The sequence below is a fragment of the Patiria miniata genome, unplaced genomic scaffold (genome assembly GCF_015706575.1).
Source record: "Patiria miniata isolate m_02_andy unplaced genomic scaffold, ASM1570657v1 HiC_scaffold_14, whole genome shotgun sequence".
NCBI classification, from domain to species: domain Eukaryota; kingdom Metazoa; phylum Echinodermata; class Asteroidea; order Valvatida; family Asterinidae; genus Patiria; species Patiria miniata.
The window spans coordinates 3,575,535-3,636,660 of NW_024037052.1; the positions used below are offsets into that span (position 1 = coordinate 3,575,535).

At 41.8% G+C, this 61,126-nt stretch overlaps 1 protein-coding gene across 1 annotated transcript; it reads left to right on the forward strand.

The window, feature by feature from the left end:
* Positions 1 to 21,899: 21,899 nt before the first annotated feature.
* On the forward strand, positions 21,900 to 38,790 carry LOC119722223 (extracellular calcium-sensing receptor-like). The gene is made up of 4 exons (XM_038192269.1): positions 21,900 to 21,987; positions 24,280 to 24,956; positions 36,773 to 36,896; positions 37,571 to 38,790. Exons 1-4 carry the CDS (start codon positions 21,900 to 21,902, stop codon positions 38,584 to 38,586), a joined length of 1,905 nt encoding a protein of 634 aa, XP_038048197.1. The 3' UTR covers positions 38,587 to 38,790.
* Positions 38,791 to 61,126: the final 22,336 nt, after the last annotated feature.

Sequence of the window (61,126 nt, forward strand, 5' to 3'; positions counted from 1 at the left end):
ATAAAAAATACAAAAATACATATGTATGGCTTTTGGGCCGTTGTGGGGTGCAATTGCTCGCCAAGGGGGGTCTGGCCCCACCAGGCCCCCAACCCCCTTGGCGACGGGCCTGCTTTTGCGATCAGCTATCTTTCATGTTTAATTACGTCATTTACGAACGTCATGACAGTTTATCTAGACAAAGATTTCCGGGTCATATGACTTAGTGACGTCATGATGACGGCATGGGGACTTGGATACGTCTGCAATGCTGATTGAATGCATAAGCTTATAACTCCGACTATATCCCGACTTTGTATCGAGCAAGGAGCAAGTCTGGTTTTCCAATAGGCAATTATACACAAAAACCGACATAGCTCTGCGGTCTGGTGACCTACTTCATGATCAAGGAAATTTAGACGAAATGCCTTGTATAAATGCATGAGGCGACGTGGACTTGATCTGCAATATGTGTCACGTTCGGCTGGTTGCAGTTAAACGTGGCGCTCCGGTCTCATCATGCATGACTACCGGGTCTCGTGACCCAATTACAACGGTCCAGCGGAGAAGGAATAAATTCATCAGCCTCCTGTAATATCCAGCAGACTGACGACACTCAGAGAGGGAGAGAGAGAGAGTTTGGGAGGAGTAACGACAATTATTGTTGACGGTCGGATAATTGGATTGAAGGTGGCCTTGCAAAGGCCTGACAAGTGAATTAGCAGTCGGAATCGACACGAATTCAACGTGTGAAAGTCATTTGTCCGTGATGAAAACGTAGTTCAAGGGACATTACGTCCTGGAATGTGCCCAATTGGGCTACAAAACGCTTTTTAAACAAAATGATGTTAATCGAAGAAAAAAAAATTTAAAGGAAGGATAAAAACATCCTCACATCTCATATTCTTTAAAAAGTGGGCGCTTTTGTGTTATTCTTGTGCTATTCGTGCGAGAATGAATTTCGGGGTACACTTTGGAACACTTGTAAAGTGTTTGCCTTCTACGGACGTGCAAAAAAAAAAACACATTTGTGCATTGGCGCTGCTTGTAATTTATGTGACACACACAACGTGCATCGCCCATTGAATGAAAACGACAAGAAAAACGTATGCGTACTCCGTCGTGTCCGACGTAAAAACCTTTTTTTTTCGTCTTGTCTCGGTAAAAGTAAGACATTAGGTTAGTCTCTTTTCAACTAGACCTTTTATTTTTTTTGTAGGTAAACTAGTCAAAACATTAACATTTCGGGGATTGCAGGCCAGATAATACCCCTTTAAATGTACTAAATGACGGTTGATCATTTCCCTGCGAGAGCTATGGATCTAAACTCGACGAATTACCAAACCGACGGATTACAATGATTGGTGACATTTTACGTCAATGGATTTCATGCCCACAAATCCAAATACTTTATAAAAGATCGGTTTTAGTGCTCTATTCCATCCAAAAATACAGGCAATGTTGATGTTTACAGCACTCTGGGGAAATTAAACGAGAGCAATTATTAAATATGAATACAAATAACGTCTGTTTATAAACGCTTATGATATCCGACAAGGATTGTAACTTTGTTTTGAAAGTCTCCCCATTCAAAAGGTATCAAAAAGGTATTATTTCAGATATTGTTCTGTACGCTTTTTATAGTTTTCAATCTTGTGATAGTGCAGAGCGGGCAGACGCGGCACTCGAGTTTTTCCTCTGCTTTCCTTAATCATTCGAAGGCCCACGAGATTTGGCTGTCCAAATAGTCCTATTCAAGGCATTCGACAGGCTTTTTCAGATATAGTGAGAGCTATCACCTGTTTATTCCCCAATGCATCGCCGAAGATGATACCACCACGATTATGTCAATCCCAATCCGTGCGCCGAAGGGAATGTGACATTTCCGAAGAGGAAACAGGATACCATGTTTGCTCGTTCACAGATGAGTGAGTGGTGTTGCCAAGAAAAGAGCTATCGACGAAACTCTCAAAGTAAATTGGAAAGGGAACAAGAGGCTTGTTTTATTTTCAATCAAATCAAGTAAAAATATAAACTACATCATATGTAACTAAACACAACTTAGTCACAAATAGATCTTAAAATAATACTGGATATAAAACCGACATTTCGACGTGGTACACGCCCAATTTGGTACAAAACGCGTTTCGAACAAAATCGTTGTTAATCGGAATGAAATTGAAAAGTAGGATATAAACATCCAGACAACTATCCTTTAAAACTGGGACTTTTTGTGTTACCCTTGTGTTATTCGTGCGGTAACAAATTTCGGAATCCACTTTGGTGACCCCAAAACAACGGCCTGTTCAGTGATAGTTGTGATTCCAGCCGTTGAGTGTTCGCCTTCTGCGGACGTGTAAGAATCCACATTTTGTGCATTTGTGCTGTGTGTAATTTATGTGACACACACAACGTGTATCGCACATTGAATGAAAACGACATGAACAACGTATGCATACTCCGTTGTGTCCAATGGGAACGGGAACGGTAAGACATTAGGTTATGTAAAATAACATAAGTTTCCTTTCAACTAGACCTTTTAAAATAGTGTAAGTAAACAATTAAAAACATAAAATTTCCAGGGATTTCAGGCCGTAATACCCCTTTCAGCCCAGTAAGGGGAAATGAAATAAATCATGCCGAATCCAAATATCGAAATAGACCTAAATCAAATTCTTTTGAATTCAAACCAGGTCTACTGTACTTAAATAAGAGACACAATGACGTACTCATGACCATGTTAGAACACAACAAAAGTCTTAACGCCGTAAAAAAAACATGAGTTTCAAGTATCAATAAGAGCCACTGTGGAACGTGCAGAGTAGTATTGCGAAGTAACAGATATTTTGATATAACTCCACCCCCTCGTGCAGGACAACAAACACGCCCGATGAAACTCCCCGTGATACACAATACGTTCGTTCAGGAGAAACACAGAATCTCGCCGGAAAGCTGGCTTTTACTTAGTTTTCAGTTATATTTCTTAAAGTACAATATTCACTGACGTCATCACAATTGCTTGAGGATACAGCTTTTCTTATTTTTTTTCCAATTAGAACCTTTACATCTAAAGCACTAGCTATGTTCTATTTTAATATGTACGCCCTCACAAAATAGCTTTTCTTAAGTTACACAACAGGAAAGGCTTTTTAATGCGAGTGCATTGTACATGTCCGCGTGTGCACCTGGCCACATTCAGCTGAATTGTATCTTTAAATCGGTTCTTGTCCAAGTGACACAATGAAATGTAACCTTAGGAGTAGGTTCAACTCTAGACTGTTCGATGGTCCCAATTCACAGTACAGCAGTAAAAACTTTACTTTGTTAGCAACACGTCCAAGAAGAGATTAAATGCAGACAACAGAATGTGTAGCGAAACTTTTGCGCGAATATAGGCCAACAGGATTGTGTGGCGAAACGTATAGCCGCATTGCCAGTGACGTCATGCTTTTCAGTTGTCAAAGCATCTGTCTTATGTCATTTCCCAAAACTATTAACACGTTAATACTTTTGAAGTTTATCACATTTTGTTCGAAGTTTCAATGTGTATGTTTTATTGAAACGAAAAAAAAAACACGCTATTATGGTGGGTTGTTTTTGCGCCCATAGCGCACAAGAAATACGCCTATAATCTTGTCGTACCCGATTTAATTCGAACTTAATAAAGTTAATAAAATGGGCGGAGTATATGGTTTGATGTCTCATTCAAAAGTGAATAAGAACGAGCAATTTAAGCACAAAATCTATTTTGGGAGGTGAAACTTCGAAATAGCACGGGACAGCAACTTTAAACAATCCGTATTTCGAGTGCTAGTGGTTTCGAGTGGTATGCAATGAAGAGAGAGCCGATTGCTGAAAGTAATATACCACAATTGACACAACATCAAAATTTGTAAACACGTTGTCTGTAGTACCACACATCTGCGCGGCGACCTATTTTCTTGTAAACATGTGGGTTTTTTTTTAATTGGCTTATTTTGCAAACTCACCTATTGCTTTTTTGAAAAAGAAACTTTGCAGTTTTACACATATTGGGAATATTGAACACTAATAACCAACATTGTCGTCCGTTCACGGATGTGTAACCGATTGCAAACCAAATTTGAACTAACTATTTTGGGGCAGTATTTGAAAAAAAAGTCTATTTTTTTCGAACGATGGCCGGCCATCGTTGGAAACAAATACAATTTTTTTTTTCTTGAAATGAAAGCACAGGATACTTAAGACTAGGCTATACTATCATTCACTTACAGTCAAGTAAGGTATTTTATAATAATTTTGTAGTTTTGTTTTTTGTTGTTTTCAAATGTATATATCTTTCAACCGAGTAATATCAAATGCAGAATAAAGGGCAGATAGAGCTCTTTCTATTTTACTAAAAAAAAATGAATAAGCGACAAATTTCGTGGGATATCAGGACAAAACTGTATTTCCTTGTGAGGCTTAGAATCGTACGGTCAAGGACTATTTCAAACAAAAACTGTTTACAAAAGCCCAGGCATCAATTGAAAACCGTATCGCTCACGACGTCAGAAATAACCTTGGCACCGAGGACAATTCAAATGCCTTTGAGCTCTGATTATCCAACGAGTTGAAGAAAAATAAATAATGACTGCGAAGGCCATTGGAGTATGAAATTGATTCTATTGCATCTGCCCATCTTGGGTTATCTCCAAAATTCCCCCCAAATCATGTAACTCATATTTCAGTGGAGCCATTTTGATCCACGAAGGGAAGATAAGACGCTGATTTATTCAATCTTTTTTCTATTAGATTGGTAACGTAGCTATTTGGAGTTAAGGGAAAACTAGTAGGAACATTGCTAGAAGATTTTGATGGATAGAAATAATCGCATAAATCACTTTCAAAGGTTATGTAGTGCCGATATCCGTACATCAGCATGGTATAGGCTGAGGAGCTGTCGTTTGACTTTGAACAAAAACGTGTTTGTTTTCCACCTAAAATGTCCATGTGAACAGTTAATACTGTAAATCCCCATTTTGTCAAATACCTCGAATTAAAGGGGCTATTACGTCCTGGAATTAGCCCAATGTGATTACAAAACGCGTTTCAAACAAAACGATGTTAGTTGGAAAGAGCTTTTAAAAGAATGATATTAATATCCACACAACCATCCTTTAAAAACTAGGCCTTTTGATGTTATTCTTGCGAGAACGAATTTCGGGGTTTAAAATTTGGACTCTCAAAAATCGATCTGTTGGGTGCTAGTCGTGAATCCTGCCGCACAATGCATTACGTATGCGTATGCCACAGTAATGTCCGCCGCGTCTGATGTAAAACAACCGGGGTTTTATTTCTCGTCTTTTCTCGTGAACGGTAAGACATTAGGGTAGTTTTCTTTCAACCAGACTTTTGAAAAAGTCCAAAACACACAATTTTCGGAGGTTTTAGGCCGTAATGTCCCTTTAACCCCCAAACTGGCTCGTGTTTTGTGTGATTGTTTTTAACGATGTAGGCATACTGTCCGTACAGCTCTCCTAACGTATTTTGCAACTTTCGTCTGTGTTTCATTTTAACAAAAATCCACTTTTGTCCCCAATGTTTGTCGTCTTGCGTGTAGACAGTATAGGGTTGGGATTCTGAAATGTTGGAAACCAGTCTATCCTGCGACAACTGAATTATGGTCAGGGTGCAAATAAGTAGAAATTTGTGTAGGAATTATACACGTGGACCGATTTTGTACGCTCAATGTATCATTGATAATTGAAGAAAGTTTAAACTGCAAGCAAAATAATAACAATCTAAAAGGAAATATATTTTTCGGGTGACACTCCAAATTAGCACAGTTATCTTTACCTCTTTTTGGCTTAAAATTAACAGACAATGCACAAACCACGGACCTCTTCAAAACAAAATACTGTCGTGAATAAATAAGTAGGCTATTAAGTGCAGATTTGTCCAAAACTCAATTGCTGAACTGAACTCGACATTCAGTGAAAAGTCCAACATTCGTAAATTTGATTAAAGGTATACAGTTATTGATAGTAGCTTTAGGGTTAACGTTCCGATCTGTAGGCTTCAAATTACTGCACGCTTAGGTATATTGCTACTGATGCCATGATCCGGCAGATTGTCGAAATCGAATCAGCTTTAACAAGCGTAAATGAAAGGCGATGCATCCTGCGTTCATGGACACTCGAGATTTATTTGTCATCATCATGGCATGCGTCATGCCTTGCATATACGCAGCGCATATGCATCCTGGTCATGCCCTTGTCTTGATGTGTTCAAGAATCCAGCGAACCGAGTCCTAATGTGCTTGAACTGATTAGTTTTGCAGGTCTACGTGTTGGAGAAAAGCCTAGGCAGACTAGTATTTAGCTTGAAAGACCCCTGGTCATCATTTCTCATGAGGAATTCTCAAGACAAAAAGCAAGGCATAGGCAAATATCTAAAACAAAATGCATTTACATAGCATTTGGGACCAACCAAAGCAATTGTTGATGGTATTTTGTGCTTTGAGCCGAGCTGGTCCGTTAACCCCCTCATCCTCACCAGGACACCGCCTGCCTCCAAACCAAATAGGCCTAAACTTAGAAAGTAAACAAGTCAGACGGAATGCACGGACGTGGAAAGGGAAGACGACGTTGTTATGGCAACGTTCATTTCACCGAAGCCTCGATGGGTAAAGTTATCAAATTCCTTCTCTCCCCTCTCGATCCCCGTCTCTAGCTCTCTCTCTCTCCCGAGCGCGTGAAAGATGGCCTGAGATTACGAGGCTTGGCTGCTGCGTTCTCCATCCAGAGGGGGTACTCAGTTGGGATTATCGCTGTCCCAGAGAGCAGGTTTTGTATAACAAACAACTTAACCCAGCGGGCCACAGATGACGTTCGAATAAGACATGCACTTTAAAAAAAATCTCGTATGTGTAGTCACATTCGCCATGTAATGGAAACCTGTAGTGTTTGCACTTTTCATTTCTAGGTGTCTTTTTTTTTGCTGTATGGGTTTCTTCTTATAGTCTGCATTGAAGTACTAGTGACTTTACATGCCTGGCAGACTTTTGGGCCAAATCGAGGGCATGTAACCGTGTTGCTTTTAGCTACATTTACACAGTGGGCAAACGTCGTTTGTATTTCTTCAAAGTAAAATGACTATCAAGCGAACTACATTTGTTGGTGGACAACAGCCAATTATTGAGGTTCTCTCCTCTCTACTTTGTTTTCTGCATTGCGAGTCAGGACACATTCGTTTAAATGTCGACGCATTCGCTCCATGCAATTTGCTCAGAAGCTATCAGAATTCTTTTCATTTTTAATCCTGGGCAAGCAGGAAAATTACAAATCGTCCATCTTCTTCCCAACCATCGAACGGAAGTAATTTAATGTTCCTAAGCATCGGCAGCAAAACAAACTGTGTCAAAAAACAAAAAACGACAATATGGATGTTTTTATTAAATCGAACGAGTTTGATGCACATGGGCCTTCCCATAAATTCCATGTTATGTAGAGGTGTTTTTTTTAAAGAAATATTTACTTTAAACATACTATAATTTAAAGTTGTTGTACGATCTTATTGTCAATTAACCACCTGTTTTAATTTTTATGATGACAAAAGATATAAGAATGGATTACTTAAGGGTCCATGCAATGTAATTGTTTAATGGAATCCTTGAAAATGCACCTTTGTGTCCTATTTAACCTAATTGTCAATTTTGTTTGGCCATCTTCAATGGTTTTTGATACATTTTGGAGTTGTATATGCTAATGCAAATGTCCATATTCATGAGCAAAATTTGTGATTTCATATCAGGCAGAAAACTTAATGTTCCAGTTATTTCAGCCAATTTTTTTGATATTTTGCTGTCGTAATATTTCTTTTCTAAAATGATTTGTTGTTGTCGTCAGTACATGGCAGTCAGCCAAGAAGTTTTCAATGAGCCAATTTTCGGGTTCACAATTTTAACTAAAAACCCCCAAACTGCATAGTGTCTTCCTGAAATGACATCACAAAACAGCGACCTCAGTTGTCCAGAAAAGCATGGCAAAAAGCACTTTTCAATAAAATAAACCAAAAAGGGATGTCAAATAGTTTTTTAAATAAATTTAAGAGGAGCAGAACGTTGCACAAAATACGTTCCTCAGAAAAAAAAAATAATTTCATGGGCCCTTTAATTATGTGCGACGAAAGGTGGTGCTTGGATACCTTGCACTTGTACTGTTAAACACTTGTATTATTTACCATTGCTGTGTGTGTCCCTGGCGACGGGTTATAATTTTCCCGGGTCATCTGGGAGTATGGTAAAATAAGTAATCTACCCTCAAATGTTGAATATCATCAGCAGGAATTCATGAATTACAAACGAGGCAAAGAACGGCCAACCTCCAAATTACTTCTGTCAGGCTAACAGCTTTCGGCCCGTGGCAAGAGAAGAGTCGGCCAAAACTGGAAAACGAGGTTGAAATTCATTCCCCAATCTTCTGGAGTCATCTTCGTGTTACATGTTTACCTGTTTATTGGAATCGTGCCAAGTATGAGGGGATCAACAAATATGCCCAGCTGTGTGCTGCTCCGTGTATATTCGGGTTTGTATTGATCGAGCGCGTTGTCGAGAGGAGAATGACCTTTTTTTAAAGGCCACGAGAGCCCATCGGCAGGTTTAATTCCCTGGCGGAGCTCTATTTCTGTTCATTAGAGCTATCAAGTTCGCTCGTCTGTTGTTTGTGTGGAGTGCTCTCAATGTTCTTGTTTAACGCGTCCGCATGCGTGCATATTTTGACTGAGAGCTATATTGATAGCAGGAGGGTTGAGTCTGTGCACCAAACCAATTCAGTTTTGAATTCTTAGAAAATATATATTTTGCTATTTCATGTGGAAAGGAATCTCTTTGTTCTGGGACTACCGCGGACAATATGACACGTGAATGAAAAGCTTAATTCCATGGCCAAACAGGAAGACATTTCATATCCTTCAGTAATTGTTTTGAATATTAAAAAAAAGAAATATTTCTAGCCATTTCAGTATAAACTGTCAGCCATGGATATGCGCATTGAGCAAACCTATGAAGAACAGTCACTTTTCGTCATTGGATTCCTTGGTGGTGTCATTTTGCACCTAAAACTGGGCACATTACGTAAAGTTTGAAAGATACAAATGAGACATTTTGATCCCTTTAATTTGGTACTTAGAGTCCACTGAAAATCACTGGTTGGTTATATCCAGTGTCAAATTACTCTAGATTCTGATAGAGAAATCCAAGCAAGCTGCTATTGAAATATACCGTTTTTGTATTCCAGTATATGTCAAAATGAAAACATTTACGGTGTATTGACACATACAAAGCCAATGCTGGACAGACATGCTCCAAGTGGGAAACTAATTAACAATCATATTTGCACTCTCCAAATGAGTTGTTCTCACCTAAATCTGAAGGCCCCGATGTAGTTCTGACCCAAAGTTTGTAGCAGATAACAACACTATCGGATAATATTTATTTGCATATTATACAAATAATGAATGTTTGTGAGTGCAATGGCAAGAATAATTTCGTGAGGTGAAGTGGAATGGAATATTTCATCTGTCACCGAATGAAATTATTCTTTCCATTGCACGAAGGTGAAACATTCATTATTTGTTTTATATAACACCTGAAAAAATCCTTGTCATCTGATTGGTTGACTTTTAATAGCCAATTTATTCAGGTTAAAAACTGTTTAAAAGTTCGACAAGTTCATCATATTTATATTAATGCAAACTGTTCAACAGGTTGAGAACAATCATATTAAATTTATCTCGATTTAAAACAGCGCCACCACCAGCAGCAGTGACATCGTGCAATAGAACTTCCATTGCACTGTGCGCTGCGCGCCACGCGCGCGCAGTGCGTTGGTACGAATAATTCAATTACATGTGATCAACGATCCACCAATCAGGTGACAGGGATTTATTCAGGTGTTGTATAATTGTCTTTAAAAATACACTGATTATCTGGTGTGTCAACAGTATGAAAACAGTATGGATGAAAAATCCAGCAGATTCCAAATTGCTGAGAATCGACAGGTTCCATTTAAACAAATTGTTCTTGTACGAAATGTTTCCTTAAAAATATAATTGAAATGTATTAATTCATTCTAATTGTTGGAAATAAAAGGTGCATTGCCTTCAATTTTAGATTGAGAGCCCTAAGGGTAAGAACAAACCCATGAAAAAGAATATTGTACATGGACAGTATACATACAGGAACACCCTCCATTCTAGAACTAACTTTAAAATAGAACAGCGTTAAAATATACACATGTATATGAAAAAAATGAACATTACTTTTATACATTTGCAGCAACGAACAGGTGGACAGCTGCAAGGCTTTATTGAGAAAGCACTTGATGTCAATGGCTTCTGGATTCCTTTCTACTCATAACGTTGGTATAACCGAAGATTTGCAAAAGTCGAACATTAGCTTTAGGCGAAGGAACATTAGTTTCAGACGAAGGCGCCCGTTTATCAAATTTGCTCAACTTGGTTGAGTGGTATTGACGCTGTGTGGCTCATATCCCTTTGGTTTTGGATGATACTCTTCCGCATTGCCTACACCTTTGTGTTGCTTACGAGTGACATGCTGCAGAGTGGGCGTTTGATCAACCTGTTCTCAGGGTTTTTTTTAACTGATGACGACTCCGTGTCATCCTGCGCCTTTGCCGATGGAACTCTCTAGATGTTGGAGGTTCTCGAGCTAGGGCTGGGATGCCTTACGCACAGTAAAGGTCCGATAGGCAGCTGCTGTAGAGTCAAGTGATGCGAGGACATATGATTATTCTTGTACCACTCTGGTGGGCACTTGGAACCAGACATTTTAATTATCTTCTGTCTCTACACAGCATCTTGTGTTGTCTTAGCACCTTGAGTATATTTGTGGATGCTGTCATCAAAGACTTTTTTTAAGGTCGATAAATCTGCTATTGAAATCTCAAGAGTTACATATCTTGCACAATGAAAACCAATACAGTTTTACCCATATAGTCATTTGCCTCATTATATTTTGAATGTCAAATCGAGAGGTATAACACAAATATCTATATTATGCATGATTGTGAAAAGAATAGTTCATGATAAAAAAAATGTCTCATTTATATGGAATTGAAATAATTGGTTATTCCAAGCTATGCTTTTCCTATACTCTTCACGCACCCTCCCCCTCATTCCGTCCTTCATTTCATCCCAGTACTACATGTGGACCCAATTCTGGATTCTTCCCAAATGAAGGCAACAAGCCTATTCCCAACTCGTATATATTTGTATCGAATTGCTTCGTCACTTTTTCCCCTTTCCTCTTTAGCTTGACTTTGGCTTTGGCGAAGATACACTGGCTGTCCCGGAGGTAGACTGTTTTCAACAGCTGGGTCAAAGTATAGGAATGAATTTGGATAATGCCCTTGTGTTGGGAGAGTGAAGACATAATTATTGGGATCATTTACGGAGCAGGAGTGTAAATATCTGTGCATTTCTTAGTGCGCTCTTAATACCATGCTGGTCAGGATCGAGCGTGTTTAATTACGGTGTGTGTCACTTCTTTAGCACCAATCAAGGAAGGATGTCACGTTCGCTAAAGTGAATGCACTTCTGTTGAAAGCTTGGAGCTAGAAGTGACAGTTCCAGCATCAAGAAGAACTTTGCAGTATTAAAATACGAGCCATACATCATTTGGCACCAGCCTCCTCGATCAGAGCATGTTAAGATAGTCTTCCAATTATGTCTCTCGTACAGCAAATCGTAATGGAAGTCGTCCTACACAAGGCTGGAAGCCACTCAAGGTAAAGGCTACTCAAACAAGGAACAGAGGCACACGGGTCGCTCGCCCCTGTACCCGAAAAGAATCTGGCGGTGCGGTGGAGGAATAGGTTCCGATCGTGAGACGTCTGTTCACAACGATTACGTCCGTTTGTTCCATATGCCCGACACCTAATGTTCACTATATAGGAGCACTGGGTGTTGGCTCCGCGTTTTTTTTAACAGTTTGTGTCATCCATCACAGCTTTGAAGGATTAATTAATTGCCTATTAAATGCCAATTAACTACTGCGTGCGGCTCTATATTTGCCTAGTGGCGACTGTGACTCTCTGGTAACGGCCGGGTCACGTACCGGCGGTATGTCTCGAGAGCACTCTATACAGAACATAATCTGATATAGCATCCACATCGTGTCGATTGAAGGACAACGTGGTTAGGGACCGGGTAATTAATGTTGTAATTATCATGATCCTCCACTTCCCAGTGTTGTAGGTCTCGAGACCGGTCTCGGTCTCGAGACCGGTCTCGAGACCACTTTTTGCTGGTCTCGGTCTCGGTCTCGGTCTCGGAAGCTGTGGTCTCGGTCTTGGTCTCGGTCTCGGTCCCCTTTGGTCTCGATATTTTGGCTGGTCTCGGGTGGAGACCGGCAATATGTAGCTTTTACAGCTCGATTGATTACTTTGAGTTCACTTCGTTCAGTACCGTTGATAGTTAAAACATTTGCTAGCCCGTAGATGAAGCTTGTTATATATCGTCGTCGGTTTGGACTCGACTGCACGTTGGAAGTCCCATAAGTACATGTAAAGCTGCAGCAGTAGCAGTCACTGAACGATTTGGAACAAGTTCGGCATTTATCTGTTGTGTCGGGCACATAAGCAAAGTATAAACTTGTAACAATTTATGCAATAAGGGCCTGCCATTTTCGGGGATTGTGTAGTTTAGCCCACCCCTGTGCATTTTCTGTGCACTTGCATTTTGTATTCTGATAATAAATGAGGTGCTTCAAATTAGTTATATTTTCGACCCCACACAATGTTCTCTTTAATTTGGGACAGTATTTTGAAGAAAAAGTAAATTTTCCTACCTGATTTTCCAGCATTGAACTCACACACTCTCACCAGTTACCACTCACTGTTGCCATGAGAGTGTATGATGAGACCCCATTTTCTGGCTGCTCATTTTGAAGTACCCCATTATTCCTCAAAAATTAAAATCCCGTTCAGAAAAAAAAACAAAATCCATATCTGACACATTCTGGCTACCACTTCGCAACTTGTGGGTCTACATGTACAAGTCCACATTCTATGACAGAAATTTTAAAATTAATTCAACATTTTCTAGCTTCCATTTTTTTTAAATCAAGTACACAAGTCTTGTTAGAAGTTAAGTCCTATATTTATTTTAGGGAAAAAAAAGGCACAATGTAAAATTAAAATTGCATCTTTAAATATCCGTTAGAAGTCATAGCTGAAACCAAGGGGTGACTGTGGAGTTTAGGATTCGAGTTCCTATAACAGATTAAACATCTGCCTTTAACTTTTTACTTTTGTCACGATTGGGTGCAGACAACATGTCAAAGCCCATATTTCTTAAGTGTAACTACTGTTTGCTCAAGTAGGGTGTCATGTATCAATTTGTCAACACTTCCACTGGTCAAAATTTTGGTCTGTAATCTTTGTGAATAGAAAGGTTACAACTTTCAACTATAATAATGTGTCTTGTTTTTTTTATTTCGACTTTTGTTATTTATTATCAGCGGTCTCGGTCTCGGTCTCGGTCTCGGACCATATTGGTCTCGGTCTCGGTCCGCCTTGAAGGGGCTGGTCTCGGTCTCGGTCTCGGTCTCGACTCTTCAGGTCTCGGTCTTGGTCTCGGTCTCGGACTATCCGGTCTCGACTACAACACTGCCACTTCCATCGTCCTTTTTTCAAGGAACAGGTATAAAGCAGGGTTCGACCTTAACTTTTTAGCTCACTAGCCAGCCGGGCTACTGAAACAGACTCTTAACTAGCCCGCGGGCATGTTCACTAGCCTGCATGTTTTTTCATTATAGTGTCTCATTTTTTATAAACAATAGCCTAATGTGGCAATGTGCATACATGTAAAACGTGTATAGGGCCTTAAAGTTGACCCCTGGTGGCCAGGCCCGGATTGCCCAACAGGCACAGTAGGCACTGTGCCTAGGGCCTACGAAAAATATGGGGGCCTACGAAAACTTGGGGGAGGGCCTACGAAAATACCGCAGTGTGCCATGACTGACGCTGTACAGCGTGTATGCATTGGCCCTACGTGTAAAATGCACGTGTAAAGTCTGTCGTTCTGAAGCACAATGCCAACCATGGGCGTCGATCGGTGGGGAACGGGGGGACTGATGTCGTTCTCCAACGTTTTTCGTCCCTGAATAAAAATACGTAGCCTACATTTGATTTTTATAGCTCAGAACAGCTGATTTAATTACTCCAAACTCGAAAAAGATGTTTAAATGATGATCTTGTGCTAAAACTTTGGCAGTCGTAAAAATTGCCTTGGATCGCACCACAGGGCGCCTAGAATCCAATTTTTCAGGGGCCCTTATTAAGCGGGCCCCGAACCCCGCGCTGTTTAGGTTTCGCACTCGCACAATTAGTACTGATCAAGATACATATGTATGTACCACCCCCACTTTGAGAAGCGAATGCCGCCCTCGAGCATTGTTGCAAACAGGCTGTTAGAGCTAGGAAATATACCAGTTTGGCCTGGCTTGATTTGTACAGCCCCCTCCCCCCCCCCCGACAAAAGTGTGTTCTGGATCCGTCCTAGTACCCCCACTCCCAATAGGCCTAATCTATGGCTACAGATTTGTATTATGTGTTTTTTTAGACAGGGACATTTTCCGGTTCTTGAAAATAAAACAGCCCTCAAACGCACATGAAAGCATTATGATCACGTTTAAAAATGATTTATACATAATTGATAAAGAGCGTCCCAGTATAATGTGGTGTCCAGGCCCCCCCCCCCCTTCGAACGTCTACGGCCGGGCAATTCTGGCGTTTCATGTACCAACAAAAGTTTGCTACGGAGAGTTCATTTTTCTCAGTGCATTGTGGGAGATGGTCGACAAATTCGCAGCACGGGACATTTGAAGTTGTTAGTTTTTTTCCGGTCAGTAGTTTCGTAGGCGTATGATTCGAGTATAAATGTGCCTTTTTGTTTTCTTTGTATCAATGTGGTGTTTTAGTAAGCGGCAGAACGCTTAGCTAAAGTTGTTTAATGACACACATTCAAATGGGCCTTGTTTTGTCGACCGTAATTTGAAAAACTGACTCTTCATTGCAAACTCTTGGTGGCTCACTGCATTGTGAATCGCCCGAATTTTATGATTTTGGTAATCCCCCCCCCCCCCCAACTCGCCAGCACAGATTTACGCCACTGGCCGCCATTGCACTCGCGTAGTCTCGATGTTAATCATACCACAGGCTGACGTTAATGTGACATTGTATTAGAATGGCATCATTCCCCAGACTTAGCGTTAGTACAAGAAAAGATGAAGTTTCCCAAGCTAGCTAAGGGAGCGGAATTAGACAAACAAAATTCCCTCGTAAAAATTTGTAAACGGGTCAGTAGTTTGATATAAATATAATGAGTTTGGGGAAACTTGCTAGAATTTCTCTCAATCATAGCGATACGTCAGTGCCGGCCGAAAGACGTGCGACGCGAAACAATGATTGACAAGACAGAACAAGGACGAGCTTGGTAAGGTTAACTGCTCGTAGCGACTCTGAATAGTCAACTGCTCGGTACATAAGAATGAATGTAGAAAAGAGTTACGTAACAGCATTCATGTATATAGCACGATGCTGATGCATCTATTGTGCAGCTATGAAACACAAAGTAAGTCTCCCACTGCGGAAATAAGGAATAAGTTTTATAAACGCAAAGATAAAAGCACTTACTGAAACAGCTTAGCTGTTAAGCTGTCTGACAGTGGACCCAGGGTTAGGGGTTCGAACCCGCTTGGTGTCACTTTTTGGTTTTCGATGCCCGCGGTTCTGTCATTTAAGAGTATTAATTTCCCGTCGTCATTTACCAACAGCAGTTAGCTCGGTCGGTCGGTAAGCTGACTCACAAGTTGGGACTGTCTGCGAAGTCCAGGTTGGCGTCTGCGTATAGGTACGGGGTTCTTTTGCTGACTCGGCAGCAAGGCTTAGGGTGCCACCTCGTTTCCTCCCTTTATGGTGCCTGACTTTCGAGTTACATGGATGGACAGGGAAGGAGGTGTGGTGGGCCGGGTACCGAGTCCCAGAAGAGTTCTATATGGAAGTCGGTAAGGGGCTCATTGAGTTAGGGTCATAAGTCCGACTCCTGAAGACTTGGCCATCGCCACATAACTTTTTGTTTTATTTTCTTTCTTTTCTATCGCAGCACAATTGCAAGAATGATTAATTTGTTATATTGAGAGCTTGTACTGTAATCGTTCGAAATTAATTTTTAAAATTGCTCGAAAATACAAAATTCAATCCAGCTACGATGTTTTTATCGCATTGTCGCAAAACTGCATGTACATGCTCAGTACCTTTGCGCATACCTTGTTCAGGCCTGTTCCCTGATCCCAGACTGCAGGGGGGGGGTCTTTAAATCCTATAGTAGAATTTTTTATTTTTTTATTTTTTATATGCACAGCTGCAGCTGTCCGTATATGAAGCGACTTCGCGCGGCAGCTTTTGCCGACATGACAGAATGTACAATCTTTTGACACGGGTTTCAGAACCGGATTTTAGCTTTGCAGAGTTTGAGCAGCGGTTTTTATTATTTGCATTCTTCACTGTGTTCTTATTCCCTCATCCTTTCCCCTTCCCTCTCTATTCTTCGGAACACTGGTGCCTAGGCGGGCCTACGAAACAATTAATCCGGGCCTGCTGGTGGCACTTCAGGGCCCCTCGAAAAGAATAACTAATGTGTAAAAGTTTTTAAAACTAGTTTGGTATATTGATTTCTTAAAAAAGATCTCCTGCGGAATTTTATTGAAACTGAAAAATCGCATGATGAGAAAGAGAAATATCCTGCAAAAAATGGACCTGTCACTTCCGAAAACTTCCATGTGGTTTCGTGGAACTCGATCACTCGTTTAAGCATGAATATTCATGGAATAATTTTGTGGCAGACAATTTTTTTTGGAACAAACTTGAAAGATTTATTTTTATTTACAAACAAATCTCAAATGACCGTTGATAAAAACTGTATTAAAACGTGATCCAAACGAAATCTAGAATCCATCAGATGTAGGTAGGTATTTTCGCGTCCTTATCATTTTCGTTCTCACGCAAGTACGCAATGTGAAAACAGACGTGATCGAACAAGGAGACCTAGGTACGAAAACAGGTCGTAGGTAAAATTCGCTTTTACCCATTTCCAACTGATTTCTCATCTATTCTGAGGCAATTTTGTCAGTGTTTTTAATAAACAGATCTTATAACTTTACCCGTTAAAACAGTTGATACACATATTGATAGGTGTGATCTCTTAATTTCATGATTCATTTCTTCCTGTCCTTTCATCTTTGCCGAATCCCAATAATTTAGTAGCCCGGCTGGACTCGCCAGCCGGGCTACTTAAGGAATAGTTTGACTAGCCCGCCGCTGTTTTGCCTAGCATTTGGCTAGCGGGCTACCGCTAATTTCGAGCCCTGTATAAAGGCCTTAATCTAAAGTCAATACCTTAACTTAAGTAAGACGGTTAGATCAAATACAAATATTACAAAGAAAAGAAATCGCTGGACAAAGAAAACAAAGTATCTATTGAATATCTCTTTACGCACTAAAAAGGAAGTTGAGAAGGGCTTGGAGGTAACCTAATTTCTCCTGATCTTGTGCACGTGCCCTTTGTTGGTTTCATAGTTTACAGCCTTACGGGGGGAAGGACGCAGGTCCCATTGATTCCGAGACAAGCAAACCGGCACATGAGTTGCCTTTGGCACGATGCTGGAACAATGGCCAACACAGGCTTTGGCGGTGATTAGAAGGGGAGACGACCTAAAAGCCTGCGGGTGGTGCGCTGCAGACCGCACGGTGTTGAGGAGTTCGATCGCGGTGGATTATACACTCGTGTCGTCACTGAAACGTGGATGCACAGTCACTCCATCCACACACTCGGCGGCCCTGCGGACAAACTTGTTTTTTTTTCAGCAAATCAATTGATGGATGGAAAGATACTTGCCTTTCATAAGGACACTGTTTGTGTCAATGATTTCTTTCTTGTTAATACAACACTTACATGTAGAATCAGTCTGAGAAAAATGTTTTCCTTTTATTTCATTTCCGGGAGGTACAGGCGTAAGTAAAAAGCCGCTCAAAGGTATAAGGAACTACATGTACTACAATTTAGAAGCAAAGACGGAGACAAGGGTTGCTTACCTGTACCCCCAAAGCAAACCTGAGCGGTGCGATAGAGATACATGGTCAATGAAAGTGCCACTCAAACAGAGTCCAGATGGCACTACACCCGCCTCCTCATGAGAGCGCAAAATATTTACTGGAAGGAACATAAGACAAAGGCGAAAATATACGGCAGCATCCAACATATCTCAACTACAGTAGCACAACGCAGAGCCCGCCTTGCCGGCCACTGCTATTGAGCCCAGTGGCGTAGCCCCCATGAAACATTGTCGCCCCCCCCCCCCAGTCGCCCCCCCCCACTGAGATTTTGAGTTTCTAAAACAATTATCATTGATCTACATGACGCCCCCCATGAAATGTTCCAGCCCCCCAGCGCCCCCCCCCCCCCCCCCCCCCCCCCCCCCCCCACTGAAAAATTCCTGGCTACGCCACTGATTGAGCCAAAGAGCAAGATGTCTCCAACCTCATCTGCTGGCGATTGCCTTGCCCCAACAGAGGGAGAAGACCCCTCAACTACGTCGACCCTGTATGAAATGATGTGAGCCAGCACGTTGATGACATCACCACGGCCATGGCGGACAAGAGAGTCTGGAAGAGTTTGGTTGCATCCATCTCGGCTGCAGCCACCCAATGATGATGATGAGAGATACATGCTATACATGAGCAAATTCTAAATAAATTGCTCTACTTTTTCGGATTTATTTCAAAGCTGATCGAACGCCGTCTAAAAACAAGAATTCATGTTGACTTAGTATACTGACGTCAGTATAATTTTGTCAACGCTGACATGTACCCCTAAGTAAACATGAGCGGTGCGATAGGGATGCATGTTATACATGAGCAAGTTCTATATAAATTGCCCTACTTATTCAGATTTTGTTAAAAGCTGATCGAACGCCGTCTAAAAGCAAGAATTCGTGTTGACTTAGTATACTGACGTCGGCAATGTTGCCACTAACGCTGACAAGATGGTGGCTAGAATTTATTATCTGGGCATCACCAGGAATGCCGTGAAAGTGAGGCTAGATCGGTTAATTGTAAGCGCATAATGAATAAAGGCATTAAGCGACTAGAAACCAAGTCCTGAAGAGTAATGAACAATAATATTATAAAAGGGTACCGTACTTTGCCATCTCAATAAAGAATACACTTTCTTATTACTCATTGAAAAACAAAGCGAATGCAACTGTGAAGCGTCACGTGAATTGTTTTCGCTGCAAAATCACAAACGTTAAACTTGAACACACTTCAGTTTTGGCAATTTTCGTTTCGGATGTTTCGTGACGTCAAACTTCCTTGCACTATAAACTGGGCCTCCATGTTTATCATTACTGCCACGGAAGTCATCAATTGACATCACCGCACCATTCACGCAACAACAGCAAATTGTACTCTTTGAAACCCTTCCATCTGTCCTAGTCATTTCGACATCGTGTCCGCAGCAATAAATTGTCATTTGCCAAAGGATACAAGGCGCTATAACAAAGAAATGAAAAGGGACAAAAGACAAAGAAAAGAGGGCAGCAGATACGCTTTGGAGAAAACATGGGTCCAGAGAACCTTTTTGAAGGACAAACACTGATTGAGTTTCTGATGGGGATGGGTGGACTATTCCATACCGGGAATGTAGCAGGCCCTGTCACCAGCCTGTTTACGTGATTCGTGGATGACAAGGTACTCTCCAGCAGAAGAACGAAGGGAGTAAGAACAGTTCTGAATTTGTGATGTCTCATCTCATTGTGATCCGAATGTCTGATATGTTGGATACATTGTGAAAATTTGACATTCGTCGTGATCGTCAATCAGAGAAACCAGTGAAATCAGTCACCAGGAAACCCGTACGTGCCCCAGCATAGCGCGCAGGATAATAAGTACCTGACTCTGCACAATCAACCGGGACCTGGAAGATTTATAAAAGGATAATCCCCGCGGGTCCGATTGATTGAATCCTGCACAGTGGGAGTGAAGTCAATATTAGCCTCCGGAAATTTACCACAGCTTTCTGCAAACGAAATATCCAAATGTTATCCAGTGGGGGAGTCACGAAGGCAAGGCTGCAAATAAAGACGAGCCGTTTTCTGAAACATGATACCCCTATTGCTTCTGATAGAGAGAACGAGTTTGCGTTTAGGGACCTCGATGCGTGCTTGGCCGGTTTTAACCAAGTACGTTTTGGGGGCCTAGACGCTGATTATTGCCCGAGCCAAATTATTGGTAGTAACGGAAAGGGTGCACAATTATTCATAGGAGCCCAAATTTCATGTGACACCGGAAAAGTGTTTAAAACCTATTCGGTGCTGTATCAAACGTACAGACATTTGAATGGACGAGAAGAGTCACGCGAGCACCCTGGCATGAATATACCTCACACCACGAAGTCGGGAAGACGTGTCATCACGTCATTTTTGAAGCTATGTCGTCATGGACGGTTTCAAATGACACAACATTGCAAAGGTTTACCAATTCATTGTTGGATCATTTAAGGTTTTGAAAGTTGTCTTCATTAGCAGGTGTCCCTGTTGCAAATATTATTTATGGTAGTTTTTTCATGACTAGGTATTGTTGGTTGTATGTTGTGTTTGATGATTATTTGCTCAACTTTAGCTTGGCGTGCATTTGGTTGCCTCCAAGTTGCCTGTGAAAAGTGCCTCTTGAGTCTCAGGTGACCTTTTAAGTCGAGCTACTTGAATTTGTTTTAAATTTGTAATGTGCACTTGTTCGACTAAGCTTGACGGTCAGCGTGACTGCCGTACTAAGTCGAGCTATTTCTAAACTGCTCGACGTTTAGAAATGTCCGAAGCGTGTATTTTAGGAAAGCAAATACATTGAGAAGAACATTTTTTGCCGTCATTGTCGGGAAACCGTTTGTAAAGTTATTGATTTAATCAATTTTTAACAGATACTATAACACAGAGAATCATAGTTTGTATTAGTAATTGACGTTCTGGAACCATTTCAGACACTCATAAGGCATTCAGTCTTTTCCAAGTCACATTCTCACTCACGTGCCTTTCACTAATGACTGTCGGAACTAGAAATGTCATGCATGTTAGCGTCTTTTCACATATCTCTTTGCCCTGTCTAATTTCCGATCGGTACCGAACAAAAGTGTGTCTGCATCACGGCTTCAGGATACCCGAGCAGCTCCTTCTCAATATCGAACGGTTGACCCAAGGATGACGCCACTTCAACATTCACACTTTAGTTCCAACACATCATTGTCGATTCACCCAGCATTCACTCCAAAATCGTATGCGCTCGATAACATCTGAATCAGTCAGCGACCAAAGTGGAGTCATTGACGCCCGTTTCGTCTGCCTCCCAACGGGATAGCTTGGTATCTCCTATCAGTCCTGATGGTGTTGAAAAGTGCACTTTTGGGAGAAGTCGATCTGAGAGTTTATTCCCCCGGTGCGACATCTTCAGGAAGAGCCAGTGGCTTTGACCCCGATACCTGGTGATCAAAGGCCATTAAGATATTTTCCTCGTGTGTGACAAAATAAGTGTTATGCATATTTAATACGTCGTCTTGACACTCACTCGCGAAGTAAAGTTAAATGTCAACCTCGACAAGCCTAAGTTGGAGAGATAATGATTAATTCTTTCCAAGTTTAAATTACATTCATATTTGATAATCGAATCTGTTTGGAGTCATTGGGGTAGCAATCCAAATGTCACGCACTTCGGCGAGAGAGAGAGCAGAAAGGAAATTGAGAAGTGGCTTGCTCTAGAATGCAAAGCGCGAATATGCAATCCACTACCCCCTTCGGATAAGAACTCGGGTGTTGAAAATTGTCATTATAGATGAGGCTGGACGGATCGCTTACCACGTTGACGTTTGACTTCAACGCATGCAAGATTGAATATCGCAGTTTTCATTTGCCGCTACCAGGTGAACGCGATCAGATTTTTTTATTTTTTATATTTTTTATATGCACAGCTGCAGCTGTCAACCCCCGTATATGAAGCGACTCATACCGAGTCAGAAAGTCTTATCTTCTATAAATCTTGACGATTTGCTTCGAAATTGAGAGACTTAACTAGTAATGGAATAGTACGTCAAAATACTTTTGACGCGAAGGTCTCAGGTTAATCAGGTAACTTTCAATTTCTGCTCACGGAATGGGCAGACGTGCACTTCTTCAAGACTGAGACAAGGACTGGATCAGCGCTAACCATTGAAGCGCCATGCAATTTGAAATATATTGCGGGAAGCATTCACTCTGACGTTCTGCGTAAACGTCCATGTTAAATATCCAACTGTAAGATAAAATAGAATATTTTCGGATATAACATTTTCGAATGTTTTTCCAGTATCCTCTAAGCAAGGACATATACATATACACAGCTAAGAAAGATACTATTTGTCAGAAATGTTCTACTTTGCAGTTGCGAGGTCTTGAATGTGCTGCAAATTTAGAAAGGTAATTTTTAGAAAGAATCGTGTTAGAGTTAATTCCGGAAATTTGCCCTCGATTCATTTGTGCCCTTTTATTTTTACTTATGTGCTGTTTACATCCAACTTACTTAAAGAGTTCATCCAACTTACTTAAAGAGTTAATAGAGCGTGTTTGACTTAATACTCACTGGATTGAGAAATAGGCGTTAATGTAATATATATTTCATTGGAGAAAAAAAAACATTTTTAAATGTTTTTTTAACAGTTTTAATTATTTGTTTTCTGTATGTCGCACTTTTTTGGCACGCTCATGTACGTGGAGTCTAGAGTAATTTGGATACAAATTTTCGTTTTTGAACTTCCTACCACTGGCGCATCGCCGGACGTGGCAGCCATGTATTAGCATGGCCTTGTGTGATACTTACCCAAGTAAACGGCTCAGCTGGTCGGTTACTCAGGCCAGGCTCGAGTAAGCCTGAGAAGTCATATGAGAGTTAAATCGAACGTAGCCGCGCTTGCACGAGTAAGCGCAGGGGAAGTAATCGAACACGCTAGTTATTAAAGTAAGATTAAAATAACTGCCTCACAACGAAAATGGGTTGTTCTTCTCCATTTACGGATTGAAAGCTCCGCGTATTCAACTGAGAGTTCCAGCTGAGAGGATAAAAAGAAATAGCCAGGGACAATAAATTAGCCGCGGGATTGTTATCTGACCTAGAAATCTGAGGGAGTAATCAGCCGTGTCCCATCCAGGCGTACCCTGGATCACTTCCTCGAGACATATCTCTCTCCAGAGACCCATCAACATCGTTGACGGAAGGGGTGAACAGCCCCGAACTAGGGATGACACCGGGATACTATCAACAATTAAAGCAACCTGGGACCGCGGATCAGCAACGGTTCACCCAACTCACTTGGTGGGGCGTCAGGCTGTCCGAAGGACTAGTGATAAACAAAATACTATCTCTGACCGGCAGAGACTTGATCCTAAGCCGATGCTCCTATGTCCTTGCCTTAAGGAGTCGCAACCGTGCTCAATTAATCAGCAGGTGACTCCGCGGAAATTGGCAAAACCGAGTTCCTTCATCGAAAGTGGATCAGTTAATTATTTTCCATTCGTGGGCGAAATATGTACGGACGAACTGAAAGTTCCTTTAGCTTTTTTAAATACTCCACACCCATAGCGGTATACAAAATTAAAGAAATCCAAACGAATAGACATCGTCAGGAATAAGGTATTACTGAAATAGAAGCTTAATGAAGATAACCCATTGATAAGCAGGATTAAATATTATGTAATTTTCTGTGATCACTTTGCACCTACGTTTATGCATAATTAGCCCTCGCTGAGGATTGGGTTTTCTTATTTAAATTCATTAACAATAAGAGTACAATTCGTAATACATATCACAGAGGAACAAAGGACCTGTCCTCAGATCTGACTTCAGCTGTGAAAGGTCTATTAGAAGAAAAGTTCAAAAGTGTTAATGAGTGCCCAATAGACCATAATCACGTTGCGGCCATCTTGTTTTGTCCCTATTCAAATCAACGTAACCAAAGCGCGGCTGGAAGGAAAAATAGTCTGGTTCCTTTTTTGCACACAACAAACATCATTTAGTCGTGTTTTGGGATACAGCAAACATGACTGAAATGGTGGCAGCATGATATGATAAAGACCAATTGCCATTGGCTTGAGCCTCGTTTACATAATATTGCGAGTTAATCAATTCAAGAGCGTTAATCATTTGGTATAATGTTGGAACATTATTTTGTTTGCTTTTTCAGCCTTAACTTGGATCAGCACGGATACCTGGACGGATATTGCCGCCCGAGATTTCCGCATCATGGCTAACGTCCTGATGGTAACCGTGGAGAGCACAGAGGTGCCTGGGTTCCAGACGTACCTGAGAGGACTCAACCCCTTCTTGGAGGAGTTCAAAGATGATCCCTGGCTACGGGAGATCTGGGAGGGGGAATTCGGTTGCGAGATCGGGTCCCTGGAGGACTGGGAGTCTTCACGCACTTGCGCTCGTCATACGCTCCTGGAAAATGAGAAGATAGCGAAGTCCGCCGTGTCCCCGTCCATATACCGCGTGTATCTTGCAGTGTACGCTGTGGCACAGGCTTTAGCGGATATCGAGAGGTGTAAGGAGTCCCAGGGCTTACTGGCCGACGGAAGGTGTCCTTCAGTGCGACGCATCAAATCCTGGCAGCTCATGAAATACCTCATGGCGGTGAATTTCACCGTCGGCGGCATCGGCCGGCATGTGTCGTTCAACAGGGACGGTGGGATCATGGATACCTTCAAGGTCATCCAGTGGCACAGGTGTGAGGACGACGAGGTGCCAGACCCCGACTGTCAGATTGTCCGGTTTGTCGAAATTGGAATCCACAAGGACGGCGTGTTGTACATGAACGAGTCGAGAAGCCGTTGGTACGATGACGACACCAATATTGACTTGGTAAGTAAACAACACTGTTGCCATCGCTGGTCCCAACCGCCCAGCCATGTGCGTTTGTGACCGCCTATCCCTTCCCCAAACAAATCTGGGAAGGAATCGAAGACGTCGCAAGCATTGTTGGTAGGTCACTTGCTTGCGATTGCGACAATGTACTTGTATTTTTTTTTTTGCGCATGAGTCGTGCGCACAAGAAGTGCTGGGCCCTCGTCACATAGTTATACAAATGTATCCAATGAGAGCTCCAACAGATTCAGGTTACCTCACCAGCGCCCTTGGACAATGCGTTGGGGACGAGAGACCATTCGCTCGCACTCCCCGCCCTGGAAACAGAGCGCTGGGAAAGGCTGATGCCGCTTCACAGAATCTTGTGATGAAAGTACTGATGGCACTATGACTAACTTGTCTGACCTTCGCATGCAGCCAGCACGCGCTACATGTGTATGATAGCGCGTTTGTACGCTGCATGCTACGTCACAGGTCACGCAAGATCTATCCAATGAGAGCTCAAAGAGATCAGCCCTTTCCAGCGTCCTGTCTGCAGGGCAGGGGTAAGAGCGAAGTGCAGGGGCGGTGGAACTGGGGAGGGGGGGGGGGCACTTGCCCCCCCCCCCACCAGGTTTTCCCAGGCCAACAAAAGTACCCCTCTCGCGGTCATATTGTGACCCCTCGAGAGGAAAACAAAACTGCCCCTCAAATTCACACATGTGAAAGCATACGATCGCGCTACAAATAATATTGTTTCCTCTCTTGTAATGCAAAACTGCCCCTCAAAAACACAAGTACCCCTCTCACATTAACAAGATTGTGCACCTTCTCGAGATGGAAAACGTTCCCCGAAAGCACAAACACCCCTCTCGCAACAATAAAATTGTGCCCCTTTTGAGATGGGAAATAGTGCTCCTCTCGCGATAACTTATCGAGATGGAAAAACTGCCCCTCGAAAGCACAATTTAGTGCCCCGCTCGCAACATTAAAACTGTGCCCCTCTCAAGATGTAAAACTGGCCGGTAAAAACAATCGTGCTCCTCACGCGAATAAAATGGTCACTAAACTGGCCATCAAAGCAACAGTGTCCCTCTCACGATAAAAAAATTGGCCCCTTTGCATGGGCCTTACTAGTCCAATTCAAGTTCGGCCCCAGAGAGGTAACTGCCGGGGGTGTGCCTGAGGCCGAAGGGCTTTCCAAGTGATAAATTACTTTTTTTCCCGAGAACAATACGGCTATATTGAGACTATTTCTGGAATAGACACTGTAATTTTTTGAGTAAGGCAATTAAGATGTGTTTTGGTTAAATTTTGAACGCAAACATTTTTAAATGTGTATATCAATGTTGTTAGTAAATTCTGTTCCGGGTAACATGTACAAATGTATTCCTTGCAATGTGAACGTCTCCTCTTGCACCCCGAAAGAAAGTGGGTTTTTTTAGCACTGGGACCCCTTTTTGGTGATGCCCCCAGTTTGAAAAGCATTCCGCCGCCGCTGGCGAAGAGAGGACACAGTTGCCCTATATGACTACCTGCTGGCGCATTGCGAACCACGACTTTAAGGTTGGTGTTCTGCCTGATGAAAAGTGACTCCTGCAAAGTAATCATATGGTCGGGGTAACTTGCACTAAATGGACTCAAACCATAATGACATCAGGCTTTGTGTCGATAATTGCTTTCTTACGGCAGTCAGGTGGAGACGAGAGCCAATCAGCTTCCATAGGAAAGTGCACATGTAAACAGAGCGCGATGTCATTATGAAACCGCTATTATTGAAACCGCTATTACAGTTTGGGTAAAGCATTTCCATTGCACCCACGCACTATACAATGGTTACAAAAACAAACAAAGACCACACTGCGTTAACTTATCAATAAATGTTGTTCCCAACGAACACGTTTGAAATTATTAGAGTAAATATATTTAAAAATCGTGGAAAATATAAGGCACACACCGGGCTTCATTCCAGTTTTGTTCGTGCTGCAGCTACATGTGGCGCGAATATCTCCTCGCATTTCCTGGCCCACGGCGAGGCTTTGGTTTCAATGTACCGGGCTCTTCCTTCCGTTAATTCCACTGGGAATTAAAGGAAGGCGGTTTTTACGAGATAATTTATTGATTCATTTTTCATGCTGCTTTCGACCAGAACCGGAGAGAATTGCTCCTTTATGATGTCGTCTGGGATTTGGTTTTGACTATAATGCCGGGAAATGGGGAGTACAAGTGGTCCATAAAGAGGGAATCAATCAATATACCGGCAGTTTAATATTGGCTATGATCGCCTACACAGGGGACACTGAACCGAAGTTGAAGTCCTGGGTTCTGCAAAACCGGACTAAAGCTCTATAACAGAGCTGATGGATTTCGGCACTGACAGATAATACAATTTTTGCCGCACTTGCTCAAACCGACTCCCGGTAACGGATAATTCACCGATGTATCAGGTACCCTGGATCAAGTCATCGGTCTACACCTCATCCATTTAGCACTATCATACTCTCTCTCTATCTCTCTCTGGTTACTCTGGTCTATACTGAATCTCGATCGTTTCTACCCATTTTCTATATCAAACACGCCAAATGTACATGCGTTTCAGCGTCAATAACCATGGCCTGCATTTTTAAAGTGTTACGGAAGTTGTCCCAATTTCACCAAACCGTGCGCAACGCCTGGTGCGTTGAATGCTCATGAATGCTGTTGAAGGCTATTGTTTGAAACGCAACTGTGCGCGGAATAATACTGGGTGTTAATTGGCGGGAAGTTCAATACGTCATTACAACGGAGAAAGTTAACGCGTGAATAAATTAACGCGTAAAAGGAAAATACCCAACAACAAAGACAAAACAAGGACGGGTTTTGACAATCCTACACTGTAAAAAAAAATGGGCATTTCTGGACCAACTGCTTGCCCTAAATTGGTGTAAATATCAACTTCCCAACTTTTGGTCACTTAATGACCAATTCTCATTGGCAGGCCATTTTGACCAGAAGATGGGTAAAATATAAATTACCAGCTGATGATTAGACAGCCTTTCCCATTTAATTGGCCACTTAAAACTTTCAATTTTATTGGTCAAATTATCTTACACAATTAGATGGCAAGTTGGATTTGATCAATACATGGAACATTTACTCAATCAATTAATGGTCAACTATACTTCAACAACATTGGTGTCTCGTAAGTTCTCATAAAGTGGTCACTGGCTTTTCGCCAACGTTTATAAAGTCTATTATCACATTTTACGGTCAACTATGATTTCAAGAAAATTTGTCAGGCTTATTTTCACATTTTTCATACCTCACTGTAAAAACGACGGGCAAATGAGTTGATATGTATGTAGACCAGTGTTGGTCAACAATTCAAAAGGTTAAACTCTTGGTCAAATTTTTCCCAAAAGTTGGAAAATTGTTACCCAAATCAACTCACAATGAGGTATTTTCAAACCAATGTTGGGTAAAATTACATTGCCCAGCAGTGTTTTACCCAACATTTTTGCAGTGATATAGTTGTCAAGAAACACATATAAATTCACAGTTATCGCTTGGGCTCACGTCCTACATCACATTATGTCAAAACGAGCATCATAAATTTATCACAGTATTATTCAGCACATTACGGCCACTTTATGAGCTCTGTGCCATGCGGTTAAATGTAAAATGGTCCGCTTCAAAATTTGCACTTATTGATGGTCATGTTGTTGCCAACTAATATTGTGGCATCGATAATATGCCTGTGACATGTCCAACTGAGAGGACAACATACCCAATATTGGGCGGATCCAGGAATTTTCGCAGTGTGGATTTCATAAAGAATTAATTCTGAAATGTAGACAGGGTTGTTATCTCCGGACACTTGGCCTCCGAAAATCAATATGGGGGTTGGGTTCAAATGTCCTACAACAATTGTTGTCTTAATGCCTTTCACCAAATGAGAGCACCCGGATATGGGTAAATATTATGGAAAAAAGACCAACATCTTCACTAAAAAGGACCAACATCTGAACAATTCAGCTTTAACCAACGTTTTAATGCCCATGTTACCCAATTGAGAGGACAAAACATACCCAACTCAGTTTGGGTAAGGAAGTTACGATGATCTTGTCAAATTTTCTACAATTTTTGTCTGATGTCTATCACCAAATTAGAGCACCCGGTGTTGGGTTAATATTATGAAAAATTACCAACATCTTCACTAAAAATCACCAACTTCTGGACAATTTAGCTTTATCCAACGTTTTAATGCCCAACGTTTTTATAGTGTATACCTCTCCCCTCGTTGCGCATTTCTGGGCCTTATTTTTTTGATAACAGCAATATGCACTATGCGTAGCAGCTACTTTAGAGTGCAATGCCTTTGTTTTGATTGGGTATGCATGAGTGAATTGTTTGTGCGGTCATTGTCTACTGAATTAAACAAATAACAAAATATGTCCTTCTTAGATGGCCGCCACACCTAAGGTCTTTAAAAAAAAAACTAGCACTTTAAATTGCTTTTATTCGAATGACTTTACCTTTTCGCGTTCAACAGTTGAATTTAGTATTGTACTTTTAGAACTAGCTGATATTTAGTAGTTGATTGAATAGACTGGTTTTTAAAATGTACCGTCGATTCGAAAGAATTCCAATGACTAGGTTGAATACTTCAACTTAAATGACATCGATTCAAATTAAATGAGCCTTATTTTCTGGTGGATTTAACAATTGAATGGACTGTAGAATTGTTTTAACCTAACATTTAATTGACGTATCTTTAATTATATATACTGCATATGAAAAGCTTCGTTCGTTCGTTCGTTCGTATGGACTGATGTCTGGTTTGACAGCTTCAGTTCGAGAATCGAGAAGTATTCTCTTAACAGGATCAACACGGGAAGTAGCTGTCATGATCCCTAAAATTGTGCAAAAGCTTCGTTATACCGGCGAAAACACAAAGTGGGTTTAATTTGATCAATAACTCTATCAATACAGGGGTAGTTTGGGGTCTTGTTGTATGCTTCGGCCGAATTTTCAAAAAAATTGCTGTAATTTAAGGTGGCCATATTACACTGTAATATGATGTCATTCCGTTGTAATGTGGATACATATAAGAGGGGTGCATACCTTTGTTCCCCAAAACCGATGTTCCCAGGAATCTTTACCATATAACCCTAACCCTAATCCTAAGGATTTCGGGGAACAACGGTATTGGGGAACATCTGGTAGACCCCTTATATAATAGGGCGCTTTACTATCTTTTGCCCATTTTGGGATGAAAACAGCATTTTTCATTCAAATGCTTTCAGATTTAGTACAAATATATTTGGGATCAATATGCATCAATTCAAACCACAGTTGGTTATAACTTTACTATGTCTTTTCTTATGGCTATACTTTTGTTTTAAGAGGAAATCTTTTTTTTTTCGTGATTATGTTCCAAAATTGATTTGTTTTTTCAACCGAAAGCAACCGTAATGAAGTACTTGTGGTAATATTATAAATGAGACGCAGCCTTTCGCGCTAATGGCAGCCATATTGGATACCCGGCATCAACTCCAGTTGATCATGTGACCACGAAATTCTAAAGTAAATATTTGGTAGGTTGCTGCAAATAAAACAGGTTTTGAAACCACAAAAAGGCATATTTCCATTTTTTTATATTGAAAAAGGGCTTCATTTTGGTACCATCAATAAATTTAAGAAAAGTTCAGAAAAAGTCACCGAACGTAATGCTGATCAGACCATGCGCTCCGGGGCTATCACTAAAAAGGTTACTGTATCCCATCCCGGTCCTAATAGGGTAAATACTCTACCTTTAAAGTGTGAATGTTGACATTTCTGATTTGTCGCCAAAGTGCCCACGCTTTGCAACAAGTGGCCACTTTACTGATAACGGCCGACAACAAAACACAGGAGTGAAGTGATTTGACGCGAGATACGGGGCGGGGAAAAACAAGCGGGTGTTTTTTTGCCGTGGAGCAAATCTACTAACAAGAAACCCGATGCATTGATGGAAACAGCCGCCGGCTCGATGAAACACAAAATATGTCTCTGTGTCCGGATATAGAAGTTGAAAGCAAATGTTGTCTCGGCACTGACTATGAATCAAGTGTTTTTCCCTGGCCCTGTGATCATCGGATAGCAGCAGATTTTTTCCCCGAGACCGACTCTACTTTCAAATCCACCTCTAGTCCCTGTTATTCACCAGAATTTATTGCTTCGCTATAAATCGCGGATGTGTCATGAAACCAAATTGCACGGATTGAGTTCAGAAGATTATGGTGTTGCATTTCCCATTATTGGCAAGAATAAGCCTTTTGTGCGTCCATGGTCACAACATTGACATAACAAAGAATATCTTTTGAGATATCTGAAATGCATCAGGCCTACGGCTGTTTTCAGGATTATCTTAAATCAGGGCCCTAGCCAGCCTGCAGGTGTGAGGGGAAGGTCGTTTTTACCGTTGAATTGGACCTTTTCATATCTCATACACAATTGATTACCCATGGAAATCGAGAAACATGGACTTTGAGAAAAACTCAAATGTTACTCGCGCCGGAAAAAAATGGACCTCAGTGCGGTCGATTGAAAGGGGCGGGGTGGGGAGTGTGGGGGGAGGTCGTCCGACCCCCCCCCCCCCTTCCTGGCCAACAGACTGTAAATTGACCAGCAAAAATGATTAACAACAAAGTAACAACCGTACACCGAAAAAAGTACGGTCAGCAAAGGAAAAACACACACACAAAAAGGCAACAACTTATCAAACTCAACAACAAAAGCTAAGAGTGGCACTGAGCAGCTACAACGACAGCAGCAAAAAAAATCTAACATAAAAAAGAAAATGTCTCATATGGGCTTGGGCTTCTACTTGAAAGTCAATAAGTGTCATGAATGTGAATAGGACCCCAAATTTATAGCACATCCTTGAAGTCTGAAGAAAAGTTCGCACAAAATGAATGATAAACAACGAGATGCCAAGTGTATCCCATTACTAAATTTTCACAAACTGAAGATGGCAGCCCGTTTTAGAGGAAATGTGCAGAAAAATTAAATCCACCCCTTGACGAGTGGTGCTGTCATCACAGGCTTTCAAAAATCACTTTAGTCCAGTTTTTAAGTCCGTCCGCACTCCGCAACACATTAAAGCGCATACATTAATAGTCAACTGTCAGTTCATCTTAATACTTATCGACCGCAACTTGATGTTGTGCGTTTCAACTTACAATTTGGTCTCAATTCGTGGTGAAATTATAAATATAGGGTACAATGTTGCTTGATACTTGATATCCGGCTCGAGAAAAAAATAGTCCCCAAAATCCCCCCCCAAAAAAAAAAATAGAAGAAAACAAAACAAAAAAAACATAAAAATTAAACAAGAAAACTATAAACAAAATTCCCTGACACTTTTATTTTAAGATTTTAGCAGCCTTCGTTCTGACCTATCTATCATTTCTTATACATAGACCAGGCAAAATGTATTATAAAACAGGTAAGAGTAATTTCGTATGACAAAAATGCAGGTTTCTCTTGTAAATTTGAGTGCTGACATATCGTGCAAGACAATTCGTTTGAGGACTTGAGCTACACTCAGTTGTTAAAACAAATAATGCTTGCCGTAATTGTATTCAGGGCAAAATTACATGATGGACCAAATTGTCGTATGGGACTCTAAGTGGCGTAGGCAGCCTTCTTATATTATTTTACAGTATCATTCGATTATTTGTACCGTGTTTGCATGATTCATTTCAAAGACATAGAAGACGGCAAGTAGATCTAAGACATTAGGAATATAAGTAGCCGGTAAGCTCAAGACGATTAAGTGCCTTGAGGGTGATCACAACAGTGTTTTTTTCCTGGACTATTAACAGTCATTAACGTAATGTATTACAAAATGGATATAAATTTAAAATGCAGAAATTTTATTTCATGCCAGCGAACTTTTTGAGTAATACCTTTCCATGTTTAAGGGTTTACTGTTTAAACATTTAGACAACGCGGTGCATCTGTTGAAGTTAAGTAAGATGAAAAAACAGGAAATGGAAAAAGACAGCTCGGGATGGCAGGGCAAATGAGGATGAATCTATCCGTCATTATTCATTTCTGGGAAGTAGCTCGGCGCTAACATATCACCTGAAGGGCCGGGGCTTATCAGGGGGCCCCTCTTGTAGCTTCATTTGACCCGTGGAGATGACCAGATTAGATGGCTTAGGCGCGGACACAAAGAGATGAAAGGGAGGGACTCGAGAGTGGGGTTCGTTTTTCCTCCTCGCGGGCTTTTTGTCCCGGGACGTCGGAATCCTGACATCTTCTCCAAAGTCATCATCATCAAAAGCAAAGGAAAAACAGTCCTTGGTTTTTTTCTTCTAACGAGGAGTAGTGGAATCAGGTCACGTAGACTAATGGCTTGATTGGATGGAACTGACATTATTTTTCTAGATCCCTAGAAACAAAAGCTCAGATGTGATGAACCAATCATAATGTATAGTTGTGGCATTATCGTCGTTTACAAACAAATATTAGGCTGTCCCATGGCACCTAAACCATACGGTTTCGCCATGAGATTTATTTAGTACAGGCCCTTGGTGGTAACCAAATTTGTATCATGATGAAGCATTGAATCTTTTATCTTTTAATGTCCTATCTACACAGGCCTCTCACGCGTTCAACAGACAATTTTAAAATTTACAGTACGGGTTGGCCCTCGCCTTTACAATTCTGGACCCGTCCCGACGTCTGCATTGTTTGCGTGACTGTTGAAATCTCGAAATCTGGACGCGCATTGGCATGAATGGCAGTGAGATACACAAACATGAACACACATGTTTACGTTACATACCAAGTGTGGACATTCCCTTGGTTTCGTGTAGTTAAGAAAAAAAACAGTGAAAAAACTCATTTTTCTCAAACTGTGAAAACTCTTTCAACCCAATATTTTTCTGTGATCCCCTTTAGTGGTTCTCTTCATTTTGCCACAGATAAACCTTACCCAAAAATGCCTCTAAACCTGTTTTCCAGAAATGGGGAAACACTGTGTGGACTTGCCCAAGTCCACACAGCGTCGCCTCTACCTGGTTTATGTGGACCTCTTTTGTTCGGAAGTCCACACAGTGAATGTAATACCTACCCAGGTATAGACATATTAGCATTGAAACCGAGGATCCAGTGTACTCCTTTGTAAATGCCGATTTAAAAACAAAAGGCCTCAAATACCATACAATGGCTTTAAACTGAAAACCTCACTTTGGCAGTCTATGGAATAGCCCCTTGCACAGCAAGGATCTATGATATGCGAGCAGGTTCGGCGATTAATTATACTAGACAAGAAAACCCATTGACATCAGATTGTGACTATTTAGCGGACGCCTTCTATCGGGTCTTCCGTAAACCGTTGTTATATAACACAAACATGGCAGCCAAGTTGACCAATCAACAGCTGCGGCCACATTTTCTGATCGAAATGATGTCACAGTTTCTAAAGTCGACTCCGATTTGGCTGGCGCGCGGGTTCGCATAAAATGTGCATGCTAGGATATATCAGATATTCGTGTGGCTCTGCACACTTGACTGCCTGATCATCGTACTACGCTTTGGTTGCTTATTTGAATGTATCTGACAAAATAGTCTGAACACAGATTCAAAATGGCGGGACATGCAAGGACAGCAGCAAGGACAGACATCTATATGCAGTCATTCCTACCCAGAACTATCCGGAATTGGAGCAAGCTCCCTCAAGACACCATATACGCCCCAAACCACAACACCTTTTAGGATTTAATTTAGTTCCACTTCCCCAAGGCCTCCTTGTTAGACTTCCCCGTGGAGTATTCAGGAGGATAACCACCAAGTACCAAGTAGGTACCATGGTGGGCCATTTAAAGCTTGATACCGACCAGCGCGTAGATTGTCAGATTGACCTGTGGCTTGCGTTAAGCGTGTCACAGCGTTAAGCGTGACACATAATGAGTATGCAGGACAACAAGCAAATCAAACTAAAGGGGAGGTGTCGTCATCCAAGGCGCATACCAACCATAAGATATCAGTTGCATGAAGCAGTTGCCTGTCCTGACATGCACGCGTGTTTAGTAGGTTAAGTTGAATGTACGATAATCGATTCGCAATATCGTGCGACAGCAAAAGCTTTTACATAATCTATTTTGGCAGCACATCATGGAAAGCGTAAGTCTTAAACCAATAGCAAGCAGCACATGTTCTTCGGCGGATTCAACTGCTTTTTGTCGCTCGAAATTGAACTGGTCTTTTTTTGGTATGAATTACTGACGGCAGTCTTGTGATGGGAGAGTTGAACTCATTTCAACTGCGGCGAATGTCGCAGCGAATGTTTTGTCTGACGTATGTTATACTTATAGACTGAAATACCTCCCCAAAATGTGTATAAATAAGAATTTCAGTCAAAAGTTGAGTTTTGGAAACCTTTTCTCCCTATATTTAACCAGCTCCAATAGCTTAAAGTTTAACCGACTTTATGGCTGAGGTAGACTGGTTACTATGCAGTCTACTGCTTGTACTAAACATGCCTACACTCTATGAAACACACACACTGCATGTTCGGTTGGAACTGCGCGCGTTTTATGAGTGTAGGCCTACTAAGCGCATGAATCTTCTGAAATAGCTACTCCCTCTCCGACCAATTGAAAGCTAATTGGCCATGACGGCGCTCTGCCCTTTCAAAGCACACCCCGTGGAACCGAAACGTCGCTGGGAAAAGTTAACGACCACTATATTCTAGAGTTTCAGTGTTTCACTCCTGTTTTATCGTCCAATTGGCCCAAGTGATTAACCCAAAGGTTAAGCGACTTCCAACGACATCGAACTACCGTGACACAGAGGTGTTACTGAATGGAATTAACCTTAATTCCACTGAACCCATAATTAAAAGGTCCTTTCTTAAATTAAAATGAAAAACAAATTTTGTGAGTAACAATCTACACAGCATCTTATCTTAACCGTTTTGGTTTACGTCACGTGTCCTGAAACTATCAACACGATATGCAGTTGCAATATGTAACGTCTGTGTTCGTCCTTAAATGTGTGTTTTTTTCTCTTTTATAAACAATTTCTGATCCTTTATACATGTAGTATTATTTCAACCAGAACATGCAAAATTGTCCTTTCGTAAATTAACAAAAAAATAAATACAAACGTACCAGTCAGCCCTTCGAGAACTGAGTTATTGTCGGGCACCAGTCAGCCCTTCAAGAACTCAGTTATTGTGGGGCACCAGTCAGCCCTTTGAGAATTGAGTTATTGTGTCAGCCCTTCGAGAACTGAGTTATTGTGGGGCACCAGTCAGCCCAAGAACTGAGTTATTGTCGGGCACCAGTCAGCCCTTCGAGAACTGAGCTATTGTCGGGCACCAGTCAGCCCTTCAAGAACTTGGTTATTGTGGGGCACCAGTCAGCCCTTCGAGAACTGAGTTATTGTGGGGCACCAGTCAGCCCGAGAACTGAGTTATTGTCGGGCACCAGACAGCCCTTCGAGAACTGAGCTATTGTCAGGCCGCAAATAATTAGGAATTTGCAGAGTAATTATTCAACAACTTAACTTGGGCCGATTCGTATATGTTTCAGTCGATGTCTCATTTCAAATTTAAATAGCTAACACATCATCGTTAGAAAAATGGCAATAAACAATTTTTAAAAAAATCTAATTTTTGGGGCGTTAATTTCAAAACAGCAAGGACAGTACATCTTCAATGACACACAGAAACGCTTGCCGCTTTATATTTTGTATTTGTGTTTACCGGCTTATAGACTGAGGCATGTCACAAATTATTTAAAGTTGATTTGCTGTAAGTAATAAATTATTCATATTTTGATTTTTGTCGGTGTCTATAGCCTCCTGCAGGTGTGTGTCAGTCACCATGCCCGCCGGGTACCAGAAAGGTCAGCCGAGATGGCTTGCCTACTTGCTGCTTCCAGTGCGCACGCTGTCCCGAAGGCTCCTTCACAAATACGACAGGTAGAACAAAAAACTTGCAGGTGTTTTTCTGCATTCCAAAGTAGTACGAGAATAATCGTCGGATTTTTTTAAGTTACATTATTTTACTGGTCAGTTGCCCGCGCTCTGGAGACCATTTCTCAAGACTAACAAGTATGGTAACTAGACCGACACTTGAGGTGAATTTGTAGTCCACTTCTTGTGAATTCGAGTCGAATTTCATGACGTCAACAAGTCGAGTTTTGCTCTGACGTTGGCCTGTTAAGCCCTTCCAATTTGCACACGACCCGCTCCTTAATACCGAATCTTCATCTCAAAATGCAAATCTGACGTCATGAAACATTCGTTTGGAAATATTCTCTACTTTGTCAAATTCTCAATGCAAATTCCTTGTCGACAGAAATTTGCGTTCGCGCCAGGTATGACAAATCACAAACCACAACCCGAATGTCATTATTAGCACCAAAACTCACTTGAAATGAATGATAATTGTTGTAGTTGATGTCTATATTATCGACACAACCGTTTCAATTGCACCAATTCAATCTTAGCTCACTAACTTTGATCACTTTCCTCTCTTGTTTGTAACTTAATATGTCATCAAATGTGTTCCGCCGTTATGTTATAATTATCGAGGTAGATGAAATATTTATCTTAATCTTATGCTCTTTTTTGCCTTCAAATCTCGCTTTCAGGACAACTTGTGTGCATGCAGTGTCCCCAAGGAACCTGGTCGGATCAGAACCGATCTGTCTGTTATCCTAAAACTCTTGACGTGCTACAGTGGGATGAGGCAGTGAGTGTCGTGGTCATGTGCTTCTGTGGTCTGGGCATGATCTGTACACTAATGATGCTTGTCACGCTCACGGTCTACAACGATTCCGCCATCGTGAGGGCCTCCAATCGTGAGATCAGCTACTGCCTCCTGACCTTGCTGGTCGTCTCATTCCTGGAGCCTTTCCTCTACATCGGCATGCCTGTCGCATGGTCGTGTAATTTCCGCATCGCCCTGCACAGCCTCAACAACACCGGTGTGCTGGCCATCTTTGTGGTGAAAACGCGCCGGATACTGGACGTCTTCGACACGACGTGGCGTGGATTCTCGCTTCGCTCGCGGCTCCGACGTACCGGTCTGCAGGTCCTGATCATCAATGTCTTAATGCTGGTCCAGGGAATCATTGTCACCGTCTATCTCATCATCCAGCCCTCAAGGGTACTCCTGGACCAGAACATATCGAACTCGAGGGTTTACGTACAGTGTGACAGCGCCATTTTAGCCTTTGTGGCCATGTACAGTTACAACGCCATCTTGGCATGCATCATTTTCGTGTTCTCGTTTCGGGCAAGGAAGATCCCGGAGAACTTCCACGAGACACGATACATAACGGTGACCATGCTGTTCTACATGGTGATCTGGGTGGTGTCCCTGCCCACCTACTTCTCCACCACCGGCAAGCTGCAGGCATTAATGCAGATCATCTCCGTAGTGCTGACAAACTATCTGATCCTGGGCTTCATGTTTCTGCCCAAGTGCTACATCATCTTTATCACGCCGGAGCGCAACACCACCCAGTCCATTCGGGAACAGGCCTGCGGTTTCCGCATGGGTGAGATCAACAACACGCTGGTTGTGCAGATGGACGGTGAAGCAAGACGGCCATCATCTCGCCTGTCAGGGTCTGAACATGACATTCACGGCAACCACTCATAGCAGTGGTTTGTTCAGAGATGCACAATACAATGGGAGCCCTTTCTGACACTTGGTGGCAGCAAATAGACAAGGTCAATTAACCATATTTTTGAACAATTGAGGGCGCTGTAACGACGAGATACTTGTGAATATAAACAGAGATTGGTACAGCTCCGAAACTGCACCTTTTACGATCTTTATTTGTGTGATAAAGTCAAGTTTCTAAATTGCTTCAACATTTTTTCTAGCGTTTCTAGTGTTTCCTAGTGTGTGTTTTCTTGTGTTTGCAACGCCATCATTCGTGGCATGGGTAGCTTGTGCGTAAAGCGCTCGCCTCTCACCAAGGTGACCACGGTTCGAATCCTGGCTGCACACCCTATATGGCCTTGCCGCGGATCTAGGAGAATTTGACAGCGTGCAACCTACAGGTCAGCTGAGGTTATAATCCTGCTGTGCCCATTTGCTGGAGTATTTGTTTTAAGAACCAGACTGTGTGCTGCCACCAAGCGTAATAAGGTCCTCCATTTAGTGAGTAGCATTTCAAAGTTTTCTTCATTCTCAAGTTCCTTTGTACTACATTATTACACGTCGTATAGAGTAACGTGAATGGTCGTCGTGGCATGATCAATGTAAGTTACATTTCTCAGTGATTAACACTGCTAACAGCCCCTTAATACGACAAATACATCAATTCAGGTACTGGAATTGGTCTCCGTGCAAAGCGAGTCAGGCAAAACTGCATCCTGCGAAACAATCCCCGGCCTGAACCATTAACACAAAGGGAAATATGACCCCGAGATTTGTACGTACACTGTAAAATCTCAATGTTTGAACACAAGCCACTTTACAAGGTGGTGCAAAACGAAGTAGAGCCACTTTTGACAGGAATTTAAACCTACTGACTTAATTTATTTGAATTGTTTTATAATGTAGTGAAGTATAGCTCTTCAACCATACATGGTGACAAATCTTTACCAAAAAAAACCCCTGCAACAATAGTGTAAATTGAATACAATTCACCAAAATCACTGTTCACGTGTAAGTCTAGTGTAGTGTTTTTTTCTTCTTCAAATCAAGCTCCGGAGCTCAGTCAAGCGGATGGAATAAAGCCGTCCGTGGACGAGCAGGTTTGGCTCATGAAATTGTTTTACTATCATAATATGATAGTAAAACAATTATATCAGAGACAAAATATGCATTTGCAATATTTTTTGTCGTAACTTATGTTTCAAGATCAATATTTTAATACCATTAAATTAAACTTTTGAAATATGCTCAACAAGTAGGTGTAAATTGCTGTCAAAAGTGGGTTTCCTTCTTTTCGTACCACTCAAGCTTTTTGAAACATTTTATAAACAGTTTAGGGGAGAATTTTACTATAGTAAAAGGCCTGGATCTAATTTTGACTGAAATTCATTGTTCGGTTTCCCATCAAAGTAAAAAAAACCTTCAAACAGCAGTTTAAGTTTTGCAGCTGCTTGTAACTCAAAATTGACTTCAGCAAAAACAATTTACAAACGTTCCGTTGAACGTCTTGTGAACGGCTATATTTGGGGAACACTCGTCATCTTCACATGGCGATTACAGTGTAAACGAAATGCTACAATTTGTTTGCCTTAAAGTCAAACTGCAGTTACAACTTACAAGCAGCTGGAAAACGTCAAGCGGCTGCTCGAGGCTTACTTTTAGTACATGGATATCTAAATAACGAATCTCACACACAAGTTAAGCTAATCCTCTTACTAGTAAACAGCGTCTCTCCCATGTTAAATCGGTTTAAAGACATTCACATAAAAGCATTTCTGATTTTTTAAAAGTTAGACACAAGGATTAACAGGTTAAATTGTGAGTCATTCTTGGATAATTTGTTTTGAAATGGGGTTGAAAAACATGAGAAATCAGGAAGCTTTGAATTGCGAGCTTAATACGAACTAACATGAAATGCACTAGTTAGACTGGTACCAGAAGTACTAGACTGGTACCTGACCTCAATCATAAGTTATGCGAACAGGCAAAACAAAATTAAAGTTTCTGTAATTCCTTGCTTTGCGTCGTGCTGATTTTACCGAGTGAGATATATGGAGGCAGTGATCGAACTGAAAGGCAATTTAATTTCGTTGATTAGGCCTATTGCAAGGAGAAATGTTTGCTAGCGAGCGAATCACTGGTCGCCATTCCCTTTATACTTTCATTGTAATTGTTATTGTAGACCACGGAAGGTGGTTGCTGGAACCAGTGTAGACATGAGATCGCTGACTCAGTGGTTCGGGGTAATTGGAAATTTACGGCATGGTTTGTGCTTAATAAAACCTTCTCACCAATACCCCACACATACACACCGCGGGGGAAGGGGTTGAACAGAAATTTGCGAAGTTGTTAACCCGTTTAATTAATAACCTGACAGGTCTACACTCCAATATGGCAATTCTCGTTAACCTATAAACCAAAACATACTTGGAATCCTTTTTCATGTCATTGTACTCGATGTTTCATCAAAACAAATGCTAAACATTTAGGTAGTGTGAGTAATTAGTACTTAAATTGTCGTGATTGTCATTATCTTATAATATTACTTGATGGAAACATTTGATGCGTTTTCAACAAAGTGCTGCGTTGTTTGAAAGTGTTCTAATTTGGGCGGTTGGTGAAAAAGCAAACAAGCAAACTGCCAAAAAAAAAGAGTAATAGACGAAACGAAATGTGATTTGCCACGACATCACATGTTGATAGTGTGGCCTTATTTGCCTTGATATGTCGGCCTATTTCTGTCACTCAACATACATCAATATACTCCTATGCTAAATGGTTTCATCTTGTTAACCTAATTGCAGTTCCGATTTGCTTGTGTCGTTTGGAGGCTGGCCGGTTACTCGCATGCCAGTACTCACAAATGACAGCGATACCTTTTAATCTAATTCTATAATCTGTGCAGCCTTTGAATGGAGCACCTCTTCTCCGAGAAAATAATTAAGGAGTGGGAAATATCTTCATTCAATATCAGTTCTCGTAATTGATGTTATTTACAGTAAGAAGTACGATTCGTGTTCCATTAGTTACTGTATATTTGTACAATGAGCGGGCGATTCAAAGGAAATTATCCCGCCTTCTTTCGAACGTTCAGCGCCATTATTAGTTAACGCCCTCCAGGAAAAGAACCCGGGATTTTGATACCATAAATTGGGCCAGACTCTCCTAGTGCGACACAGTCATGATCGACGTCGAAGCACTTTTCCCTACGGAGAAAATGCGTCTGCTGTGCTGATTAAAAAGGGTAGAAAAAGATAAAGCGCCAGCGCCGAGGCAGGCCATTCCCATCTGCGGATGACAAACTAAGTAATTAGAAATATTGCCTGCATATCTTGGCCGGAACAAGTGATGAAGATGTTTCATTATGATGGGTTTAATTTCCCCCGGGTTTTCTGGCCACGGCGTTAACAGGCGGCGGTGGCAACACGTTTACACGGGAAGCGCGCACGGGCCTCCAACGGCGACGCTCCGTGTGACATGTTGCCCTGGATAAACACAATTCTATCAAAGCTGAAGGAGCTGGTGGATTTCGCAAAAAAAATCTAATTTACCAATCACTTTCTAATAATTCCCTGCAGCTGACCAGAGGCTATCTTTCATCGGGAATGGGAATTGACAGCTCTTTTTTTACCCTATTCGAATTATTGTAATTATAGTGTTGATTTCCCCCCTGATTATTACCAGCCAAGGCGCAGAGCACCACAGTGGTGTCAAACGTTTCAACAAAAACACGTGGCATACCCAGCAAGGCTATGTACTTACGCCTACACATTTTCTCACTTTACGCTGCAAATGCACTTTAGAGATTACATGCACATCAAAATGTGTGAGGGCCACACTTAACACGGGGTTTATATTAAATTGCTATATCTTTTTGAGGAAAGACTCTGCCAGGAACGAAATGTCAGGAGTTTTGTATTTCTGGTGTGTCCGGTCAGCCAGACTTGTCAGCATTTTCGTTTATTTTTTTTCAAATGTTTACGTATGGTGCGAATTGTGGCAGAGTGTTGAGAAGTGTTTGCTTCTTCTTATTCTCGAAATTTAAAACCCGCCTGCGATGGTAGCACTAACACGGGATAAAATATGGAATATATGGATGAGAATAAATGAAATATGGTCCTGATGATATTAATGTCAAAGAATTGTTTGTGGAGAGGAAATAATGTGTGGCAGATAGTTGGTGGTGTTGTTGATGATGGTGATATCGGTATATAGCTCTGTTAACAGTGCTAATGACATGGACAGGGATGGTGGTGAATATCCTACATTAAAAGATCCTTCGCTGCCTGTCTGTCTGTGTGTCACTTTTTGTACAAGGCCTAAGAGGTATGCGGAAGCGCAAAATGCAAGGATTAATGGAGAGGGCCGGGGGGCTCATGCCATATTTTCAATGGGGAGCGCCAATAAAAACCTTAAAATCATTCACACTATATTAACTAATGCACCCTTGTCACGGCTATTTCTTCTTTAGGGGGAGACCGTTCGCATGTACATCACAATCCTTCCTTTGGAAACAAATTGGGGGGGGGGGGGGGGCTACAGCCCCCCTAGCCCCCCCCCCCCCCCCCCCCCCCCCCGTAGAACCGCGCCTGCGTGGAAGTTGAGGTCAAAATATTTCACCTTACTATGGTTACACTTTTCAATATGTTCAAAATGTTATGTTTTTGGATTTTCCCACATACACGCACCTTATTTATTGCCCTTGACCGAGTAGGCCCATTTGGGAAACCAAATACAATGTAATTCCAAAAATAGGACGCATGTTGTAGCTCCTGCACGGTGTGCCCTGAAGTCACGGATTCTCGCAAAGTCTCGCCGTTGTTGTTTTTGTTTTAAGTGAACTGGGTGTGATATGATGGACGCGGAAGTGACTTTTAAATAGCACGGGATACAGCGGTGATAACCTTGAAAGTTAGCATAAGCGATATCGTGGTGATGATGATGATGATTAAAATGTCAGACGGTGTAGTGGTGATTAAGAGCATTGATATGAGATTTTAGTATTGAAAGTTCGAGTGAAAGTTACGACCGTGTGTTGTAATTCTGTTTAGCCAGAGAAACATTATTCAAAGATAGTGGAAGCGTATTAAGATGTTACATGTCGCAGAGGGCGTGAAGGCAGATGTGGTGAAGTTGTTTCAGGACGTGCAATAGAACACATGTATGTACATGTAAGTGCATTACGGCAGCCGTAGTTTTTGGGCTGGTTTCAGTCCTGCTTGTACTTGCAGTGGTTGTAGTGTGATTGCATTTTGGTGAGGAGACGATTGTGGCTGTACTGGTGACACTTGAAGTTAAAACCTGTGTCGAATTAAATATACCGATATATCACCAAATGGTACCGTAGGGAGACACTTTTATAGTAAATTAGGCCTACTTGACATTGCGGAAACACCGGGCATTAGGGAAACATTTGAATGGCTCTCTGAAGTTTTAACTACCATTTCTAGGAGGAATTGCTTAAAACGATAGGTCGAAAAGAGTACAGGTCCAATTGAAAGTTTGGGCAGCGGGAAATTTTTAGAAATAGGATTATACGAGATGAGTACATTTTGTTTCTGCACAAGTCTGTGGTAACATTTCGGTAATATTTTAATTATCCTTATTTTATTCTGCCAATTCAGTCCAGGTTTAGCCTAATGTTTTCTTACCTTGAAATCTGGCAGAGTGATCATGGACCAAACTCATAATCCTATAGAGTAAAAGCGCCAGGGCAGATTGCCAAGCGTAGGCCTGCATCTTTTCCCCCCGACATCACCGCAATATACTTTATAGGGCTGAGCCGTTATGTGATTGCTGACTTGCACTCAAGTAAAAAAAACATCGAGACCGAGTCCGAGTCACCTCTCCCGAGTCCGAGTCCGAGTCCCGAGTCATGCAGGTCGAGTCCAAGTCCGAGTGTTGGTTTCCATTTTTTTTACAGCTTCTCTCTAATAACTGGAACCACGTGTATAACATGTCAAATATGACAAGGCACCAGTGTCTCGAAAGGATAATCTGGTGCCGAACACTATATCCAGGTTTCATTTACGGAGTACCAAGTGTGGACGCTGGGGTGCACATTTCGATACATTGATTTTCAAAATCCATATAATTATCGGAAACAAACCAATTGAACGTGTGTTCATGTATGTACAGTACTTAGATGCATTTCTTCTGCACAGCACTGACTGTATGGCTTGCTCAGGATAGGATTGTCTTCAAAATAATTGCGTAATGATATTGGTGTATGTAAGGCAAGAAAGTATAATGTATATAAGGCAAGAAAGTTTAACTAAAAACAAATTTCGAAGAAATCTGTCATTGCATTGTCGATATCATGGGAGGCAAAATCATCTTCTGCCTCTAGAGGTCAAAAACACCGATGTTGATGAACTGATTAAAGGCAGATTCATACTCGATGTCAAAGCGAACGCAAACGCGAATTTGTGACGTCAGGGGAGTTTTCGCTCTGAAATAAGCAAAAGTCGAACACATTTATTTCAGTTCCGTCAAATTTCGTAGCGAATACTTCGTGACGTCAAATGTGCATCGCATTCGCATTCGTTAACATGTTTACGTTACATACGTAGTGTGGACATTCGTTTGTTTTCGTGTAGCTAAGAAAAAACCTGTGAAAAAAACCTCATTTACTCACGATGTGAAAACTCTTTCAACCTAAATGTTTTTTTATGCATGATTCCCTTTAGTGTTTCTCTTAATTTTGCCACAGATAAACCTATTCACACCCAAAAATGCCTCTAAACCTGTTTTCCAGAGAGGGGGAAACACTTTGCGCACGTGGGCAAGTCCACACACCGTCGCTGTTACCTGGTTTATGTGGACCTCTTTTGTTCAGAAGTCCACACAGTGAATATTGAAGTATGAACCGACCTTTAGTGAATAGTTTTGAGCTGTGGGTGTTGGTCTTTTGAAGCGTTGGTTTGGATGGTTATGATGTGGTGTTCTTAGTGATTGCAAACATGTCCTGGTACTGATGTTATTGACAAGTCTTAGAGAAAGTGGATGGACAGTGTTGTGTCAACGGCTTTGCTTTTGAAGGTTGCGAACCAAGCATGCCGCGGTTAGTGTAGTAATGACGGGGATGATGCACTCCGATGTCGTAGACCTTTAGATGGCGTAGCTGACGAATGTGGTAAAAGGTTGTTAATGAAAACAGCAGAGCAATATCGGGTAAAGAGGGTACGCAATGGGTGTGCATGAGGAAGTGTTAGTGGTAACAGCGGATGATCAATGGTAGCTTCGGTATTGTTAGAACGTTGATGAAGACGATAGTCAAGTTGGTAATGCATGGTCGTGATGGTGGTAGTGATAGTGGTGGTGGGGATGATGATGATGGATGGGGATGATGGGAGGGGGTGGTGGTAACGATGGTTATAATGATGATGTTGATAAACGAACAGTATGGAGTTAAAAAGAAGAGACAGCTTAAAATGGAAGTGCCCGGCAGAATTTCACCCCGGCAGTGAGGTGTTAAAAAGAATGAGACAATGTCCCCTTTTTCGTGGTTATTATATGACATGGTGTGAAGTCGGGAATTTTCCCTTTGCACGGAATCGCTGTACTTGCCCCCCCCCCCCCCCATTTTCCCAGGGTAACAAAAGTGCCCCTCTCGCGGTTATAAATGTGCCCCCTCGAGATGAAAACAAAACTGCCCCTCAAAAGCGCACGCATGAAAGCATTATGGTTGCACTACAAATAAAATTGTCTCCTCTCGCGTATTGCAAATCTGACCCTTAAAAGACACAAGTACCCCTCTCACATTAACAAGATTGTGCACCTTCTCGAGATGGAAAATAACTCCTCGAAAGAACAATACTCCATTCGCATAGTGCTCCTCTCGCGATAACTTCTCGAGATGTAAAACTGCCCCTCGAAAGCACAATTAGTGCCCCGCTCGCAACATTAAAATTGTTCCCCCTCTCAAGATGGAAAGCTGGCCCTTAAAAACATTAATGCTCTTCACGCGAATAAAATGGTCACTGAACTGGCCATCAAAAGCAACAGGGTCCCTCTGGCGATAAAAAAAAATGGTCTCTGTACATAACTTGGTAAAAGAACCACAAAGAGCAAGAAGGACAACGTATTCGTAAGATGTTCCTCGTCATATGTTTATAGCGAAATGAACGGTACCATATTCATTTCCTTCACTTGCACACCAACGGAAGGTGCCCCTTTTTTCTGAGAAAATAGCCCTTTTGTGTGTTGCCCCCCACCCTTTGAAAAGCGTTCCGCCGCCCCCGGCTGCATTGAAGAAAAGCACGCTTGCGACTCGACTCTTTTTGCCTCATTACCTTGTGGGTTCTTATATAAGCTCATAACGGAACCCACATATCACAAGTCCTCACAAGTCCTGACAGGTCCATCACAAGTAATCCAGCCTCGAGTAGACTCACGAGCTACTCCGATATGAACTGAGATAACAAGGCCGTAGCCAGAATGGTGAAAGGGGAGGTCGTTTTCACTATTAAGTCGTTCTTTTCATGTGTAATAAACACTTTATTTACGCACGGAAATACACATTTGAGGAAAGCTCAACACGAGGAAAAAAATTGACCTGCGGCCGGAGGGGGGGGGGGACGACCCCCCTTCCAATCTCCCTCACTACGAGACGGCCTGGACAAAAACACTCCTTTGTTATTGCCCATTCCCATTAATGTGAAAGATGAAGGGACTTGTAATTCTCTCGTGACCGTGATTAACTTGTGATGGACTACTTCCAATCCCACCGTGCAAGGGGCAATGATGCTCAGCTGGCAGTGATATTGATGACCTAGTGATAAAAGGATGAAAAAGGAAGTTCAATGTGCTCTTGCATTGAGTGGATATTGTTACTTATTCAAGTTTCGCTACGACAATGATGTGTATTTTTTGTGCATTGTGGTGAATAGAAATAGATTATTAGAAAATCTTCTGTATGTGTGACAGTGGTTCGAGGCGTTGCATATTTTACAAATCTCGACGGCTCAGTATATGGATGCAGCAGTGGGGACAATGGTGATACAGTATACGGGCGTGGTGGTGACAGAGGTTGTGAAGAAATAACTTACAGCACAAAATATAAGAATTTCCAAAACAGTTACGACAAAGAAGTAGACTGGTGTCTCTTTTAAAAAACGCCAACATGTACAAATCCGTTGATGTTGGTGGGAAGCTAGCCAAGAATGCAAAGAATGCTGCAATTTCAACAATAAAATATAATTGGGTCATTCTATAAATTGGATCCAAAGTGTGGCATTTTCTCTCTCTGTCCCTCTCAAAACCTTTTCATTTTTAAAATTAAGAATGACTTCAAACGATTTTTTATTTGTTGGGTGGGAGGTTTGATATTCATAATCCATCTTAGACAACAATTGCATTAAGGAGCGCGTCAGAATGAAAAAATCATGGATGTCAGATATGACGGGAAAAGTAAGTGACGCAATTGAATAGCACATTCTATGTGAGTTACATACTTCACTGGAAAATCTACGACGTGGGTCAAAATTGCTGGCAGAAGTTCATGTTAAAACATCTTCTATTTCCGCGTTTTCAATTTTTTTTTATGACTTAAATAATCACATATTAAACAAACAAAATAACGGGAAGATGGTATTTATTAAACGTATCCATCTTACTACCACATATAGAAATATTTTGATCAGGCGACAAAGGCTGCACGGCGTACACTTTATCCCATACCATCGGAAAAAATATCAAAGGAGATTAGCACCCAAAACTGTTTATATTTCTATGTCGATTCCAAGGAATAGAAGTCCATGAATAGAAAAATAACTTTCTTGATAAATTCATGTTATTTGCATGTGCTTCTCTATCTTATTATATCAAGTTCATTATCAGAAGATACTGTGCAGTAAGTTTCTACACTTACTCACTTCGTCTTGCTTACGAAATGAAAGATGGTTTCTTGGGAGGAAATACAGCTTGGTATTGTAAAACAGGAACCAATTCCATGGTCTTGCTAAGCAAAGAAAAAACTTGCTTAGAGCATGAAGACGGGTTACATTCCAAAAGCCACATACATGCTTAGTGCTTTTGACTGGTTATCAGCAATGTCTTCTGCTTGTCAGCTGCATGAAATTTGGCCGTGGTGAACGATATATCTATATATTGTACAGGCGGTTATTGACAGGGCCGGGTTAAGTGTTCCGTAGGCCCTAGGCACCAGTGTTCCGTAGGCCCTAGGCACCAGCACCAAGTTCATGTTGATAAGGCTGTACTAAGCAAGCCAGGCAAAATTGGTAGCTTTAAAAGCATGTTTGCACACTGTGGTATTTTCGTACCCCTTCAAATTTTTCGCAGGCCCCCGAATTTTTCTGAGGACATCGAATTTTTCGTAGGCCATAGGCAAAGAGCCTACTGTGCCTATTTGATAATCTGTGCCCGGCTTGTTGTAGAAATCCTCCCCAAGGACACAGCTTACACTCAAAAAAATTAAGAAACAGTTTGTGACAATAGAGAGGAATGATATTTTGTTAAATCGTATTTGCATGTATTTTGCTTTTTGTGCATATCTTTGTTTGATGCAACAAAAACGCTCAGAATCTTAAGAACGATGCAAGAACTCCCTTACTGAAGTTGCACCTTTTCTGAAACCATCTTTAATGATTGTTTTCTTCCTAATGATACCATTTCAGGCAAAACTATTCCATAGCTAAGAATTTGGTACCAGTCGTACCGTCACTTTGGGCAAGCATTTTCTCATTAAATCGAATGGTACGTTTCTGGGCAATTGCAAATGTTCCTACGTGCTTTTAAGGTGGTACGCTATATACAGATTCCAGACTGTGCATGTATATTCAAGTGTGGTTGTAAACAGCTGTGGCCAATCACGAACGTGGCAACGATTGGAATAAAGGCCACAGGAAATGTCTGTAATGTACACTACCGTTACGTGGCCTCTTTGATAAGGCATCTGTAATAAAAAAAAAATTAGTTGTTTAACAAATGTACGTAAATCAATATTTACTTCTCTTACATTTAAATATATTTAAGAAAGGATTTTTTGTAAAGAATGTAACTTGATGGTACAAATCTGATCACTTGGTTTTAAGCTTCGGATATCGGAAATTATTGTTATATAAAATATACATTGTCAATATTACATTTTATCTCTATTAATAAAAATGTTCTCTCGGTTATCTTTATGCTGATATGTCTGTCATTTTATTGTAAGATAAAACAGTGGCATAGCCGGGGGGATGGAAATTTACCCCCCCCCCCCCAGTATTTGGTAAAGAGTGCCCTTTTTTCACGAGTGCCCTTTTTCCAAGTTTGTTCGATCGTCGGCAATTGTGGGTGCAGTGAACTAATTCAAGTGAGAATTTCTACGCATGCTGATTAGCATAAAAAGTGACCCCACAATTTCTTTTTAAAGAGGAGACAGTTTGGCTTTAAAAAACGGTGGAATTGTGTAAATATAGCCAAGGATCAACTCCCTGGTTTTTGGGCTTCAATCTTAAAATTACGGTTGAAAAATGGGTCCTATTTGCTTGAGAAAGCGGAAGGATGCCACTTGTAAAACGGCTACATGCAGGCTTGGGAACTACCACTTTTTTGGGAGGTGATTTTGTTTTGGTGTGAATATTTAAAAATGTAATCGGCTAGTCTACCCAAAATTGAAAAGAAATGCAAAAAATGAAGGACAAGATGACAAACCCCAGTGATGTCGGCTTGCATGTTATTTGGCCCTGAACTGGCCCTGTTAATTTTACACTGTTTTCAATGGGGCTTGAATTGGCTCATTGCACCCTTTAGCCGCCATGAATAGCGCCACCTATTGTCCGATGGCGCGCATGGTCGTCCGCATTTTAACAGCGCCCCCATATATCAGGTGGTATCCAGCACCCCCTTGTTTAATTTGACGGAGGCAGGCCGGGTGACCGGTGAAAAAAAAGCTTGTCTACCTTTCAGCACGGATGAGGCCAGTGCCCCCCCCCCCCCCCTTCCGCTCACCTCCAATCACAATGACCTTGCTAGACAATGTAATTAGGTTACAAAGTCACGATACATCTTTAAATAATGTGGCTTGTCAAGTTTCGCATGTGGAAGCTAAATTATTTACGACTCTGGAAATACGGCCAAACAATTACAACATTGATGTCCATAATGATTGCATTCAATACACCTGCATGCAGTAGTTCCCTTGGGCAATTTGTATGTAAAGGGGGCTGGCGTCAATAAAGCACATTCTCAGGGCTCTTGAAAATCAACTCCCTCATAAATGAGTAACGACATGAGGCTATGGGGCAGAGGGAAACTCAACACGAGGTGACACACTGCGGTGTTCAGAGGGAATTTTAAGTTTCAAGCAAGTAAGACAACTGCAGCAATAAATTAGAGCGGAGCCGAACAAGTAGAACTGTTTATAGTTCAAAGGTAAAACTATCAGACACGCTTGGGCAAACAAAGTTGAGTTTGATTACGGGGGATATCTTGCACTTTAAAGAGCCGTTTCGCTTCAGAAGGTGATTTTCAAAATTTAAACGTGAACTTCAGTAAAGATGGGATAATTCGGCGACATATCTCAGTACAATCTGACCCACATTCATTGACTTTTAATTTATATTACATTTTCCAGAAATAATGAATGTACACACTATAGGTGCAGCTCATTCAATAACATAATACCGAGTATCAGTCAGTTAAAGGGAGTATACATCATTTGCTTTTGCTGTAATTTTCAGAAATGGAGGGAATTGGGGGGTTGGAAATATATAGCAAATATAGTTACACTGACTTGGAGGTTTTGGGTTCGAAAATGCTATAAAAAGCAAGAAAAACGATCATTTTCCTGTAGTCTGGTTCCCTGACTCCATATAAGAAGAAACAGAGCAGTTTACATACATTGGGGAATTGTAAGGTCAGGGAACCAGCCTAGCTGGCCCGTACCCGTTCATAGGTTTGTAATCGATTGCAAACAAGTGCAATGGTCAATTGGGGCCAGTATTTGAAAAAAAAAAGCCAGTTGTTTCCAACGCTGATCGGCCGATCAGCGTTGGAAATTGATACAAAAATACCACTTTTCTTGAAAATGACAGTATACCAGGTGCCATAATTTTACAGGATGCTTTAGACTGTCATTTACCAACATCCTATTAAGGTATTTCGCAAAAACTTTGTAGTTTTATTTTTCGATGTTTGCAAATGTTGTATATTCCCTTTAAGGAGACCATCCACACTAAAATGAAATTCATTTGAAGCGGTTTGTTTAGGGCCTATTTACATTTTGTTTTAATTTAAACATGCTTATGACCAAAAACAAAATAGGACACGTTCACAAATTTAAAACATGTCACAGTTCTAGCTACATTACGTGGCCAACTAGATTTCTCCACATTTCTGGGGAAAAAATCTCGTTAAACTGTAACAGAAATTTTACTTGAACGTTTTAAAACAATATATTTCAAATATCCTTTTTATATATCATGACACAGCTCTTCATCGTGCCATTTTGGAAAAACGATTTTTTTTTGACGGACCGCATAATTTGGTTTGTAAACAGACCACTTCTACCAATGCGAAGGAGTTAATAGGAATAATAACACCCCCCCCCCCCCCGTTTAAATTTTGGTACGGACCAAAGACAGGACAGTTTGCGTGAACGTGCCTGCTCACTTTAGCGGGAGCTCAAGCAAGGCAAGTTTTAATCACAATTTGAAGTAGTAGGGCCTACTCAACGAAGGAAAAGATTTTTTCCAACTTTCACTCAGGAGGTAACACACTGAGTATACAGTGTTTAAACGTCGGTGAAGGGCAAAACCTAATTTGATTGATATCACTCCGACGCAAAAAAAATCCATCTTATAAAAATTCCATCTTATAATAGAAGGAAAAGTGACTTAAAATGGGAGGTATTGTGAAGCATGGACATCCAGTACGCCACGTCAGTGCGTATGTTATTGTAAAACGGATCATATGTTCGAGCATCGGAGGTTGGTGGCCTACCGGTGCTTGGAGCTGGGCATTTTTAAAATGTAGGTACATGTATCTTATCTACGTTTGTCGTTATATCCAAATGTATGCACAACCTCGTTTTTCGTTTTCTCGTGCCGCGGTCGCGGGGCTGTATGCAGGGAATCCCCGAGCCTTATCTATACTTATGACATAAATCACAATAATTATAACTCATATTTTATATTAGGCAAAAGCAGAGCACTTTGAGCGCCGCCTGTTCCAGCCGTTTATTGCTGATGGCAAAGATTGTTTACCCTCGGATAACCAAATTATATTAACAATTAACAATTAACAAAATTGGCAAAGCCTGTTTGCCCTCAGATAACCAAAATACATTAACAATTAACCATTAACAAAATGGCAAAGCCTGTTTGCCCTCGGATAACCAAATAACATTAACAATTAACAATTAACAAAATTGGCAAAGCCTGTTTGCCCTCAGAAAACCAAATTACATTAGCAATTAATATAATTGGCAAAGCCCGTTTGCCTTTTAAATGACAAGATCACTTTGGACAATTTACAAAATAAAAAAACTTGACCGTTTGCTCTCTAATTACAAAATGACATTGTATTAATTTTGGTCACATTAAACCATTAACAAGACTTTTAGAATACCAAGTCTCACACCTTAAATATACCATGTTGTATTCTGCAAGATTAAGATAACACTGCAAGATTAAGATAACACAGACTTCGGGTCGGGTCGGGTCGGTTTGTCCATCTTTTCAGTCGGGTCGGGTCGGTATCGGTTTTGCATTTTCATTTGCGGGTCGGGTCGGGTCGGGTCGGGTCGGTTTAGCCATCTTTTGAAAAAAAACCCCGAAATAAACCGAAATAAACCGAAACAGTTGAGAAATTTAGGTGATGCAGTATTATTGACAGTCACTGTGACCGCAGCCCTAATCTGGTGTGGCCACCGAGCGCACTATCAAGTTCCCACTGTATTAATTTCTCTAGTCGGATGGGACTGACAGTGAAATTGATACATTGTAACAGTTTTCATGATACCGCGTGATGATGCCATGCGTTTGTTCAATAAGCGGAGTTACTCTCTATCAACCTACTGAGTATGACAGAGAGAGACACGATGGTTTTGCAAAAGAATTCATGCCATGTGGGTAAGGGCAGGCACAAAAAAGTGATCACTTTGTCCAAACAAGGTATTCGGTTTTTTTCGGGGTTTTTTTCGGGTCGGGTCGGGTCGGTTCGGGTCGGGTCGGTTTGAGGGAGTTAAAGGGAATGTACATCATTGGCTTTTGCTGTAATTTTCAGAAATGAACTATTTGAGGGGTAAGTATAATAGATCAAATATTGTTTAACTGACATGTTTGAAGTTTTGTGTTCGAAAATGCTTGAAAAACCAAGAAAAACACAGCTGTTTATGTAGTCTAGTTCCCTGATTCCACTAAGGACAAAATGGATCAATTATAGATGTCGGAAAATTGTAAGATAAGGGAACCAGTCTAGCTGGCCTGCACCCGTTCATGAACATGTAACCAATAGCAAACAAAATTTGGACTGAAAAAAAATTGTAAATTTGGAGCAGTAGTTGACAAATAGTTAGGTTTTTCCAACGTTGGTCGGCCGACCACCGTCGGAAATGTATACAAAAATACCATTTTCTTGAAAATGACTCGACACCCGGTGCCATAATTTTACAGGATGCTTTAGACTGTCATTTACCAACATGGAGCAGATGACTCAGGAGTTACTCCATTGCGGATCTAAAGAGTGCATCTAACCATGGGATTCGATGCTACAGGCCAAGAAGGGGCACATGTAAATAGCATCCAACTGACGACAGAGACGGAATGTGTTATTGATGAACTACCTGGTAACACTGCAGACGATATCCGTGGACACATCACATCATACATAGACAACTTGGCTGATGTATATGCACATTTTCATCAGGAGGAATATAAATTGTGCCATTAAAAGATAATTGAAACATTTCTAACATAAACAGAATGGTGTGGACATATCGTGCTACGAAGCATGGGCCTCAAAACAAATGGGAGGCAGATGCGAACAGAAGAGCTATTGCTGCGATCACAAGTGGCAAGATAACCAGTATTCGAGATGCATCAAAATGATTCAAAGTTCCTAAACAACATTGACCAGAAGGTGCAGGAACTTTGTAGACAAATATGCGCCAGCACACAAGCCAGAAGGTCTCATCAAAGCTGCGGTAGACTTTCTGGCCCAACGGTGCTTGGAGAGAAAATCTCGTCTGTTTGGGGTTACCCCACATATACACAGCTAGTGTGTGAGACTGCATACGCCACACTGCTGAGAGTTCTCGCCGGCCACACCCCCTTCGAAAAGACCGGTATAGGGCTAGCTACGACTGCCTGAAACATTATTCCATAAGCGTAATCCACAAATGGCCAATAAAATAACAGAGGCTTTCTCTGCTGCCCGTGCCAGAGCCATGAATGAGGTGGTTGTCGAAGGCTACTTCCAGTTAATAGATACCACACTCACAGACCTACAACTGGCAGACAAACCTGCACAGATTTTCAATGCAGACGAAACTGGTATTTGATCTGTTCACAAACCACCAAGATCATCGGGCAGAAAGGCAAGAAGCAAGTACATGTACATTTACACTCAAAGACGAGCTCTGAACGGGGATTCAACACTAGTGTGCTGGCATGTACCAATGCTGTCGATAGTTTTATCCCCTCTTGTGTCATTTTCAAAAGGTTCACGATTGTCCCCGGCCCTAATATATGTACAATGCGCCACCAAGGACATTGTTTGGATGCTCGGACACGTCCGACTTGAACTAGAAGCTGTTCTTCCAATGAATCTATCCAGTTTTCCATAAAGGAGATCCCCTAGCTTCACCGTCCTGTACTTCTTATTATCGATGGCCATGCATCCCAGAATTATCTGCCTCGATACAGTTAAGTTTGCGTGAAAAAAACAAGGTGAGATGATGTGCCTGCTGTAATGTTTACATTATTTTAATGCATTTGCATAGTCATCTTCTACTGCATGTGTTCTAGAGCAGTATAAACTTATGACCTTTGACCTGAATGGCATGTACTAAATTACACACTCTCACACGAGGTATCAATACTGCGCATCGCGCGTGTCTCCCCTTGTCTCCCGTGTCTCCGCGTGTATCTCCGCTGATGATCTCGGATGCCGATGTTTTTGTCGATTTTCGCTGTTGATTTTGACTCAAGTCAGACCTGCGTGAATCGTCCAGCATTGCGCAGTACAGCATACCAGCGCCATCGCAACTCGATCTCAACGATCGCAATCTCTATCAGAGTTGAACAAAGTTCTTACAGCGTTTTCAGAACTTCGAAGTAGCTACCGGAGTTCACAAGAAGGGCGATACTATCCGCGTGGCAACATTCCTGTCTGTAATCGGCCAGCCTGCCATCGACACGTACAACACGTTCGAGTGGACAAACAACAGCGATGCCAAGAAATATGACAAAGTTGTTGAAAAGTTCGCCGCGTTTGGACAAGGAAAGAAGAACACCACATACGAACGCTACATGTTTAACTGTAGAGTTCAACGAGAGGGAGAAACAGTTGATGCATCTGTCACATCACTAAAGACACTGGCCGACACCTGCGAATTTGGTGAGTTGAAAAACCGTTTGATTCGAGATCGCATCTAACTTGGAATCAGAGAAACTGGCCTCAAACAGCGCCTACTTGGTGACCCAGAACTCACACTAGACAAAGCGGTCTACTGATCAGGGCTGCAACAACTGCATCAGAGCAACCCAAAAGCATTAATCAGTCACAGCCTCAAGTCAGTGCAGTTCGCAGGCGACCTCAGAAACAAAAGTGGCAACCAAGGCAACGCCCGCAAAAATCGCAGTCACGCAAGGCTAATAAGTCGTACCATGCAACTCACCAGTCTTCATCAAAGACATGCCATAACTGTGGTGGAAATACCCACATTCAGGCACATGCCCTGCGTACGGCAAACTTGTGATTTCTGTAAAAAGAAAAATCACTTTGCTTCAGTCTGCCGCTCCAAGAAGTTCTCACACAGAGTGCGCACAGTTCAAGATGAATCTGGTTCGGGCAGCTCCACATCTGATGATGAAAACGCATTCATCATCCATCGTGTGCTGGCATGTAAAAATGCTGTCGTTAGTTTTATCCCCTCTTTTGTCATTTTTCAAAGGTTCACGATTGTCCCCGGCCCTAATGCACAATTCTCCACCAGGGACATTATTTGCATGCTCGGACACGTCCGACATAAAACAAGCTGTTTTTCCAGTGGATCCAGTTTTCAACAAATCAGATCCCCTTCACCGTCCTGCACTCCTTGATATCGGTGGCCATGCATCCCATATCTGTCTCGATACAGTTAAGTTTGCGGGGGGGGGGATTTAAGATGCTGTGCCTGTCACCCCACACAGCCAACAGGTTGCAGCCACTTGACCGAACAGTTTATGGTCCACAGCAGACGGCCTATGACATAGAATGTGCTGATGACTACATCAGCCAACACGCAGGAAAGGTTGTAACACGATATACTGCCAACAGCTGTTGTATGCAAACACCAGTGCCAGTTGTATGCACGTGCCAATGAGAAACAGAAGTCCTTCTGTGAGCTAACAGTCACCGGTCCTGTGCAGCTTCTTGATCTGAATGCCTATGAGACTTGAACAAGCTCTTGGTGACCAGTTGTTTCCAGACGACCAGCGAGTTGCAGGTGCCCTAACTCCTCAACAGATTCGTGAAGCAGAGTTCCAACTCATCCGACGACCGCAGATGGAGAGCTTCCAGACCGAGACTGCTGCACTTGAAGCAGGACAGGAGATCCCCCAAAACAGCCGTCTACTAGAACTGGCACAAGAGCTGGATCAGGCCATGCAACTGATCCGAGTCGGAGGCTGCTTGAGAAAAGTTGCCCAAGATGACTCCCTGGATCTTGAGCCACATTCTATCCTCCTCGATCAACACCATCCAGTTAGCAAACTTCTCATCAGAGATGCTGACCAAAACTTCAGTCACCAAGCTGGGACCGGGCAGATATTTGCTCACCTAAGATGACGATTCTGGATCCTTCGTGGCCGCAGTGCCATCAAGGGTGTACTCCGCACCTGTGCAGAGTGCCGTCGCTGGCGTGCAAAACCACAATTCCCACGAACGGCGGACCTTCTAAAGTCCCGTTTGCGGCTCAACCTACCTCCCTTCTATTCCACCGGAACAGACTGTTTCTGTCTGATGATGGTGAAGAGTGGGCGATGCCAAAAAAGAGGTGGGCTTATTGTTCAAGTGCATGACTACCCGAGCCATACATCTGGAGCTTGTTGAGTACAAATGTACTTGGATACCAAACATTTCCTCATGGCCTACCGACGGTCTGCTTCATGCCGAGGAGTACCTCACGAGCTGCTCAGGACTGTGGTACTAATTTCAAGGGGGCAGATACTGGGATAAGAGATGCCTTGCAGGAAATGGAACCTGAGATGGTTCAGCGTCTGGCAAAGTACAGTGTTGTTCCGCTTCAACCCACCTAATGCACCTCACTTTGGAGGTATATGGGAGCGAGAAGTGAGATCGGTTTAGGGTGCACTGGAAGGTGTTCTTGGCGACTGCAGAGTTGCTGAACCAGTACTCTAAACGGTGCTGACTGAAGCAGAGGGCATCTTGAATTCCAAGCCGCTATAGGCTATGCCTCATCTGAGTTAGCAGATCCTGACCCGGTGACACCCAATATGCTGTTAATGGGGCAGTGGGACCCTGCTCTAAACAATGGTCATCTACGACGAAGTCAAGTTGAAGGGAAGTCACAATTAGAGGCACTGCAGGTGAGCTTCGAAAGCTTCTGGGCTTACTCGGATACTGTAGGAGTTATACACAGGACTTCTCACGATGAGCTAAGCCCTTGTATGATCTGCTCACAGCACCCTCAGCAAAGGAAGAATCGCAGCAGAGCCAGAAAACAACCAGAGCTAGGAACAACTCCAGGGAAAAACCAATTTCCCAGAAGAAGCTGGGACCGCGACCATCCAGGGAACACACTGACTGGAACCTTCTAGTAAGCCCATCAGTGATGGCATTCCTCGAACACAACAAGCCATTCATTGTTCACACGGATGCTCTGACTGGTTCTGTCCTCACTTTGCAACCCACAGCTCTGGTTGTTCCCTTTGGTATCCGCACATTTTTCTTTCCTGTTTGAGTTTCCTGACTTCATTAGTGAAATGATTGAGAGCCATACTCAAATAAATTTCCTTCCATGGTCAACCCATCTATTTCCCTCATCAACATTGTTCACATTCCATCGTCTGGCCACCAACTCTTCTCTCCACTCCTTCCCACGGTATACCCTGCATGCATATAGCCCCAGATAAACACCTGGTCTGTTAGTCTAAAGCATGTCTAGTGAAAATCATGGCAGCAGACCAGACACCCTCAAGTTCGGTATCGCTTGGACAAGGAAATTTAAATCGTCCCCCTTCCATCGACATTCATCGCTGAACTACGGTAAACTGGAAACACTGGCAAAATAGATTTGAAATTTACGCCAGGGCGATGAGCCTCTTCAGCCAAGACATATTGGTTCAAAGCGTTACACTAATGCACATCATCGGCGAAGGTGTGTTGGATGTATATGACACTTTTCTGTTCACTAAGGACGAGGACAAAGATGATGTGAAAGTGCTGCTCGACAAATTTAAGACTCACTTCTTGCCAAAGAAAAATACAACTGTGGAAAGATACAATTTGCAGAGCTGCAATCAACCAGATGAGTTGCACCTGTGGGAAGACGAATCACTACAGCATGAGCAAGATGTGCTGTTTTAAAACGTCTTCAATGTCAGCGTGAGGAAAGTCGCCACTTGGTAACCCGCTGGGGCTCCGTGAGTTGATTCGCACACATTTGGCTAAAGTATGCACCAACGTTTTGCCAACGTTACATGGAGGATAGCCTTGATGATATGAATAATGAAATATGCATGGTGTACCTGGACGGTGGCCTGATCTATAGCAACACTTTTGAAGATCGTGCGGAAAGAGTATTAAGGAAAGTCCTGCGGCGGATGCACGAGCATGGGATGAAGTTGAGTCCTGCTAAAATGTTCCCTGTTTCAGGCACAATTTAAGTATCTACGCACTGTTTCAAATTCAAATACTGCTGATTGTTTTAAAGGATGGGCAGGGCACTGTATGGATTGTAAAGAGATCGCAGCCTTGATGCCTGCAGGCAAAAACGGCCATCAAAGATCACCGGCCAATTCTCGGTCTCCTTGGTCATTATACTGCAAGGAATGTGGTCTCTGAAGCTGAAAGGATAATGCAATTAGCTGCCTTTAGTACAGATTTCATTGGCAATGAGCTAGATGAGGGGAAAGAAATTTGAAAAAGAAGAGACAAATTCTGTCAGAAATGTGTACTAGTATGGGTGCAATGATCGCGGCATATCTCATCCCCATTGTTACTGTGTTAGAGAGAGAGTACAAGCGATAGTATCTCGATACAAATGACCATGAAAAGAGAAATTTGTTCATTGGGATGTGGGTATGGCAGGGAAAAGACAGTCCAATCTCAAGAAACCCATTGTGATGAGACGTGAATTTTCCTCCAGAGCAAAGTTTGCACGCCAGAATAAAAGAGGAGACAAAAGCAATTGAAGTGCAGCTCAGAAGTATTGGTCTTGATGAAATTCAGTAAGAGTTCCCAGAGTTGTAAGAAAAAGACCTGGCACATCTCATGGATATATTGTCACATGCTGTTGTAGGCAGAAACATCTACCATGTGTGGTATGGTACAGATTCTCAGGACAAGCAGATCTACATGTACTCTGGAAGAATATAAAAAAAACTCAAGAAGGGGACGAAAATCGAGATGAAAGTTATGAAGACACCTTGGACTATGAAATCTCCAAGTTTAAACTTGGGGCAGACCTAACCTGTAAGGACCTCAATGCTGTCGTAAATCTTTGGCGAGCTCTTTTGCACACATGTTCAACATTCCGGCCTTTCTTGTCCATTCATCGGACTGTGAGGATGCCAATTCTGTGTACATCTCCAGTAACACTGACAAGAACAATCAGGAGTCGGGTGATTCAAAGATAATTGGGTAATTAAAATATTACACTGTTTGCCGTTAACCTAACAAATTCTCTTCACACTCAAATTCAAGTGAAGTTTGAACTGGCTCCAGCTGACATATATATATTGCATATATTGTTGATGTACCCTAACGTGGCGCGGCCCCTAACGTGGCGTGGCCCCCAACGTGGCGCACTTTAATTTTTCGCCTGTAGCGCCGAACTAGAGCAAAAGTTTTAACTGAAATTTCACAGAAAGTGACATTTCATCAAGTTCTAAACACTCCTGTTCATAAATCGCGAGTTTATTTACCCGTTACAAAGTTAAAAGATAAAATTATTTTGGTGTGATTTTCCGATTTTATTTTCAAGTGCAAAGTGAACCCTTTGAAAATGCCCCGAAAAAATAAGAAAATAATTTTCTGCCAAACATCTGGCTGGGTATGTAAGTAGAGATAATAATGATTTATCAGAATTTATCAAGTTAACAGAAATTCTTAATTATTAATTTGGAATTTTCCGAGATTTATT

What these genes read in the sequence shown, in the direction of transcription:
- LOC119722223 (XM_038192269.1), top strand. Translation starts at nt 21,900, where the DNA reads ATGAGGCTGGACGGATCGCTTACCACGTTGACGTTTGACTTCAACGCA. An exon ending in TTTTCATTTGCCGCTACCAG is followed by an intron (nt 21,988 to 24,279) that starts GTGAACGCGATC and finishes TTGCTTTTTCAG; the next exon opens with CCTTAACTTGGATCAGCACG. An exon ending in ACGACACCAATATTGACTTG is followed by an intron (nt 24,957 to 36,772) that starts GTAAGTAAACAA and finishes CGGTGTCTATAG; the next exon opens with CCTCCTGCAGGTGTGTGTCA.